The sequence below is a fragment of the Coregonus clupeaformis genome, unplaced genomic scaffold (assembly GCF_020615455.1).
Source record: "Coregonus clupeaformis isolate EN_2021a unplaced genomic scaffold, ASM2061545v1 scaf3010, whole genome shotgun sequence".
NCBI classification, from domain to species: Eukaryota; Metazoa; Chordata; class Actinopteri; order Salmoniformes; family Salmonidae; genus Coregonus; species Coregonus clupeaformis.
Genome location: NW_025536464.1, coordinates 1 through 57,855, shown reverse-complemented (window position 1 = coordinate 57,855; position 57,855 = coordinate 1). Strand labels below are relative to the sequence as shown.

General features: G+C 46.3%; 1 protein-coding gene across 1 annotated transcript; it reads right to left on the bottom strand.

Moving 5' to 3' along the window:
- Nucleotides 1-9,497: 9,497 nt before the first annotated feature.
- LOC123489410 (myosin-10-like) lies at nt 9,498-55,169 on the bottom strand (the record flags this gene model as incomplete). The annotated part of the gene is made up of 4 exons (XM_045220006.1): nt 9,498-9,743; nt 10,129-10,231; nt 15,153-15,180; nt 55,013-55,169. Coding segments are annotated over 4 exons (414 nt in total), but the record flags the coding sequence as incomplete, so codon positions are not given.
- Nucleotides 55,170-57,855: the final 2,686 nt, after the last annotated feature.

The window sequence follows — 57,855 nt, the reverse complement described above, 5'->3', positions numbered from 1 at the left end:
TGTTCTATATCGTGGAGCTCCGCCCATAGGGGAGCTCTGCTCCTAGTGGTTTACCCTCTGCCCTAAGGCAGCAGCAGCCTGAGACAAATTATGCACACACCTACAGCCAATAGGAGTACAGGTGTCCCTATAAGAGGGATGCCTCCCTCAATCAGCCTCCCTTTTCCTTCAGCGACTGGATGACTAGACTGAAGAGCCAAGAAGAGACGAAGCACAAGACTCAGGGCCAAAAACGCCGTTGATATTCCAGTCATCAACGTCGTCTAAATGAGCACACCGGGAGATTTTCCACCCCCAAAAGCTCTTTTCAGAGCTCAGTGCAGATGCACTTCCATGGCGGCCGGTGACCACCACGACCTATGTTTCGTGTGTTTGGGATCCCAGCATGCCAAGGAAGGCGTCTGCAGTCCCCCGAATTGCGCCTCCTGCGCCCTCCTTTCTTTAAAGGAGAGGAAGCAGCGTTAGGCGTTTTCAGGGAGGACATCCCCCTTGAGGATGTGCTGTCGATACTAGCCTCTGCTTCCAGAGGCGTCGTACGACGGCGCAGACTCGGGGGAAGATAGGGACTTTGAGGAGGGGTCTGGCATTCCAATGGAACAGTCGGACCCCGTCCCTCATACTTTCAAGCCCCCCTTTCCTTTGGAGAGTGAGAGGGCTTGTAGTCCCTATAGCGAAGGGGATACGAGCTCTGAGAGATCAGAAGCTCTCTCTTTCGCTGCAGCCTCTCTGAGATCGGATTTTCCGGGTCTCATTGAGAGAGCTGCTCAACGGCTGGTAATAAGGCTGCCCCCTCTTCCCTCCGCACCGGAAGTTGATATGATGGAGGGCGGTCCTTATTCCAGGCCAAGGAAGGCGGCAGAGCCAGTGGCTCCTGCCATGCCTTCTTTGGCCAGATGCGTTGAGGGCTCGTGGGAGGCACCTTTAGCAGCGCGTTCGCCTGTAAAAGCGTATCTCCCATTCACGAGAGTGGAAGGAAGGTTTCAGGGTCAGGAATCCCCAGGTTAGAGAGCGCCATGGCGGCGTATCTCGTACCGGGTTCGAGCCCTTGGCCCTCTTCCAAGAAGGCCACGTTGCCATCCCAGAAGGACCGACTCCACAGCCGTCGCTGTTAGAGAAGTCCTTTGGGTTGGGAGCCCAAGCTGTAGCAGCAGCTAACAACATTGCCCTCTTGGCGGCCTCTCTGTCCCGTTTAACCACGGGTAAGACAGAGCTGGCACCGGAGGAGGTGGAGGAGGCGTCCAGAATTTCTGGCGCCATACTCCACCTGACACAGGCGTCCGCAGTCTGTGCGGGAGGTCCATGGCCACTTCGGTGGTCGGGAAACGACACCTCTGGTTGTCCTTGACATCCATGAAAGAGGCAGACAGGACGTCTCTCTTGAACGCCCCCCTCTCTGACGACGGCCTCTTTGGGGTCGCAGTCAAAGAGGCGACGGAGCGTTTTTCTAAGCTAGAGGAGGAGAAGAAGCAGCTGGCCAAGCACCTGCCGTTGGCAGGACGACTCGGCCCCCCTCCATCCCAAAGGCCATCTACCTCCGCCCCTCTAAGTAGACCGGGTCTACGGCGAGGCGGCGTATCGGCGTCATCCGGCGGCCACGAGCAGCAAGGGAACGGGCCCGGCCCTCCCAGCAGCTACGGTAGCCCCACTACAGCCGGGCGAGGAGGTGACGAGGACGCCGACCTGGCCCTCCAAGGGAGGCAAGAGGAGGCGTACGTGACGGGACGCGGGGGAGAGGATGGAGGACGCATCGATGGTGACGAACGTGCCCACTGTTCCCCCCCACCCTTCGGTTGAAGGGATGGGTGTTGATGTAAATGCCTTTGTTGATGTATTTAATAAAGAGTTGGCTCCACCTGACTTTGTCAAAAAATAGCCTCTTTTCCATAATACGTCCGAGAGCGTTCAAATCTCACCCTCTCTTCCTTACCACTCTAAGAGCCGCTCAGCCCACCGAGGGTGCGTTGCTGAACAGGCACTAAGAGTAGGTATCCAGAAGACCTCAATCAGGTCGTCACATCACACTTCACGTATAAGAAGTGCTTTACATTGAGCCTTGTTTTACCTCATAGAGACCTCATACTACAGACTTCTAGGAGTACTGTAGTGAAGGGCTCTGATAGCGAATTGCAGTCACCTAAGATGACGCAATCGCTTGCTGGGGATGGTGCCCTGCCGCAGGCTGTGGCCTCGGTCAGCGAGATTCAGACCCGCGATGCGTTCAAGGAGGGCAGGAATACGACGGTTACGGGTTTAACCGACGTCCCTGCTCCTCTTTCTTTCTCAGAACGCATTGATAGTTCCTCTCCCTTTCACGGGAGGCCCACCTTGGGCTGTTCCACCACTTCAATGTTGGGGAACAGTGGCGGTAAGGGCCATAGAGGAATACAGGTCCTTCCTACTGGATGCACCACAGCTTCGTGCCCAGCCACTTTCTCTGCATTGCTGGCAGTGGCGAAGAAGCTGCACCCTCCACGCTGGCTAGAACAGACGTTGCAGAAGGGTTATGCTCTCCAATTCCACGGACCCCACCCCCGTTCAGGGGAGTGGTGGAGACGGGTGATGAAAACGCCAGACAAAGTGGCCGCTCTGATGACAGAGATTACGGAACTTTTGGCGAAGGAGGCGGTGACAGTAGTTCCCCGGGAGCAAAGGAACAAAGGGCTATATTCGCCTTATTTCCTAGTGCCCAAAAAGACGGGGGGAGTGAGGCCGATTTTGGATTTACGCATTCTCAATGAGAGCATAACCAAACGGCCCTTCCGAATGCTAACGACAAAACGTCTGCTGGAATGTGTCCAGAGAGGGGACTTTTGTACGAGCATAGACCTAAAGGACGCGTACTTTCATGTGCCGGTTCAGCCGCGTCACAGGAAGTTTCTGCGGTTCGCCTTTCAAGGGGTGGCGTACGAATACACGAGGATGCCATTTGGGTACGCCCTGGCACCTCGCACATTTTCCAAGTGTGTGGAGGCGGCATTGGAACCGTTGCGTCGTCAGGGAATACGGCTACTAGCCTACCTGGACGACCTACTGGTTCTCGCCCCGTCAGCAGAGCTGGCGATCACTCACACAACACAGACAGTGATGCATCTCACAAGTCTGGGGTTTGCTGTGAATTGGAAAAAGAGCGCGCCCTGGCCCACTCATCAGATTGTCTACCTGGGGATACAGCTAGACACTGTGAGGATGAGGGCTCGAATTTCCGGACCCCCGAAGGGTACCCTTGTTGCTAGCCCTGAGGAAGTGTCGTCCGAATCACACGGTGACGGCGCTGTCGATCATGTCACTTTTGGGTCTCATGTCGTCAGCCCACTCTGTGGTTCCGCTGGGACTCCTGCATATGCGCAGGATGCAGCGATGGTTCGCCCAACTAAGACTAGACCCATTGCGTCAACGTCATCGGTTGGTGGTGGTTCCACTCTCGCTCAGTGCAGATCTGAACTATTGGAGAAACCCGCGCGTTCTCACGCACGGAGTCCCGATAGGAAAGGTGTCCTCTCACATCCCAGTATTCACGGATGCGTCCCTGACAGGATGGGGAGGGACATGTCAGACTCAAGCGATAGGAGGTGTGTGGCCTCAATCAGGTCGTCATATCAACCTCTTGGAGTTGGAAACGGTTCGACTGGTTCTGACCCACTTCGCTCTACCCTTCGGGTCGCGATGTGCTGGTCTGGTCAGACAACCGGACCACAGTAGCTCACATAAATCGCCAGGGAGGAGTCAGGTCTCCTACTCTCCATCGGGCGGCAGAGGAATTGTGGCTGTGGGCTCACGAGCACCTTCGCTCATTGAGAGCAGCACACATTCCGAGCTACTTGAACGTAGGAGCAGACCTCATGTCAAGAGGGGGTGCTCGAGACGACGCAGTGGTGTCTGCATCCGGACATTGTTCTCCAGATTTGGGAACAATTCGGGAGAGCCCAGGTGGACCTATTCGCGTCACGTGTGAACCGCGCAATGTCCTCTGTGGTTCTCTCTGAGGGAACAGGACGAACCGCCACTGGGAAGGGACGCCTTTGCGCACCAACCGTGGCCGAGAGTTCTCCTGTATGCATTCCCTCCGCTGTCCTGCATTCTCCCACTGCTAGCCAGGGTGAGGTCAGGGGGCTGTCAGTGATACTGATAGCACCCGATCGCCCGGGGCTCCGTGGTTTGCGGAGATGAGTCAGATGTTGATTGCGCCACCTTGGCCAATTCCACATCGACGGGACGCGTTGTCTCAGGCGGGAGGCACGATAGGGAAATTGCCCATAATCGGCCAACCACTGAAGGCCTGGCTGCTGAGAGGGACAGGCTAGAGCGCCGTGGGTTATCTGATGCAGTGATCAGGACCATACAGGGTTCACGTGCCAGTTCCACTTCTAAGATGTATGCCAGTAGATGGAACTTGTTTTCACGATGGTGTGTCACACAAGGTGTGGACCCCATGAGCTGTCAGGTGGAGAGTATTCTCTCTTTTCTACAGCTCATGTTTGATAAGCAAAAATCGCCTGCCACTATTAGGGTGTTTGCAGCAGCGATTTCAGCTTGTCATGAGGGGTTTGGCAGAGACAATGTCTTTAGCCACCCTTTAGTGAAACGCTTCCTATTAGGGAACGCGGCGACTTAGGGCCAACACCTAGAGTCACGCTTCCTCAGTGGGATTTGGCTTTGGTACTCGAGCGCTATGTAAGTCGCCGTTCGAGCCATTGAATCAAATACCCTCAAGATGCTGTCTATTAAGACAGCACTGTTGCTCGCTTTGACTACAGCTAAGCGGGTTAGTGATTTGTGTGCTCTTTCGACGAGACCTGACTGCCTGGCCATCAATGGTGACCTGAGCAGAGCAGTGTTACCTAACCCGGCATGTCCTAACCTGGCATTTGTGCCGAAGGTTATTAAGAGTTCATATAGGTCACAGACCGTGGAGCTGTGGGCTTTTTCTCCTCCTCCTCATAGAGAGAGGAGTGAGGAAAAGCTCCATCGCCTGTGCCCGGTACGCGCTTTGGCGTGTTACGTCGAGCGCACAGCAGCGATCAGGTCATCGCCTCAGTTGTTTGTGTGTCACGGTGCGGCTGCACTAGGTAGACCACTTTCAAAACAGCGGTTGTCTCACTGGCTTTGTGAAGGCATTGAGACAGCTTATGAGGCAGCGGGGCGGCAATTGCCTCAGGGTATCAGGGCTCACTCCACTCGTGGAGTAGCGGCTTCTACTGCCCTTTTCAGAGGAACAGGGGTAGAGGATATCTGTAGAGCAGCATCCTGGTCGACGCCGTCTCCATTTATCCGTTTCTATCTCTTAGATATGTCTTCTAACTCTCTGGCTCGATCTGTACTCAGCGTGGCTGAAGGGAGATCTTGAGCAAGATAGAGAGGAGAAGCAGGACTGTGGACATAGGTTTCCATCAGGTCCGCTTTGATTAGGAAGACGTGTTTTTGATAGATGTGTTTTCTAACTCTTTGGCTCGGTCTGTACTCAGCATAGCTGAAGGGAGATCTTGAGCTAGGAAGAGAGGGAAAAGCAGGACTATGGACAGGGTTTCCATCAGGTCCGCTTTGGATAAGAAAACATATTTTGTGGCATGAATCCTGACTGACAGGGTCAGTACAGTAGAGGCATGCGTTGATTAACAGAATGTGAGGTCATCTATCTGCTTGTTCAGTTAGTATGACTCACGTTTTTGTTCCTGCCCACTAATCTCTGGGATTCCATTGAGTGAGTGAGGCGGTCTACCGCGTTTACAATGTAGAGTAACACTTGGTGTCATTCCATTAGTGGTCGGTAGTGTTTTCACAGGATATTGAGGCACATCTATCTGCTAGTACAGATTAGTATGGCTTCTATTCTGGTGATCTGCCCACTAGTCATTGGCATTGCCATTGGACTAGGTGGGGCGGGTCTTTAACCGATGACGCGGTATATTGTGACGCCCGTAGGGGTTTTTAGTTGCAGTACTGCGGGACTCGGTTGCAGCCATTGCTAGGCCTGACTTTCTCGTTTCGATGGGGAAGTGTTAGGCTCGGCAGGGAGTACATTCTGGGAGCGCTACGCTCCGCCTTAAACCACTAGGAGCAGAGCTCCCCATGGGGCGGAGCTCCACGATATAGAACGATTAGTTACCGGAGTGTAACTCCAGTTCTATGAGTGGAGCGGAGCCCCATAGACTTAAGGCCCAGCCGACCCTCTCTAGTCTCGCTGAAGAAAAATATCTTGGGAGGCTGATTGAGGGGAGGCATCCCCTCTTATAGGGACACCTGTACTCCTATTGGCTGTAGGTGTGTGCATAATTTTGTCTCAGGCTGCTGCTGCCTTAGGGCAGAGGGTAAACCATTAGGAGCAGAGCTCCCCTATGGGGCTCCGCTCCACTCATAGAACTGGAGTTACACTCCGGTAACTAATCGTTTTTGTTTGGCTGAACACAAAATGATTAAGCACTAGAATCCTCCTCAAAGGGCCTGATAATAATGCTCTTAAATCAGATGTGGCGGTAGTGTTATGCTCATATTAACATCTGGGACTAAATATTATTCTCAGACTATGTCCAAACATACACCAACTGATCAATTCGAGCTATTGAGCAGAGCGAATACAAGCCAACTGTATGAATCATGCAGACAGAGGTTTATAGGCTGCTGCTGGTCATGTCCATCACAGGTTGGAGGGCATAGCCAACCACAGGGCATAGCCAACCACAGGGCAAAGCCAACCACAGGGCATAGCCAACCACAGGGCATAGCCAACCACAAGGCACAGCCAACCACAGGGCATAGCCAACCACAGGGCATAGCCAACCACAGGGCAAAGCCAACCACAGGGCATAGCCAACCACAGGGCATAGCCAACCACAGGGCACAGCCAACTGTCTCACAGGGTTTGAGAGGCCACTAGTCTACTTCCTCCCCACAAACAGAGAGGATAGAGGGTAAGAAGCAGCACTGCCTGCAGTAACTAAAGTGAGCCATTTTGGGGTGATGAGAGCAAACCTTGCCCCACACATTCCTGTGGTTGTGATGATGCCCAGATGCACCCTCCACTTCCCGGGAGGCACTGCTGTGACAGGGGCGGTGGCTACTTCCCAGATCCTTGAGCGGTGGGGACATTCCACCATCCCGCACCTCGCCCACTTTACCCGCTCTAACCAGGGCGCTGCCTGTGTGGGCACAACATAAATAGCACTGCAACCAGCCTGCCTGTACCGCCCTGGTTTCTCTTCGGGGATGGGACACTGGGGCCTGGTTTTTGTTGACCCAGTGGGACAGAGTTTTCTGTGATTTTAGAGGTTGTTAGGTAGCGCTGCCCAGCCCCATCACAGATATGTGGGACAGGCTCAGCCTACATACGGGTGAGTGAGAGAGTGGTGCAGAGAGAGGTAGGGCTGCTGCCAGGAGGACTGGGGTCTGGCCCACTTAAACATTACTGCAGCCTCTGCTGTGTAGCAGTGTCCTAGGCAACCCTGAAGCACATCATATAACTCAGGTTTCTACAGTTTTTGAGAAAAGCACTACAGAGAATACATACACTAAACCCCTGGTTCCAGACAAGACACATTCTTTACAAAATGTTGTCTGAATAGTTAAACATGTCAATGTAAGAGAAGGGAGCATCACTGGGGTAGCTTGTGTTTAATTAGCCCCAATGACTCAACACATAACTCATTTCCAGTGGAATGAAGCTGGAGTCGGGGGTGCCTGGCGGGGTAGAACACAACGTGAGGACTATTTTCCTTTCAGGAGCACAACTCAGAGTGGAAATCAGATCTAAATTGTACAGATCACATAACATGGAGGTATGAGTTCCTCCTCCCACTGTCTGGATCAGAATCTGAGAGCTGCTCCAGTCAAACCTCTCTCTCCTGATGGATGGAGGCTAGGGAAGGGTCCTGTGTACATGTTCACTCCCTCTCTCCTCCTTTACCTACTACACTGCACACTACCTCCCTACCTCCCTAATGCACACACATTGTATCAGATCAATGCAATACTTCCACTGCTCTGCCCCACTGAAAAAGCCCCAAGCTCCTGGCTAGCGGGTGTCTGGGACCCACTCCTCTATCAGAGCTGCTACTTGGCCCCCAGCCTCCCCTCTCCTCTATCAGTACTGCTACTTGGCCCCCAGCCTACCCTCTCCTCTATCAGAGCTGCTACTTGGCCCCCAGCCTCCCCTCTCCTCTATCAGATCTGCTACTTGGCACCCAGCCTCCCCTCTCCTCTATCAGAGCTGCTACTTGGCCCCCAGCCTCCCCTCTCCTCTATCAGAGCTGCTACTTGGCACCCAGCCTCCCTCTCCTCTATCAGAGCTGCTACTTGGCCCCCCAGCCTCCCTCTCCTCTATCAGAGCTGCTACTTGGCCCCCAGCCTCCCCTCTCCTCTATCAGAGCTGCTACTTGGCCCCCAGCCTACCCTCTCCTCTATCAGAGCTGCTACTTGGACCCCAGCCTCCCCTCTCCTCTATCAGAGCTGCTACTTGGCACCCATCCTCCCCTCTCCTCTATCAGAGCTGCTACTTGGCCCCCAGCCTCCCCTCTCCTCTATCAGAGCTGCTACCTGGCCCCCAGCCTACTCTCTCCTCTATCAGAGCTGCTACTTGGCCCCCAGCCTCCCCTCTCCCCCCGCCCTCCCTTCATCCCCTCGCGCCACATTCCTCTGGCCTGTGCTCACAGGGACCCTAATTGGACACAGAGGCAGCGTGGTGTGAGAGGGCAGTGGGCTGTAGTGGACTGGTGTATTCTGGCACAGGGACCCAGGTACAGAGTTATAGCCAGGATAACGCCACACATCAACACATATACAACCTGGGTGAGTGTGTATCTATAGACTATAGATGTTTAATCTTAGCAGCATCTGTTTTAGCAAAGCTTTACAGAGAAAAAAAAGGGAAAGAAAAATAGCTCCTGGGCAAACTGAGTGGGGGAACAATGAGGGCCAGTAAATATCGAATTTACACTCAGAAGTATCCACAGCGGAGTATTGAGTTGCTGTAATGTTAGAAGTCTATGTGGGGGAACAGTGGATCATGAATCAAGCAGAAACATGCACTGCAGTGTATTAGTCCCAGGTGAGCCTCCAATGTTACTGAAGCGCGCTCATGTTATGCAGCAGAGAGACAATAGTAGCTTCATTTAATTCCCCAAGATGTCCAAGTGAGGATCAAGATGGAGATAGGAAGGTCAAAGCATTCCCACATCACTGACCCACCATGTGCTTATTGATTAGGGACAATAAAGGATAATGGTTGAGATATTAGAGGGTTGTCGTGGCAGAGGGTTTGGAGAGCCAAAGTCTGATGTGATTTCACAGTTCACATCAAATCCTCTCATTCCCATGTACATTCAAAATGGGAACGACAAAGATAAATATGACTGGAACCTAACCACAAACAACACATGCACATGGGGTTAGTTATTGTTCTAAGGTCACAGAAAATAAACAGTCACTGTGTTACAAATGACAAATATTTGTTTCACTTGTGCTTTTTAAGGCTTACTGTATGTTGACACTGATGGGTATTTCCTTAAAATAAACCTAAAACAACTGATAAAACACAATGTAATACGAGTCTGTCGGTTTGATAACAGACTTCTACGTTTTGCCAGCACAAACAAATACCACATATACTGTAGCCAGCAGAGATAAGTTCATGGGAGAAGACAGTACAGTTTGATTTCGGAAGGGCATGCAAAAACATCCAAACTGAGCACAACTGTTTTAGAAAGTGGGGAAACACTTGCCTGGAGCTTGTTCAACGCTTTAGGAGATTCGGGCTGTTTGTTTCAGGTAATAAACAAAGGGAAGGGTTAGACCTGAGGAGGCGCTTATGTCAAACACAAGCCATTAGCAGTGAACCTACTGGTGGCTAACATTATCCTGCTAACATTTGGCTCTGACAGAATGGCACTGAGCACCACGGAGCTAGAGCTGAGATCGTTCAGGTTAAGGTGGTACTAAACAACAAACTGATTAGACTCTATTAGAGGAGCTACGTTAGCCATTAGCATCAGGGGTCATTAAACTAGAACACATTTGTTTAGAAGTCAGTTGAGTACACACTGTGATAAAGCCTCTGCCTTTGGGTCCAGCATGGACACATTGGAGGGTTTAACAGGAGTTCGGTAAGGGAGCAGGGAAGGAGGGAATGGAAACACTCACAGGAATGTTGTGGTCTTTGCGTCCTTTGTGTGACGAGGCGACATGGGCCAGGTACTGGATGACCTTTTTGGTGTTTTCTGTCTTGCCGGCGCCCGACTCGCCTCTGTGTGTGAGGAGGAGACAGACAGGACCAATACACATAAGATTAAACAGAGGAAGAAGAGAGGATGGTGAGAGAGAGAGGAGGGGGGAGTGGAGGGATGAGGGCGAGCAAAGAAACAGGTCTAATCTACTCCCAAGCAGGCCTCATAAAATAATCAACATTTCAGCACTGCTGAACACTTCCAGCAAATACTTGCATAACCCTTTGTCTACTGTTATAAATGTGCCTTTGGTTGCCAGACAGAGCCAAGCTTCCTGGAAGACTTCCACATATAATCTCAACCAAAGACAGTCAAAAAGCCCAGCCCATAGGTTCATCACATCAGATGGGATGGCTCTGCTCAGCCCTGGGACATACTATAGACTAGACTAGAGAGAGTCTGATACTGTTGTTTGTTTTCCCTGCTCTGCTCTGTCTGTTTTTAACTCCAGGGTCCTGCGGTTGGGTGGGCAGGTCTCCAGGGTTTCTAGGCTCTGCTTTTGGCCCGGCTCTAATGACAGGGGCGTCCGCAGCTCCGCCAGGACCCAACTCTCACTCCCCTCCAGACCCAGCACACAGCCACATACCCTTGGCTTTACCATAGCCAGCTATTAGCTCTCCACACAGAATGCTGGCTTAATGGATAAATGGCCAGAGTGCAACTCAATGCGAGTCTCCCCCTCTACACTTTGTATATGGGTGGTGTGGAGGTATAGTGTAATATATGTTCATCAAATGCCATTTCAGATTATTTTGATGTCACATTACAATTGTGAGAACAGTGTGATGTTTTAGGTCGAAATGACAACATCAGATTTGGGCATGGGACATACTTTTCTTAATTCCAAGCAGACTGGCTTTCTGTATTAGTCAATCTTCTTGTTCAAGCACAAGGTAGCCAGGTCATCAGTGTGTGAGGCCTGTGACTCTTGCATCAATGTGTCACACTCTTAAGGTGAGAGATTCCACAGGTCTGTGACCCAGTGCACCACTCCCTGTTCTGTAAACCAAATTACTTACTCATCATGTGGACTGGCATGTAAACCAGTTCTCACTGGTTTTCAATGACAGGGAGACTGGATTCTCTCTCAGATAGTACAACAGAGTAGGTTTCTGGTCGGACATGAAAACTTTATAAGATGGTGTAAGATTGGTGTGTTTATTGCTGTGATAATGGGTCGGTCTAAATGAGATCATTGGCATATAGCCCACAAGCACTCGGCAGGTAGCATCCTGGCCAACAGGGGGTGTAATTATTTGAATACTCTCACATCCAGTGCTGCATATGCAATGGCCACTAAATGGAAACCTAGTGTCTGAGTGGCAGTTCATTTTGGAGATGGAGACTCAGGGCGGCTGTGTACCAAAACACACTCATAACTCCCTCTACTCTGCACAAAGTTCCTCAAAGGCCAACTTAGTTCCATAACTACATCATAAAGCTTTTTAGATCTAGTCCATCATTGAAAACCAGCAGTATGGCCTGCCAGCCCTGGGACTTCTCTCTTCAGAATGCGCTCTCTCCTGCCAATTTGTGTACATTCATTGTTTCATAACTTCATTGTGTGAATTGTTTATGTTTGATTGTTAGTGTATATCAATTCCCCATTATATATATAACCAGGAATCGTTAATTCCTATAATTTCTAATCTACAATGTTTGTTACTTTGGTTATGGTCATTTATTTTAATGCATTCAATATTATTATTCCAGTCTTCCTGTTCTCATTGTTGGAGTGGACACATTGTTTGCAGAGTGTTACCGGCTTCATCAATAAGTGCATCAACGACGTTGTCCCCACAGTAACCGTACGTACATATCCCAACCAGAAGCCATGGATTACAGGCAACATCCGCACCGAGCTAAAGGCTAGAGCTGCCGCTTTCAAGGAGCAGGTCACTAATCCGGACGCTTATAAGAAATCCCGCTATGCCCTCAGACGAACCATCAAACAGGCAAAGCGTCAATACAGGACTAAGATTGAATCCTACTACACCGGCTCTGACGCTCGTCAGATGTGGCAGGGCTTGCAAACCAATATGGACTACAAAAGGAAACCCATCCACAAGCTGCCCGGTGACGCGAGCCTACCAGACGGGTTAAATGCCTTTTATGCTTGCTTCGAGGCAAGCAGCCCTGAAGCATGCATGAGAGCACCAGTTGTTCCGGGACGACTGTGTGATCACGCTCTCCATAGCCGACGTGAGCAAGACCTTTAAACAAGTCAACATTAAAAAAGGCCGCGAGCCAGACAGATTACCACGACGTGTACTCAGAACATGCGCGGACCAACTGGCAAGTGTCTTCACTGACATTTTCAACCTCTCCCTGACCGAGTCTGTAATACCTACATGTTTCAAGCAGACCACCATAGTCCCTGTGCCAAGAAAGCGAAGGTAACCAGCCAAATGACTACCGCCCCGTAGCACTCACCTCAGTAGCCATGAAGTGCTTTGAAAGGCTGGTCATGGATCACATCAACACCATCATCCTGGAAACCTTAGACCCACTCCAATTCACATACTGCCCCAACAGATCCACAGATGACGCAATCTCAATCACACTCCACACTGCCCTTTCCCACATGGACAAAAGGAACACCTATGTGAGAATGCTGTTCACTGACTACAGTTCATCGTTCAACACCATAGTACCCACAAAGCTCATTACTAAGCTAAGGACCCTGGGACTGAACACCTCCCTCTGCAACTGGATCCTGGACTTCCTGACGGGCCGCCCCCAGGTGGTAAGGGTAGGCAACAACACATCTGCCACGCTCAACACGGGGGCCCCTCAGGGGTGCGTGCTTAGTCCCCTCCTGTACTCCCTCTTCATCCACGACTGCGAGGCCAAGCACGACTCCAACACCATCATTACGTTTGCTGACGACACAACAGTGGTAGGCCTGATCACCGACAACGATGAGACAGCCTATAGGGAGGAGGTCAGGGACCTGAACGTGAGCAAGACAAAGGAGATGATTGTGGACTACAGGAAAAGGAGGGCCGAGCACGCCCCAATTCACATCGATGGGGCTGTAGTGGAGCGGGTCGAGAGTTTCAAGTTCCTTGGTGTCCAACAAACTATCATGGTCCAAACACACCCAAAAAGTTGTGAAGAGGGCACGACAATGCCTTTTCCCCCACTGAAAAGATTTGGCATGGGTCTCCAGATCCTCAAAAAGTTATACAGCTGCACCATCGAGAGCATCCTGACCGGTTGCAACACCGCCTGGTATGGCAACTGCTCGGCATCCGACCGTAAGACGCTACAGAGGGTAGTGTATACGGCCAAGTACATCACTGGGGCCAAGATTCCTGCCATCCAGGACCTATATACTAGGCGGTGTCAGAGGAAGGCCCAAAAAATTGTCAAAGACTCCAGTCACCCAGGTCATAGACTGTTACATTACATTACATTTTTGTCATTTAGCAGACGCTCTTATCCAGAGCGACTTACAGTTAGTGAATACAATTTTTTTTTTTTTTTTTTATACTGCCCCCCCCTGGGAATCGAACCCACAACCCTGGCGTTGCAAACGCCATGCTCTATCAACTGACTGTTCTCTCTGCTACCGCACGGCAAGCGGTACCGGAGCGCCAAGTCTAGGTCCAAAAGGCTCCTTAACAGCTTCTACCCCCAAGACTGCTGAACAATTAATCAAATGGCCACCCGGACTATTTGCATTGACCCCCCCCCACACACTCTGTTTATTATCTATGCATAGTCACTTTACCTACATGTACAAATTACCTCGACTAACCTGTACCCCCGCACATTGATTCGGTACCGGTACCCCCTGTATATAGCCTCATTATTGTTATTTTATTGTGCTACTTTTTTTTACTTTTGTTTATTTACTAAATATTTTCTTAACTCTATTTTCTTAAAACTCCATTGTTGATTAAGGGCTTGTAAGTAAGCGTTTCACGGTATTCGGCGCATGTGACAAATACAATTTTATTTTATTTTATTTGTGAGAAACAAGTTTTGGTTTATTTAATTCAATTTACGAGTTCTGTCAATTTAGTCATTGTCTTTTGTTTGGAGCGCTCCTGTCAATGTTGAGTAAGGACGCATAGGCCTATAGGCTACCTGGCCTGCGCGCAAATGTAGGCATATACAGTGCATTCGGAAAGTACTCAGACCCCTTCACTTTTTCCACATTTTGTTATGTTACAGCCTTATTCTAAAATTGATTAAATTGTTTTTCCCCTCATCAATATACACACAACACCCCATAATGACAAAGCAAAAACAGTTTTTTTTCGAAATGTTAGCAAAAATTGAGCAATTGATTGGTCGAAAGAACAGACGGCTTTCAGTCGACTAAAACTTTTTTTGGGTCGGGGACAGCCCTAGAAAGGAGTGACTGGGGTACAGCTCTGCATGGAGGAAATCTCCAAAAGTGAACTTGACGAGAGGGGGCACATCACTGAGACCCTACTTAAAAGGTGCAGCCACATCAGCCTCAGTGCCAGACAGGTTCATTTTCCAGCTCATAAAGCTGCTGAGTTTCCTCTGGACTCGGCCCACCTTAAAAAAACAACCTCTACCTTCTGAGTCCTGCTTGAGAGATGGTGTCAGAGCAGGACTTGGCAGGCTGAGGCGATCGGTTTGCCTTACTGGGCAGTTTAATGAGGTAATGTTTCAGGAGCAGGACAGCTAGAATACTGAAGGAGCAGAGCAGAGGCCTCTGAGAACATCATCAGGTACATTAGCATGGTTAGATAAAGGATTGGGCTGATAATACAGCTCTGATATGGAACACTGAAATATACACTTATAACAATTTTGTTTAATATGTTAAATTAAGTCAATGTCATTACCCCCATTTGAAAAGCACGCAGATTTCAATAATGTGAAATGTTTCAGTGAAATATGAGTGAAAAGGATGTTCTGTCAAGAGAAATGATCCCAATAGAGTAGTGGGATACTCACGTGCAAAGGATTGATTGGTCTTCACGATCTGTGGGAAGAAAACAAAAAGACAGAGTCTGAATCAGCCTATTCCACTACAGATAATGTGCACACACATATAGGCTATTTCATGACATCCAGACAAGAAATAAGGAACACACTCCATGCAGTGTTTATGTCAACAGGAGTCCTCTGGCCTGCAGTGACAGTGGGGTGCTGCTCTGCCCCAGCAGACACTAGGACTCCTCACCACAGGGCTGGATAATCCCTCCATCTCTTCACACTGAGGAGTGTGATCAGATCAACCTTACAGCCCATTCATAAAGACTCTGGCTGTATGAGAGACAGTCATGCTGTGTCAGGGTCAGATCTAAACACGTCTTTCATTTCAAAATAGATTTAGATCCATAGCAAATTGGACATGCCTAGTCCTAAACTCTGAGGACAGCCATGTAGACTACAAATACTAGGATCCACAGAGGACTGCTCTGTTTGATACCCTGGCTCTGTGGTTGAGGAGGTGTTTGATATTATCAGATCATGCCCTAATTTCATCCATATATTGAAAAACAAGATATTCAATGCGACACAGGGAAACCCAGATGAAAGCTACCAATTTGGCAAGCTGTCTTCCTCCACACCGCAAGGCAAGTGTTTAATCCAGTAAACACAAGCAAGGGATGAGGTTAAAGAGTACTGGGCCTAAGTCTCAGATGTAGCTGGATATCACTGAGTGTATACAGGTGCTCTGAAACTAGTGCATAATAATGTTTCCATGACTTTTTATTCTGCCAATGGTGGTATGATAAGATTCCTTGCTAGCTACGATTGGGGGCTACTAAATGAAATCAATATTCCATTTTATTTGGAACGGCAAGCTAGACAAAATTAAACGGGCCTATTTATATAATGAATATGAATTCAGAGGGCAGAAATGATTAAATATTAAAGCATTAGACCTCTCACTAAAGGCTTCAGTCATACAAAAGTTATACTTAAATCCAAACTGGTTCTCTAACAGATTGTTCAAGAATGGCCTTTTTCCCTTTATTCAGATTACAACCTTTCACTTTCGGTTATTTGAATCTCCAAAATATCGCTATTTTTAAAACAAGCCATAGGAAGTTGGTTGCAATTTCAGTTTAATCCACCAGAAAAGACAGAACAAATATTATGGTTAAATTCAAATATACTAATTGATTAAAAAAAAACTATATTTTTGGTGAAAACAAAATAAAAACAGTATAATCTTTGTAAATTACATCATAAATAGGACTGGTGGAGTTATGTCACACATGCAGCTAACAAAAATATATGGAAATGTCTGCTTTACTCAAAATTACAACCAACTAATTGCAGCATTACCGCAAAAATGGAAGAGGTAAGTGGAAGGGGGAGAAAGTAAGGAACTTGTCTGTCGGCCCTGCAATAAATACCAAAATTGGTTAAAGAAAATTGTGATAAATAAAAAAGTATACCAGTTTAATTTAAGGAACAACATTTTTTTGACAGCTGTCCCATATAGATTGCAAAATAGTTGGGAAGAGATTTTCGATGTACCGATTCCATGGCACATGGTTTATGAACTGAGACACAAAACAACACTGGATTCAAAACTTAGAGTTTTTCTATTTAAATTATTATACAAAATTCTTGCAACTAATAGAATGTTATATATATGGGGGATACAACAATCCCAGCTCTGCAGATTTTGCTGCGAAGAGACAGAACCATTAGATCATTTGTTTTGGTACTGTCCATATGTAGCTTGTTTTTGGTCGCAGGTTCAGGAATGGCTGAAGAATTGCAACATTTACCTGGAGATAACTCTGCAAATAGCACTGTTGGGTGATTTAAAAAGTCATAGTCAATCTATCAATAATATAATAATACTCTTAGAAAAAATGTTTATCTTTAATTTACAATCTGTAGAAACTATGAGAATAGAAAGGTTCAGAGTTTTTGTGAAACACCACAACACGGTTGAAAAATATATGGCAAATAGAAATCAAAACAGGATGGTGTTCAGAGACAGATGGGAGGGGTTGAGTGGAGCTGAAGGGTGGGACTAAAAATAACAAGATAAGTAATGTAAAATATACTGTGTCTGTAAAATGTATAAAGGTTCTGAACTTTTGTGAAACAGCACAGTTTAAAAATATATGGCAAATAGAAATCAAAACTGGATGGTCTTCAGATAGATGGGAGGGGTTTGGGATTGGATGGGACTAAAAACAAACAAAAGATAACTATTGTAAAATATACTGTGTCCGTAAAATGTATAGTATGTATAAGCTGGAAGTAGAAGCCTAAGTGTTGTTGTCCATTCATTTACTCCAATTAGGGGAGGGATGGTAGGGTTAGGGAAAAATAATAAAGGAACATATATTTAAAAAAAGACACACACACTCCCAACACCACACAAACACACACACACATTAAAAAAACATCTATATATGAGGGATTGGAAATTATGCAGACAATTACATTGATGGAAGCCACAATCTATCTGCAATATTAAAGCTGATATAGCCCCCCAAAAAAAATCAACATTCAAATAGCCTAGAACAGGGCTGTCAAGGTAGATGTAGGTGGGTGTGGTGGTGGAATCAGGCGCAGGACGCAGAACGTTAGTCCAACAGACTTTAGTAGATGCACACAAAAACAATCACGAATAAATGCCCTGAGGCGAAAACTCAGCACGTAGGCGAAAATAACGGGCGCACTAACAGGTGCGACAAAACACTCCAAACAATATGGAGAAATAGCTCAACCGAGCAAACAGTATAATAACAGCCTACCGGCACGACAGTAAAACAATAACACACAACACTAGACAAACACAACGAGAACTTATAGGACACTAATTACACTAAACGATAACAGGTGTAACAACAATCAGACAAAAGCACACGAACATAGAAACATGCAACGGTGGCAGCTAGTATTCCGGAGACGACGAACGCCGAAGCCTGCCCGAGCAAGGAAGAGAGGCAGCCTCGGCCGAAACCGTGACAGTACCCCCCCCTTGACGCGCGGCTCCAGACGTGCGCCGACTCCGGCCTCGGGGACGACCAGGAGGACGCGGAGCAGGATGCGTCGGGTGCCCACGATGGAATTCCGTCAGGAGAGACGGCACCCAGCACCGTTCCTCCGGGCACCCAGCACCGTTCCTCTCCTCGGCACCCAGCACCGTTCCTCCGGGCCGTACCCCTCCCACTCCACTAGATATTGGAGACCCCCCATCCGACGTCTCGAATCCAAGATGGACCGCACGGAGTACGCCGGTGCCCCCTCGATGTCCAATGGGGGCGGAGGAGTCTCCCTGATCTCACTTTCTTGGAGTGGGCCAGCTACCACCGGCCTGAGAAGAGACACATGGAACGAGGGGTTAATACTTTTATACTCAACAGGTAGTTGTAATTTGTAACACACCTCGTTCAACCTTCTCAGGACTTTAAATGGCCCTACAAACCGCCGACCCAGTTTCCGACAGGGCAGGCGGAGGGGCAGGTTTCTGGTAGAGAGCCAGACTCGATCACCAGGTGCGTACACCGGTCCCTCACTGCGGTGGAGATCGGCGCTCGCCTTATGACGACGGAGGGCCCGCTGCAGGTGGACATGTGCAGCGTTCCATGTCTCCTCCGAGCGCCGCACCCACTCATCCACCGCAGGAGCCTTGATCTGGCTCTGCTGCCAAGGTGCCAGAACCGGCTGGTAACCCAACACACATTGGAAAGGGGTTAGGTTAGTGGAGGAATGGCGTAGGGAATTCTGGGCCATTTCGGCACAGGGAACGTACCTGGCCCACTCCTCCGGCCGGTCCTGGCAGTATGTTCTAAGAAACCTACCCACATCCTGGTTCACACGTTCCACCTGCCCATTACTCTCCGGGTGGTAACCCGAGGTGAGGCTCACCGAGACCCCCAACCGCTCCATAAAAGCTCTCCAGACTCTGGAGGTAAATTGGGGACCTCGATCAGACACAATATCCTCGGGTACCCCGTAGTGCCGGAACACATGGGTGAATAGTGCTTTGGCGGTTTGCAGGGCAGTAGGAAGGCCCGGCATAGGGAGCAAACGACAGGCCTTAGAAAACCGGTCCACAACGACCAGTATAGTGGTATTCCCCTGTGAAGGAGGAAGGTCAGTGAGGAAATCCACCGAGAGGTGAGACCATGGTCATTGTGGAACGGGCAGGGGTAGTAACTTACCCCTAGGCAGATGTCTAGGCGCCTTACACTGGGCGCACACCGAGCAGGAGGAAACATAAACCCTCACATCCCTCGCCAACGTGGGCCACCAGTACTTGGCACTAAGACAGTGCACTGTCCGGCCGATACCAGGGTGTCCAGAGGAGGGTGACGTATGAGCCCAATAGATCAATCGATCCCGAACCTCGAGCGGAACGTACTTCCGACCCTCCGGGCATTGAGGTGGACTAGGGTCGGTGCGTAACGCCCGCTCGAGTTCAGCATCGACCTCCCACACTACCGGTGCCACCAGACAAGACTCCGGCAGTATGGTATGGGAGTGGGCTCCACGGACCTCTCCTCCATGTCATACCGCCGAGACAGTGCGTCTGCCTTACCGTTCTGTGACCCAGGGATGTACGTGATCTTAAATGTGAACCGGGTCAAAAACATATTCCACCTCGCCTGGCGAGGGTTCAGCCTCCTCGCTGCCCGGATGTACTCCAGGTTACGGTGGTCCGTCAAAATGAGGAAAGGGTGTTGAGCCCCCTCAAGCCAGTGCCTCCACACCTTTAGGGCCTGTACCACGGCTAACAGCTCCCTGTCCCCTACGTCATAGTTTCGCTCCGCCGGACTGAGCTTCTTGGAATAAAAAAGCACAGGGGCGGAGTTTAGGTGGCGCGCCGGACCGTTGCAAGCACGGCTCCTACACCGGCCTCTGACGCGTCCACCTCTACCTGAAATGGCAAAGAGGGATCCGGATGCGCCAGCACCGGGGCCGAGGTAAACAGGTCCTTCAGCCTCCCAAACGCCCTGTCCGCCTCGGCTGACCACTGCAGACGCACCGGACCCCCCTTCAAAAGAGACGTTATGGGAGCTGCCACCTGTCCAAAACCCCCGGATAAACCTCCGGTAGTAATTCGCAAACCCCAAAAACTGCTGCACCTCCTTCACAGTGGTTGGCGTTTGCCAATTACGCACGGCTGACACCCGGTCTACCTCCATCTTCACCCCTGACGCAGACAACTGATAACCCAAAAAGGAGACCGACTCCTGGAAGAACAGACACTTCTCTGCCTTGACATACAGGTCGTGCTCCAACAGCCTCCGCAACACTCGGCGCACCAGGGCCACATGCTCGACTCGGGTAGGCGAGTACACGAGAATGTCATCTATGTACACGACCACCCCCTGCCCCTGCATGTCCCTGAAGATCTCATCCACGAATGATTGGAAAACTGAAGGAGCGTTCATCAACCCGTATGGCATGACAAGATACTCGTAATGGCCCGAGGTGGTACTAAAGGCTGTCTTCCATTCATCGCCCCCCCTAATGCGCACCAAGTTGTACGCGCTCCTGAGATCTAATTTAGTGAAGAAACGCGCCCCGTGCAATGACTCCGTCATGGTCGCAATCAGCGGGAGTGGATAACTGTACTTCACCGTGATCTGATTGAGACCACGGTAGTCAATGCACGGGCGTAACCCCCCATCCTTTTTCTTCACAAAAAAGAAACTCGAGGACGCAGGGGGAAGTGGAGGGCCGTATGTATCCTTGTCTCAGAGATTCGTCTATGTAAGTCTCCATAGCTCTCTTCTCCTCCTGAGACAGAGGATACACATGGCTCCGTGGGAGCGCAACTCCTGCCTGGAGGTCTATCGCACAATCTCCCTGCCTATGGGGGAGGCAACTGCGTCGCCCTCGACTTACTGAACACAATAGCCAAATCCCCATACTCAGGGGGAACGTGCAATGCGGGCACCTGGTTTGGACTCTCCACCGAGGTAGCCCCTACGGAAACGCCTAAACATCGACCCACACACTGGGCAGACCACTCCATCAGAGCCCTCTCCTGCCACGAAATAGATGGGTTATGGGTACTCAACCAGGGCATGCCCAGCACCACCGGATACGCAGGCGAGTCGATCAGAAATAGCTGGATCATCTCCTGATGACCCCCCTGCGCACACATCCTAAGTGGCGCCGTGACCTCCCTGATCAAGCCCGCACCCAACGGACGGCTATCTAGGGCATGAACGGGGAAGGGAACGTCAACAGGGAGAAGGGGAATCCCTAAGGCTAAACAACATTTCTTATCAACAAAATTCCCAGCCGCGCCTGAATCTACCAGCGCCTTATGCTGGGAATGAGGTGCTACCTGTGGAAAATGCACAGGCATACAGAAGTGTGCAACAGAGAGCTCTGGGTGAGTGGGGCGCCTACTCACCTGGAAGGACTCCCCAGTGCGGGACCTGTCGTCTTCTCCCCTAGGAGGCCATCCCCAGCACCTAGCCGCGGTGTGTCCTCCCCGACCACAGTTGGTGCAGGAGATGGACCCCCTCGTCATCCGACCCCTCCTCTCTCTAGCGCCAGCGCCCCGAGCTCCATGGGGCACGGCTCGGAGGCGCTGGAGGGTGAAATGGACGGACCCCCTCGGGGACGTCCGCGGGTAGCTAGCAGGGTATCCAGCCTGATGGACATGTCGACCAACTGGTCGAACGAGAGGCTGGTGTCCCTACAGGCCAGCTCCCTACGGACGTCCTCACGTAGACTACATCGGTAGTGATCGATGAGGGCCCGCTCATTCCACCCTGCATCCGCCGCTAGAGTACGGAATTCTAAGGCGAACTCCTGGGCACTCCTCTTCCCCTGCCGGAGGCAGAACAGACGCTCCCCCGCCGCTTTCCCCTCCGGGGGATGGTCAAACACCGCCCTGAAGCGGCGGGAGAACTCGTCGTAGGTGATGGTGGTAGCGTCGATTCTCCTCCACTCTGCGTTGGCCCATTCCAACGCCTTACCGGAAAGGCAGGAGATCAGGGCGGACACGCTCTCGTGTCCCGAGGGCGCCGGGTGCACGGTGGCCAGGTAAAGCTCCACCTGGAGAAGGAATCCCTGACACCCGGCAGACTGTCCCATCGTAGGCCCTCGGGAGCGAGAGTCGAACTCCTCTGGGTTCCGGAGCGGGAATGGGCTGACTTGCCGATGGTGCGGGCAGGGAGGATGGTGGTGGAGGTGTCCCTCGGGTCTCCCAGCCTCGGATGGTGGTGATCACCTCCTGCAGTGTGGACCCCATCCGCAGGATCTGGTCATTCTGCTCGCGGACCCGGTCCTCCAGCGTCGCCTGTGCTGCTGCGGCTCCTGCTGATTCCATTCTTGTGGTGTGTTATTCTGTCAAGGTATATGTAGGTGGGTGTGGTGGTGGAATCAGGCGCAGGACGCAGAACGTTAGTCCAACAGACTTTAGTAGATGCACACAAAAACAATCACGAATAAATGCCCTGAGGCGAAAACTCAGCACGTAGGCGAAAATAACGGGCGCACTAACAGGTGCGACAAAACACTCCAAACAATATGGAGAAATAGCTCAACCGAGCAAACAGTAGAATAACAGCCTACCGGCACGACAGTAAAACAATAACACACAACACTAGACAAACACAACGAGAACTTATAGGACACTAATTACACTAAACGATAACAGGTGTAACAACAATCAGACAAAAGCAAACGAACATAGAAACATGCAACGGTGGCAGCTAGTATTCCGGAGACGACGAACGCCGAAGCCTGCCCGAGCAAGGAAGAGAGGCAGCCTCGGCCGAAACAAGGGCTCTCCAACCCTGTTCCTTGAGAGCCAGCGCACCTGATTCTAATAATTAGCTGGTTGATAAGCTGAATCAGCATAGTGAAAACCTACAGGAGGGTAGCTCTCCAGGAACAGGGTCGGAGACCCCTGGGTTAGAAGCATAGATAGAGACAGATGTTAGATAGAGCAGTGCTCTACCAGAGAACTACCTGCTGCAGCTGCTGTCCTCATGATTCTCCTTCTGCCTCTCATTATTCAGCCCTATTAACCATCTCCTCTAACAAGAACTTGCTCTGTGGACTGGACACACAGTAACTCAACTCTTTTTTTCTCCATAGATTGACTCTGATGAAGCTCTTTACTGGGTGTTGTGGAGGCATGCCAGTTTATCTGAGTGGCTATCAGCCCAAATAATGTAATGGAACAGGAGCTGTCAGAATGATGTGGCAGGCACTCTCCCAACCCTTGAATATATGGGAAATTAAATCACAAAGTTATTTGGGGATAGGTGACATAGCTGACATGACACAGTGACACATGAGCATGAACACCAGAAGGTAAATCATCCGGAGGGAGTAGAGGTTGCCGCACCCTGTAACCCTGTAACACAGAGTCAACACCATGAGGGTCTCTGGGTAGGAAGCTATTTGAGTCCAGATGGAAACATTTTTTAATGTGGACAAACATCACAGCCACCTCTGTGTTTGGATAACCTTTTCTCCTAAAATTCAGCCAACATTCTGACGCTGTAAGGATGGAGTCCTCAACATTCCTGTGGAAGAAAGACAGAGGTTGTTTCATTTCCTGTGGAAATCCTCCAAACGTACCTTAGATTTCTAAACATCAATATCACTGGGAGGAATGACCCCCCCTACTAATACCACCACCTCTTCCCACTTCCATCAATATCTAACCAGTATTGCTGTGCTCCCCAATCTCTGAATGGGTTTGATTTCACAGCCCCACTGCTGTAGGTTACACTGATAAAGTTGGCTTGTCACATTAAAATATGTCTGTGTAGCCCCGGGAACAGAGGACGCTGTGATTGGTCTCTGTCTCCAGCAGAGCGTATCCACTCCTCTGTCTGCTGAACCAGCAGCCTGCCTGACGTCCCTAAACCTACCCACCCTGGGGACGACGCTTTGAGCCAGGGAGAGAGTGGGAGAGGGGTGAAGTAAGGACACACAGATTCTTTGTGTGCATGTGCATCATGAATAGCTAATTAATCCAATGCAATTTTTAAAAGAGAAAGGCATGTCGCAAACGGTGAAAACTGACATGACAGCCACAGTGGATGGTTATAGATTAAACAAACAGAGCACTCTCCGAAGGGATCAGAGGGACAAAAGCTTCCTGTGTATGTGTTGGTTACAAGTCTGGTCCTATAGCAACCCCCTCCCATTCTGTGTCTCTGTCATAGCTCTGTCCTCACTCCCTAAAAGCTCATTGTGCCTCAGCTCCATTCAGACACCCTGGTGGCCCATGGTATGAGGTGTTGTCAGTGTGAGGTGGCCTGTGGAGGTCTGGGGGTGACTTAGCCACACTGAAGGTCACCATAGGTGCCCTTTGAGGCCACTGTGTTTACCTAGCCAGCCCCATGTCCCTCTGACTAACAGCCTGTCAGAGGGCAGCTGTCAGTGCTGGACCCATTACCCCCCAGCCCAAGCCCATGTTTGATCAGAAGATAAAGAGCTTACATAGTTTTATTAAGCCCACTGATCCGGGACTGTGACCTCATGACAGATTTGAACAATGAGTCCCAGGAACAAATATAACTCTACAGATTATCATCTTTAAACTCAAATTATGGTTGGAATGGTAAATAGTTAATGTCGGTCACCTTTCATCAGAGGACTGACTCGCTACCTGAATGTCTACGAGGTGTTACAGGCATGACCTTTTGTTATGTCACTATAGTGTGAACTGCTGCTGGCGGCAAGAGTCTGTGTGACACTGATAAATGACCATATTGTTCAGCGCTCCTATTTCTCTGGCCTGTGGTGTGGTCACAGACAGGGTACTATTTTGTCCTCCCAGAGACACATTGTCTGTTTCTACTCATCCCTGATTATTGCTCTATTACATACAACCTTTCCTCTGCCTCAGCCAACCCCAAAAGCTATTGCTCTCCAAATTGTATGCCTCTGATGAGAATAACAAAACAGGAGGGATGATCGATGGGTTGCTGAGTAGGACTACACACCAGACTCCAGAGCTCCACAAGTCAAAGTTTGATTACTCTTCCTCTCCGTGGCAAAGCTTTTCACTATGTTTTCATGAGAATAACTTCTATGAAACTCAGATGGTTATCAGCCACCTCATGTTGATTTTCACCAGACCTTGTAGCTGTGATCGCTTTGAATCTAAGCATGCAACACCGAGCTACAGCAATACATGATTAGAATATGATTCACATCAGAGACCAATCGCATTTTCTCAAACTGGCAGCTGATTGTCAGTAGTCAGTGATAATGAAGACCTCAGCCATTGATTCATCGATACAGTCACTGATATAAAATGTTATGCTGGTCTCTACCCACTCCCTCCGTTTTCTCTTGTTCTAATATTCTCTCCTTGACACTTGCCTTACTATCTCTCCCCTGATAGAGGGTTAGGCCTTCAATCTGTCTCATTTATCAACTTGAATTCTCTTCTAAAGCCAGATAAATAAATAAAGAGGATTTTGACTTCAATTACCCGTCTCTTCACAATCAGAAACTTGAGGATTCATCAAAGGCAGAACACAGAGCCAGACACCCAAATAAACTGAAGTCATTCTGTAATACATATCAAAGCCCTGATTCTCTATGGCTCATATGATCTCCACGTTCTCAGAAAGCACACTGGCTAAAGGGCCATTATGTGAATGTGGAAAGTTAGCTTTATTACATAGGATAGATACTTTATACCTACCATGAATGAATTCATTTTGTATGCATTGTGTTATTATGGGGATAATAATGATACTATCCAAATATTATTATATAAAACAACAGAGAAATCTATTGGCTACATAATATCAATCAACTAACTGATCCGAACCCATTGCCTGGTGAAGTGTTGCAAGTAGCTCCTCCATTCTGACCAGTCATCACATATTGATCAAACCATTGAGACTGTATCCATCTGTTCTGCCCATATACGCTCTGTTCCTGTCCCACTACTGTCTCTGGCAGCTGTCCGTTTCCTAGATTACCAGTTTCACTCTGATTTACAAACCCTGGGCGGGGCCAATGCCAATGCCAATGTCATACTCTATTGGCTCGTCTCTCTCCCTCTGTCCTGTCTGTTTCTCTCATCTCTTATTCCCTCCGGCCTCTGACAGTGTTCTTCAGAAAGAAAAGAAAAGCGCTTTTGCGACCCACAGGGCCTTGATTTGATCGATTCATCAGCAATTCCAGCACAGTTTTTGTTTCCTCCCAATGAAGTTACAAGCCACCATTATCCTGGGCCTAACAAGACCACAGGGTCAAATCACTCCATACATTCATCAAGCTGTGAGTGAAGTAATTACAGGACTACTGAAAAAGACTTTCTGAAGGCTCAGGGAAGGCTGCCCTCAGTACAATCAAGCTGGCAGTGTCCTGCCATCAATTCAGAGTGAACAGTTCACTATAACCAAGGGAGTAGCCTATACTCTTACCAACAGTTCAGATAATGATTGGGCAGACACAAACATGTCCTTGGCCTTGTTGTCTGTTCCTCCACACAGCATGCATCAACTACGGGAATGGAAGGGAGGGGGCAGCCTTGTTGGCACACATACACAACACAATTACGCATCTAGGCCTTCACAGACAAACAACCCTCTCCTCCCTCCTCTCCTCTCCTCGTCTCCCCCATGGGCCACGCGGCAGGAGACAGACTGGGGATCCGTTTTCCACTAATAATTTATTCCCCAGACGGATTAATCCACTCATTCCAGACCACTTCCCCCCGGGCCACCCCTTTTCCCCTCTAAACCTCCCCCCTCCTCCCTCAACTAGCCCCCTGTTCTCTCAACATTCCTGTCTACTCCCCAAAATATGTCCAAGCCTCCCTAATCTTGAACTGTAGGAGTCCAGTGGAGCCCCAGTATGAGTGTAGCCTACTCCATAGCACTCTTCCTGCTGGACCACACCTCTCCAATTCAAACAAGTCAAAGGGGCAGAGAAAATAATGGTTTAATTCTGACTTTATGGGGTCTGTAGTTAGTGAAATATGATCACAGGCTAGGAGAGGCAGGGTGAGAGCTGGTATGAAAATGAGATTTCAGACCTTACAGGACCCCCAAAAACAGCCTCACCATCACTTCAACTGGATATAACGCTCTTTTTCCACATCCTTCTTCCTGCTCTCTAAATTAGCTTAATAAAATAAGTCATAAAACCCCAACAAACGCAGTGCAAATTCTAGAGCCATGGTTACCATTTTGCACACATCAGAAATCCTGAGTGATGGCCAGTGTTCCCCATAAACACTGTAAGTGTGTAGCACTACCCATGCCTAACCACCCTGTGGCACACACACACACACACACACACACACACACACACACACACACACACACACACACACACACACACACACACACACACACACACACACACACACACACAGACATACACACACACACACACGACACAGACACACACACACACACACACACACACACACACACACACACACACACACACAGACACACACTCATCAGTCATAGTAGAGTAGAGGCATGGAGAATCTATTAGGGCAGGTCATCAGAGCAGTAGCAACAGAAAGAGCTGTGGCCTGTTTACTCATATAGAGCAGTCGGGATGGATTCCAGGGGTACTTAAAGCCGGAGGAACAAACGCCTGAGTGTGTGTGTGTGAGAGTGTGTGTGTGAGAGGTCCCTGCCATTTTTTTTTTTAAACCTTTATTTAACTAGGCAAGTCAGTTAAGAACAAATTCTTATTTACAATGACGGCCTACACCGGCCAAACCCGGACGATGCTGGGCCAATTGTGCACCGCCCTATGGGACTCCCAATCACGGCCGGTTGTGATACAGCCTGGAATCGAACCAGGGGGTCTGTAGTGACGCTTCAAGCACTGAGATGCAGTGCCTTAGACCACTGCGCCACTCGGGAGCCCATGTCTGGGGTTTCTCACTGCTGTATTGTCGATGCTGCGACGCAGGGAACCCTAGCCCAATCTCAATACCCCCTCCACACACACACACCCGCCAGCCTGCATTCTCAGACGGGTGAACCGGTAAACACACAATTAGATCTGGCCCGTCCTCTCTGTACCTGCTCTGTGTAACTGTCACCTCTGGGCTTCTGAGCTGTTATGATAACCCATAATAACACTGTGGAGTGCTGCTGCCTGAGAGGACTGGGCCAGAGGGGGAGATAGACATGCACCATTCATTAAAGCAGTCACAACACAGCATGACTCTTCCTTTGTCAGAGGGGCATTCTGGTCATATATCCTGGTGGTAATGAAGAGCTCGCCAAGCCTGATGAATGTTTTTCTCATTTTTTAACGTATTTTACCAGCTCTGCCAGCTAGCAGTGCTTTGTGGGCTGTAGTCAGTAATCAGTTATGACTGTTGAAATTCGGATGCCCATGGTTCCCCTCACCACCACCGCTGGGGCCCTGGGGCGAGGAACATTGCTGTGATGTCACAGAGGGTGGCCAGGCTTCCTGGCTCACAGCAGCTGGTAGGGGTAAAGGGGAGGAGGTGAGGGGGAAGAGGGGGGAGGGGAGCTGTAGTCTGCACCCTTCATGGCCATGGGAACCCACTGACAGTAATGCATGTAGAGCAGCCAGCGCGTGGTGGGCCAGACTAGGGCATGCAGTGGGAAAGGTAGGATGGCGTCAGTCAACTCGGATACACAGATGAGGGCATTCTAGATGTGACATTGTAGGCCGGAATGGAATGTGTTGCAGTGACTACTGTAGCTAAAATAAATAGCTTGCCATCCTATGAGAGAGGGTACTTTTTGGGTTTTACTCAATTACAGTGGAAATTGAGATCATTGTCAGGAACGGAATAAGGGTCAGATAGAAGGTGATGACTGTTCCCTATCTAGTGGATATGACAGGGGAGGGAGGGTGTGTGAAGTGACCAGTGGGACTAGAGAGAGAGAGAGAAAGAGAGAGGTGAGAGATGTCATCCCTCACACCTAGCTAGGCTTCCTTCCTCCCACACCTAAGCCTGTTGATCCCCACAGAGGGCATCGGCCTTACATTTTACATTTACATTTTAGTCATTTAGCAGATGCTCTTATCCAGAGCGACTTACAGTTAGTGAATACATATTTTTTTTATACTGGCCCCCCGTGGGAATCGAACCCACAACCCTGGCGTTGCAAACGCCATGCTCTATCAACTGAGCTACATCCCTGCCGGCCATTCCCTCCCCTACCCTGGACGACGCTGGGCCAATTGTGCGCCGCCCATGAGTCTCCCGGTCGCGGCCGGCGGCGACAGAGCCTGGATTCGAACCAGGATCTCTAGTGGCACAGTTAGCACTGCGATGCAGTGCCTTAGACCACTGCGCCACGTGGTCACACACACACACACACACACACACACACACACACACACACACACACACACACACACACACACACACACACACACACACACACACACACACACACACACACACACACACACACACACACACACACACACACACACACACACACACACACACACACACACACACACACACACACACACACACACACACACACACACACACACACACACACACACACACACAGTTATGAAGACACACACCATCCACTTGTGTTGCCTTTAATCAGAGGATATCCAGGCAGAATCATACACAGGCCCTCACTCAAACTGCACACAATAATGGCAGTGTAAAGCATGACCAGCCAGTCCACACACACTGGTGATTTATGGAGCTAGGGGCTCTGGGTTAACCCTCTCTCTCATCCAGCGCTCTCTTCATTACATGGGAGTGTTATTCACACCGCAGAACCTTTAAATTGCAGACAGAGGGCTGAGTGACGGTGGCCATGTGGTTCCCATTGGGCTGGATCTCCTCTGAGTTTAGAGAGGAGAGAGATGGTCAAACACACAGGCAGCTAATGTGACACTTCTACCCACATCAAGACTGGCAGATTGTCTTTAACTGTTCTATCATGCTACATCTATTCACTTTGAGAGCTATAGCTCTAGACGGAGAACTCAGAGCCTGAAGGGTAAAGCTCTTCAATGTATGTTTCAACACCCATAGGTTTCTCATATCAACACTCACATGCAAACAAATGGATGAACGTAAATTATAATACAACCAGCTAACCAATTACCTACAGACTGTCACAACTCACTACCCTCTGGAAGATCACTCTTTTAATTTACACTGGCTGTATGTAGCTGTTAATTCCTTTATAGAGAATCCATTGACACTAGGCAGCCTTTTGGAGCCTTTGCTCATACCTCACAAAGCACATTTTCCACATGCATCTGACGCGTGGGTGAAATGAGAAAAACCTGTGAATGTGTTACAGCAGTAACTGAGGCCCATCATGGGCTTCTAATGTAGCCCTGCTGCTGGTGAAAACATTCTAGGGCTTATTGGAAACTCTGGAATATAATGTGTCTATTTCACTGAATTCACTGTGAGCTGCTCTGAGAGGAGGTATAGAGGCACGGTACAGGAGGGTGGAGTGAGAAGTCATGGTTTCACTTCAAAGGGGGAGTAGGGCCGTATTATTACTCACTGGAGGGTTAGGGGATTCAAGGTGGGTCGGACAAAGTAGAGACCCATGCAAGGGACCTGCGTTAGAAATTATGTTTCTGAGCAGTGTTGCACACACACGCACATAAACACAGTGGGACAGACAGAACAGACAGGACAACAGCGAGACTCAATGTTCCTTTTGGTTCACTAAGCCCATTGCCCTGCCAGACATCCAGCAGCACCAAAATAGCAGGAGACACACACTCATGTTCTCAATGCTAGGCTAGTCACAATAGGGGATCCACCCTGCCCTGCTCCTGATAGACAGTCCCCTTTTGGACCCAATCCCTACGTCTGATACAGTTAATCCCTGTTTGGACCCATTCACTAACTCACATCAGAAAGCCATCACTGATTTAAACACGGATGTGCTTCATGTTGTTTAGAATGCAGTCGCCTGTAAGACAGACTGTTATTAATCAACTGGTATTCATCCAAGCTCTTGCCTACAGAGAGCCCAGTCTGGCAGAGCCCCACCCTACAGTCATCACTGTGAGAACTAAAGAATGACTCAAACTTGTCTCCACAAATATGCTGAAAGCAGGTCGAGTCACTGCATATAGAACACCTGCTGCCATCAGGGGTAACACTGCACACCCAGGTTGTTGATTTTCATTCCTTGAATTGCAGCTCCAGATATTCCAAGGGATCTATTACAGTGTACCATGAGGCATTCATGCAGTCCAGTACTGTCTGTACATATCTACATTCTAAGTGGGTAGACACTGCTACATTCTCCAGACAGCGTTCCAAACTGGATTGGAAAGCTGCCGCGGTCATCCCCCTCTTCAAAGGGGGTGACACTCTAGATCCAAACTGTTACAGACCTATATCCATCCTGCCCTGCCCTGCCTTTCGAACGTTTTTGAAAGCCAAGTTAACAAACAGATCACCGACCATTTCGAATCCCACCGTACCTTCTCCGCTATGCAATCCGGTTTCCGAGCTGGTCATGGGTGCACCTCAGCCACGCTCAAGGTCCTAAACGATATTATAACCACGATCGATAAAAGACAGTACTGCGCAGCCGTCTTCATCGACCTGGCCAAGGCTTTCGACTCTGTCAACCACCGCATTCTTATTGGCAGACTAAATAGCCTTGGTTTCTCAAATGACTGCCTCGCCTGGTTCACCAACTACTTCTCAGATAGAGTTCAATGTGTCAAATCGGAGGGCCTGTTGTCTGGACCTCGGGCAGTCTCTATGGGGGTGCCACAGGGTTCAATTCTCGGGCCGACTCTATTCTCTGTGTATATCAATGATGTCGCTCTTGCTGCTGGTGACGCTCAGATCCACCTCTACGCAGACGACACCATTTTGTATACATCTGGCCCTTCATTGGACACTGTGTTAACAAACCTCCAAACGAGCTTCAACGCCATACAACACTCCTTCCGTAGCCTCCAACTGCTCTTATACACTAGTAAAACTAAATGCATGCTCTTCAACCGTCTGACCTAGAGTATGTGGACAACTACAAATACCTAGGTGTCTGGTTAGACTGTAAACTCTCCTTCCAGACTCACATTAAGAATCTCCAATCCAAAGTTAGATCTAGAATCAACTTCCTATTTCGCAACAAAGCCTCCTTCACTCATGCTGCCAAACATGCCCTCGTAAAACTGACTATCCTACCGATCCTTGACTTCGGCGATGTCATTTACAAAATAGCCTCCAACACTCTACTCAGCAAATTGGATGTAGTCTATCACAGTGCCATCCGTTTTGTCACCAAAGCCCCATATACTACCCACCACTGTGACCTGTACGCTCTTGTTGGCTGGCCCTCACTACATATTCGTCGCCAAACCCACTGGCTCCAGGTCATCTATAAATCACTGCTAGGCAAATCCCTGTCTTATCTTAGCTCACTGGTCACCATAGCAACACCCACCCTGTAGTCTGCGCTCCAGCAGGTATATCTCACTGGTCATCCCCAAAGCCAACACCTCCTATTGCCGCCATTCCTTCCAGTTCTCTGCTGCCAATGACTGGAACGAATTGCAAAAATCTCTGAAGCTGGAGACTCTTATCTCCCTCACTAACTTTAAGCATCAGTTGTCAGAGCAGCTTACCGATCACTGCACCTGCACACAGCCATTCTGAAATTAGCCCATCCAACTACCTCATCCCCATATTGTTATTTATTTTGCTAATTTGCACCCCAGTATCTCTATTTGCACATCATCTTTTGCACATCTATCATTCCAGTGTTAATACGAAATTGTAACTATTTTGCACTATGGCCTATTTATTGCCTTACCTCCATAATTTACTACATTCGCACACACTGTATATATATTTTCTGTTGTATTTTTGACTTTATGTTTTGTTTACCCCATATGTAACTCAGTGTTGTTGTTTTTATCGCACTGCTTTGCTTTATCTTGGCCAGGTCGCAGTTGTAAATGAGAACTTGTTCTCAACTGGCTTACCTGGTTAAATAAAGGTGAAATAAAAAAATAAAAAATAAAAACACTACTGTCCTCCACAGAGATCCTCCAAGTCAGAATGTATCACATTACCAAGTGACCTGGTTGTCAGTGTTCATCTACCCACTTTCCATGTATGTCACTTTCAAATAGTCCCAAAACATATCCTATGCTCTCATTTATTGGAGCATATTTACATTCAGGCACTGCTGCTACCTTATCCAGACAATCCAGGCAGTTTTCCACATTTCCCCTCTCCCCAGAGGTCCACTAAATGTGTGTGAGAGTGATGTTTTCAGCTGGCTGCTATGCCTGAGCATAGATAAGGCTCCTACACTGGTCCTCGCATCAGGCCTCTATACACACACACATGGTTTTGTTCCACGACAGCGCGCTTCTAGAGAGGGTCAAATTATCCTTGTGTCACCCCATTGGGTTTAGCCACTCAGCCAATAGGAGGCAAGGAAGGAGAAAGAGCCGAGAGATATGGTGCAAACTATTTGGTGATGTAATCGATTGTAGATGGACGCCATTAGTTGAGTTGTTTGGTCCACAGCTGCCCTTTGTGATGGCTGGGGCTGCGAGTGTGTGTGGTGTGGTGTGGTGTGTGTGAGTGTTAGGCCTGGCGTAAGCCTGGCTGCGCTTGTCTCTCATGTCACACCACTAAGCTCTGCTGCATCCCAGGCAGCCAGACATAAAGACAGTGTGAGTGAACAGGAAATAAAATAGAAAGAGGAGGAGATGAGAGGAAAGCCATTTACATTTTAGCAGACGCTCTTATCCAGAGCGACTTACAGTTAGTGAGTGCATACATTATATATATATTATTATTATTATATATATATATTTTCATACTGGCCCCCCGTGGGAAACAAACCTACAACCCTGGCGTTGCAAACGCCATGCTCTACCAACTGAGCTACATCCCTGCCAGCCATTCCCTCCCCTACCCTGGACGACACTGGGCCAATTGTTCGCCGCCCCATGCGTCTCCCGGTCGCGGCCAGCTACGACAGAGCCTGGATTCGAACCAGGATCTCTAGTGGCACAGCTAGCACTGCGATGCAGTGCCTTATACCACTGCGCCACTCGGGAGACTTCACTTGTGAAGTTGAAATACATAGGCTATGTGAAGTAAATGAATAACTGAATGTGTGTTTGCTAGAAAGAGTTGACAGATATATACGCTCCTACATTTCCCTCCCTTCACTCCACTGAGTGAGTGAGGGGCAGCAGCTTCAGGTAACCTCATCTCCCTGGCTCAGACTGCAGCTATCCCAGTTATGTGTGACTAATGAAAAAACACTTCTAGACAGATGACGGTGGCTCTCTCTCTTCACCCACCCAGCACCATGTCTTCAGTGCTGCCCTCCATGCCCTGGACAGGAGCCCAGATCGTGGGTGGATTAGTGGCATTGTGTGGCCAACCAAGAAACTTGCCCCAGTAAAAGATTGGACAGTCCTGCAGCGCTGGGGAAGCTGCCATTCTACCTGAGGTGGTTGAGCTTCCCTCTCTACCCTTATGGAAAAACAACATGAATTTCATGTGACGTGTTCCAAAAACACGCTTCCATGTGATCACGTGAACATGTTTTTATTTTTCCCTTTATTTTTTGGGTGGGGGGGTGGGGGGGGTGGTAGATCAGCTTAATATTGCAGATAGATTGTAACTTCCATCAATGTAATTGTCTGCATCACTTCCAATCCCCCATGGTATATATATATATATATATATATATACAGTGGGGGAAAAAAGTATTTAGTCAGCCACCAATTGTGCAAGTTCTCCCACTTAAAAAGATGAGAGAGGCCTGTAATTCTCATCATAGGTACACGTCAACTATGACAGACAAATTGAGGAAAAAAAATCCAGAAAATCACATTGTAGGATTTTTAATGAATTTATTTGCAAATTATGGTGGAAAATAAGTATTTGGTCAATAACAAAAGTTTCTCAATACTTTGTTATATACCCTTTGTTGGCAATGACACAGGTCAAACGTTTTCTGTAAGTCTTCACAAGGTTTTCACACACTGTTGCTGGTATTTTGGCCCATTCCTCCATGCAGATCTCCTCTAGAGCAGTGATGTTTTGGGGATGTCGCTGGGCAACACAGACTTTCAACTCCCTCCAAAGATTTTCTATGGGGTTGAGATCTGGAGACTGGCTAGGCCACTCCAGGACCTTGAAATGCTTCTTACGAAGCCACTCCTTCATTGCCCGGGCAGTGTGTTTGGGATCATTGTCATGCTGAAAGACCCAGCCACGTTTCATCTTCAATGCCCTTGCTGATGGAAGGAGGTTTTCACTCAAAATCTCACGATACATGGCCCCATTCATTCTTTCCTTTACACGGATCAGTCGTCCTGGTCCCTTTGCAGAAAAACAGCCCCAAAGCATGATGCTTCCACCCCCCATGCTTCACAGTAGGTATGGTGTTCTTTGGATGCAACTCAGCATTCTTTGTCCTCCAAACACGACGAGTTGAGTTTTTACCAAAAAGTTATATTTTGGTTTCATCTGACCATATGACATTCTCCCAATCCTTTTCTGGATCATCCAAATGCACTCTAGCAAACTTCAGACGGGCCTGGACATGTACTGGCTTAAGCAGGGGGACACGTCTTGCACTGCAGGATTTGAGTCCCTGGCGGCGTAGTGTGTTACTGATGGTAGGCTTTGTTACTTTGGTCCCAGCTCTCTGCAGGTCATTCACTAGGTCCCCCCGTGTGGTTCTGGGATTTTTGCTCACCCTTCTTGTGATCATTTTGATCCCACGGGGTGAGATCTTGCGTGGAGCCCCAGATCGAGGGAGATTATCAGTGGTCTTGTATGTCTTCCATTTCCTAATAATTGCTCCCACAGTTGATTTCTTCAAACCAAGCTGCTTACCTATTGCAGATTCAGTCTTCCCAGCCTGGTGCAGGTCTACAATTTTGTTTCTGGTGTCCTTTGACAGCTCTTTGGTCTTGGCCATAGTGGAGTTTGGAGTGTGACTGTTTGAGGTTGTGGACAGGTGTCTTTTATACTGATAACAAGTTCAAACAGGTGCCATTAATACAGGTAACGAGTGGAGGACAGAGGAGCCTCTTAAAGAAGAAGTTACAGGTCTGTGAGAGCCAGAAATCTTGCTTGTTTGTAGGTGACCAAATACTTATTTTCCACCATAATTTGCAAATAAATTCATTAAAAATCCTACAATGTGATTTTCTGGATTTCTTTTCTTCTCAATTTGTCTGTCATAGTTGACGTGTACCTATGATGAAAATTACAGGCCTCTCTCTAAGTGAGAGAACTTGCACAATTGGTGGCTGACTAAAAACTTTTTTCCCCCACTGTATATATATACATATATACACACATTTCATAGGTACACTTCAACTGTGAGAGACGGAATCTAAAACAAAAATCCAGAAAATCACATTGTATGATTTTTAAGTAAATAATTTGCATTTTATTGCATGACATAAGTATTTGATACATCAGAAAAGCAGAACTTAATATTTGGTACAGAAACCTTTGTTTGCAATTACAGAGATCATACGTTTCCTGTAGGTCTTGACCAGGTTTGCACACACTGCAGCAGGGATTTTAGCCCACTCCTCCATACAGACCTTCTCCAGATCCTTCAGGTTTCGGGGCTGTCGCTGGGCAATACGGACTTTCAGCTCCCTCTAAAGATTTTCTATTGGGTTCAGGTCTGGAGACTGGCTAGGCCACTCCAGGACCTTGAGATGCTTCTTACGGAGCCACTCCTTAGTTGCCCTGGCTGTGTGTTTCGGGTCGTTGTCATGCTGGAAGACCCAGCCACGACCCATCTTCAATGCTCTTACTGAGGGAAGGAGGTTGGTGGCCAAGATCTTGCGATACATGGCCCCATCCATCCTCCCCTCAATACGGTGCAGTCGTCCTGTCCCCTTTGCAGAAAAGCATCCCCGAAGAATGATGTTTCCACCTCCATGCTTCATGGTTGGGATGGTGTTCTTGGGGTTGTACTCATCCTTCTTCTTCCTCCAAACACGGCCAGTGGAGTTTAGACCAAAAAGCTATATTTTTGTCTCATCAGACCACATTACCTTCTCCCATTCCTCCTCTGGATCATCCAGATGGTCATTGGCAAACTTCAGACGGGCCTGGGCATGCGCTGGCTTGAGCAGGGGGACCTTGCATGCGCTGCAGGATTTTAATCCATGACGGCGTACTGTGTTACTAATGGTTTTCTTTGAGACTGTGGTCCTAGCTCTCTTCAGGTCATTTACCAGGTCCTGCCGTGTAGTTCTGGGCTGATCCCTCACCTTCCTCATGATCATTGATGCCCCACGAGGTGAGATCTTGCATGGAGCCCCAGACCGAGGGTGATTGACCGTCATCTTGAACTTCTTCCATTTTCTAATAATTGCGCAAACAGTTGTTGCCTTCTCACCAAGCTGCTTGCCTATTGTCCTGTAGACCATCCCAGCCTTGTGCAGGTCTACAATTGTATCCAAGATGTCCTTACACAGCTCTCTGGTCTTGGCCATTTTGGAGAGGTTGGAGTCTGTTTGATTGAGTGTGTGGACAGTTGTCTTTTATACAGGTAACGAGTTCAAACAGGTGCAGTTAATACAGGTAATGAGTGGAGAACAGGAGGGCTTCTTATAGAAAAACTAACAGGTCTGTGAGAGCCAGAATTCTTACTGGTTGGTAGGTGATCAAATACTTATGTCATGCAATAAAATGCAAATTAATTACTTAAAAATCATACAATGTGATTTTCTGGAATTTTGTTTTAGATTCCGTCTCTCTCACAGTTGAAGTGTAACTATGATAACAATGCTTTGTAAGTAGGAAAACCTGCAAAATCGGCAGTGTATCAAATACTTGTTCTCCCCACTGTACATATACACACATACACACACACATACAGTGAGGGAAAAAAGTATTTGATCCCCTGCTGATTTTGTACGTTTGCCCACTGACAAAGAAATGATCAGTCTATAATTTTAATGGTAGGTTTATTTGAACAGTGAGAGACAGAATAACAACAAAAAAATCCAGAAAAACGCATGTCAAAAATGTTATAAATTGATTAGTATTTTATTGAGGGAAATAAGTATTTGACCCCCTCTCAATCAGAAAGATTTCTGGCTCCCAGGTGTCTTTTATACAGGTAACGAGCTGAGATTAGGAGCACACTCTTAAAGGGGGTGCTCCTAATCTCAGCTTGTTGCCTGTATAAAAGACACCTGTCCACAGAAGCAATCAATCAATCAATCAGATTCCAAACTCTCCACCATGGCCAAGACCAAAGAGCTCTCCAAGGATGTCAGGGACAAGATTGTAGACCTACACAAGGCTGGAATGGGCTACAAGACCATCGCCAAGCAGCTTGGTGAGAAGGTGACAACAGTTGGTGCGATTATTCGCAAATGGAAGAAACACAAAATAACTGTCAATCTCCCTCGGCCTGGGGCTCCATGCAAGATCTCACCTCGTGGAGTTGCAATGATCATGAGAACGGTGAGGAATCAGCCCAGAACTACACGGGAGGATCTTGTCAATGATCTCAAGGCAGCTGGGACCATAGTCACCAAGAAAACAATTGGTAACACACTACGCCGTGAAGGACTGAAATCCTGCAGCGCCCGCAAGGTCCCCCTGCTCAAGAAAGCACATATACAGGCCCGTCTGAAGTTTGCCAATGAACATCTGAATGATTCAGAGGAGAACTGGGTGAAAGTGTTGTGGTCAGATTACACCAAAATCGAGCTCTTTGGCATCAACTCAACTCGCCGTGTTTGGAGGAGGAGGAATGCTGCCTATGACCCCAAGAACACCATCCCCACCGTCAAACATGGAGGTGGAAACATTATGCTTTGGGGGTGTTTTTCTGCTAAGGGGACAGGACAACTTCACCGCATCAAAGGGACGATGGACGGGGCCATGTACCGTCAAATCTTGGGTGAGAACCTCCTTCCCTCAGCCAGGGCATTAAAAATGGGTTGTGGATGGGTATTCCAGCATGACAATGACCCAAAACACACGGCCAAGGCAACAAAGGAGTGGCTCAAGAAGAAGCACATTAAGGTCCTGGAGTGGCCTAGCCAGTCTCCCGACCTTAATCCCATAGAAAATCTGTGGAGGGAGCTGAAGGTTCGAGTTGCCAAACATCAGCCTCGAAACCTTAATGACTTGGAGAATATCTGCAAAGAGGAGTGGGACAAAATCCCTTTTGAGATGTGTGCAAACCTGGTGGCCAACTACAAGAAACGTCTGACCTCTGTGATTGCCAACAAGGGTTTTGCCACCAAGTACTAAGTCAAATACTTATTTCCCTCATTAAAAGGCAAATCAATTTATAACATTTGTTTTTCTGGATTTTTTTGTTGTTATTCTGTCTCTCACTGTTCAAATAAACCTACCATTAAAATTATAGACTGATCATGTCTTTGTCAGTGGGCAAACATACAAAATCAGCAGGGGATTAAATTATTTTTTCCCCCTCACTGTACACACCCACATACATACATACATACATACATACATACATACATACATACATACATACATACATACATACATACATACATACATACATACATACATACATACATACATACATACATACATACATACATACAGTGGGGGAAAAAAGTATTTAGTCAGCCAACAATTGTGCAAGTTCTCCCACTTAAAAAGATAAGAGAGGCCTGTCATTTTCATCATAGGTACACGTCAACTATGACAGACAAATTGAGGAAAAAAATCCAGAAAATCACATTGTAGGATTTTTAATGAATTTATTTGCAAATTATGGTGGAAAATAAGTATTTGGTCAATAACAAAAGTTTCTCAATACTTTGTTATATACCCTTTGTTGGCAATGACACAGGTCAAACGTTTTCTGTAAGTCTTCACAAGGTTTTCACACACTGTTGCTGGTATTTTGGCCCATTCCTCCATGCAGATCTCCTCTAGAGCAGTGATGTTTTGGGGCTGTCGCTGGGCAACATGGACTTTCAACTCCCTCCAAAGATTTTCTATGGGGTTGAGATCTGGAGACTGGCTAGGCCACTCCAGGACCTTGAAATGCTTCTTATGAAGCCACTCCTTCGTTGCCCGGGCGGTGTGTTTGGGATCATTGTCATGCTGAAAGACCCAGCCACGTTTCATCTTCAATGCCCTTGCTGATGGAAGGAGGTTTTCACTCAAAATCTCACGATACATGGCCCCATTCATTCTTTCCTTTACACGGATCAGTCGTCCTGGTCCCTTTGCAGAAAAACAGCCCCAAAGCATGATGTTTCCACCCCCATGCTTCACACTAGGTATGATGTTCTTTGGATGCAACTCAGCATTCTTTGTCCTCCAAACACGACGAGTTGAGTTTTTACCAAAAAGTTATATTTTGGTTTCATCTGACCATATGACATTCTCCCAATCCTCTTCTGGATCATCCAAATGCACTCTAGCAAACTTCAGACGGGCCTGGACATGTACTGGCTTAAGCAGGGGGACACGTCTGGCACTGCAGGATTTGAGTCCCTGGCGGCATAGTGTGTTACTGATGGTAGGCTTTGTTACTTTGGTCCCAGCTCTCTGCAGGTCATTCACTAGGTCCCCCCGTGTGGTTCTGGGATTTTTGCTCACCGTTCTTGTGATCATTTTGACCCCACGGGGTGAGATCTTGCGTGGAGCCCCAGATCGAGGGAGATTATCAGTGGTCTTGTATGTCTTCCATTTCCTAATAATTGCTCCCACAGTTGATTTCTTCAAACCAAGCTGCTTACCTATTGCAGATTCAGTCTTCCCAGCCTGGTGCAGGTCTACAATTTTGTTTCTGGTGTCCTTTGACAGCTCTTTGGTCTTGGCCATAGTGGAGTTTGGAGTGTGACTGTTTGAGGTTGTGGACAGGTGTCTTTTATACTGATAACAAGTTCAAACAGGTGCCATTAATACAGGTAACGAGTGGAGGACAGAGGAGCCTCTTAAAGAAGAAGTTACAGGTCTGTGAGAGCCAGAAATCTTGCTTGTTTGTAGGTGACCAAATACTTATTTTCCACCATAATTTGCAAATAAATTCATTAAAAATCCTACAATGTGATTTTCTGGAGAGAAAAAATCTCAATTTGTCTGTCATAGTTGACGTGTACCTATGATGAAAAGTACAGGCCTCTCTCATCTTTTTAAGTGGGAGAACTTGCACTATTGGTGGCTGACTAAATACTTTTTTTCCCCACTGTACATACATATCCTTTAAAAATATATATATATTCCCCTTTATTACTTTCCAACCCCGCCACCCTTTCTCCACTTGGAGTAAACTAGTGAACAACAATGCCTAGGCCTCTACTTCCAGCCCATTCCCACTATCTACATTTTATGGACACAGTCAATTTTACAATAATTACATTTTGTTTGTTCTTTCTCCTGAACTTCTTCTACTCTCAACCTCTCCGATCATTTTCATGATGTCCATCCGGTTTGCTTCTATATGCCATATCTTTCTAACTGTGCTCCTTTACAAAAGCTCCCAACCTACAACCCATACACTTATTATGGACACAGCGTGCCTACATTATTAGTTATCTTGTTATTGTTTGTTGTTAGTTGTTATTAGTCCCATCCTTCAATTCCATTCAACACCTCCCATCTATCTTTTAACACCATCCATATAGGATTTCTATTTGCCATATATATTTCAACTGTACTGTGATGTCTTACAAAAGTTCTGAACCTTTCTATTCTCATTGTTTCTACAGATTGTGAATTGAAAATAAACATTTTTGCTAATAGTATTATTATGTTATTGATCGATTGACTATAACTTTTCAGATCACCCAGTAGTGCTATCTGCAGGGTTAGCTCCAGGTAAATATTGCAATCCTTTAGCCATTCCTGGACCTGTGTCCAAAAACAAGCTACAAATGGACAGTACCAAAACAAAAGATCTAATGATTCTGTCTCTTCACAGCAAAATCTGCAGAGCTGGGAAGATTGTATCCCCCATATAAATAACATTATATTGGTAGCAAGAATTGTATATAATAATTTAAATTGAAAGATTCTAAGTTTTGAATCCGGTGTCGTTTTGCGTATCAGTTCATAAACACTATGCCATGGGATCGGTATGTCAAAAATCTCTTCCCAACTATTTTGCAATCTATATGGGACGGCTGTCAATCCTTTGGTCCTTAAATGAAACTGATATAATTTTTTATTTATCACAGTTTTCCTTAACCAATTATGTTCTTTAATGCAAGGCCGACAGACAAGTTCCTTACTTTCTCCTCCTTCCACTTTCCTCTTCCATTTTTGCGGTAAGGCTGCAATTATTTGGTTGTAATTTTGGGTAGAGCATACATTTCCATATGTTTTTGTTAGCTGCATGTGTGACATAACTCCACCAGTCCTAAAGATGATATCATTTACAAAGATTATACCTATTTTAAACATTTTGTAAAAAAAAAAAAAGTTTTTTTGTCAATTAGTATATTTGAGTTTAACCACAATATTTGTTGCATTATTTGTTCTGTCGTTTCTGGAGGATTAAATTAAAATTGCAACCAACTTTCTATGGCTTGTTTTAGAAATAGTGATAACTGGGAGATGATTTCCTTTTAAAATAACTGAAAGTGAGTGGTTGTAATCTGAATAAAGGGAAAAAGGCCATTCTTGAACATTGGGTGAGACAATCTTACTAATTTGCTAGAGAACCAGTTCGGATTTAAGTATAACTTTTGTATGACTGAAGCTTTTAGTGATAGGTCTAATGCTTTAATATTTAATAATTTCTGTCCTCCAAATTCATATTCATTATATAAATACGCCCGTTTAATTTTGTCTGGCTTGCCGTTCCAAATAAAATTGAATATTTTTTCTCATATAATTTTAAAAACTGTTCGCTAGGCGTAGGCAAGACCATAAGCAAATAGGTAAACTGGGATAATACTAAAGAGTTAATCAGGGTGATTTTTCCACAAATTGACAGGCACCCACCTTTCCATGGTAGCAAGATCTTTTCTATTTTTGCTAACTTTCTATTATAATTTATTGAAGTGAGATCTTTTATTTCCTTTGGGATATGTATTCCGAGTATATCCACACCACCATCAGACCATTTTACTGGTAAACTACATGACAATGTAAAAATTGTATGTTTTATTGATCCAATACGTAATATAGTACATTTGTCATAATTTGGTTGTAATCCAGAGAGGTTAGAAAATGTATCTAGATCCTCTATGAGGCTGTGGAGTGATTCTAGTTGTGGATTTAAAAGAAAACATGAATCATCAGCGTACAATGACACCTTTGTTTTTAAGCCCTGGATTTCTAATCCCCTGATATTATTGTTGGATCTGATTTTAATAGCTAACATCTTGATGGCCACAATAAATAGATATGCCGATAGTGGACAACCTTGTTTCACTCCTCTTAACAGTTTAAAACTTTCTGAGAAATAGCCATTATTTACTATTTTACACCTAGGGTTACTATACATGATTTTGACCCATTTTATAAGAGATTCACCAAAATTGAAATGCTCCAGGCATTTATATATAAACCCCAGTCGTACTTTATCAAATGCCTTTTCGAAGTCTGCTATGAATAGCAGGCCTGGTTTCTCCGATTTTCCATAATGTTGTATTGTTTCCAATACTTGCCTTATATTATCTCCAATGTATCATCCATGTAAAAAACCTGTCTGATTAGAATGAATAATATCCGACAATACCTTTTTAATTCTATGCGCTATACATTTTTGCTAGAATTTTTGCATCACAACACTGATGTGTAAGGGGCCTCCAATTTTTTTAATGGACTGGATCTTTATATTTTCCACTTGTATCCTGTTTCAGTAATAATGAGATCAGACCTTCTTTTTGAGTGTCAGATAATCTACCATTTACATAGGAGTGGTTAAAACATACTAATAATGGTCCTCTAAGTATATCAAAAAAGGTTTGGTATACTTCGACTGGTATGCCATCCAACCCTGGAGTTTTCCCGGACTTAAAGTCTTTAATTGCATCCAGAAGTTCTTCCTCTGTAATTTCACCTTCACATGAGTCTTTCTGTTTGGCTGTTAATTTTACATTATCAATAGAAAAAACATCTCTACAATTAGCTTCAGTTAGAGGAGATGGAGGCGACTGAAACGAAAACATATGCTTAAAGTACCTTGTTTCCTCCTTCAAAATATAATCTGGTGAATCATGGGTTACTCCGTCAATTGTAACCAGTTTTATTAAATTATTTTTGGTAGCATTTCTATGTTGAAGATTTAAAAATAATTTGGTGCATTTTTCCTCGTATTCCATCCAGTTTGCTTTATTTTAATAATATATTACACTTGATCTTTCTTGAATAAGTTTCTCCATTTCTTTTTGTTTTTCCTCTAATTTATTCTGAGCCTCTATGTTACAATTTTTATTGCCATCTATCTGTTCTGTTAGACTTTCTATTTCCTTTTGACCTAAATTGCTTTTGTTTTCGAGATGAGTACTGAATTGCATGGCCTCTAAAGGCACATTTAAAGGTGTCCCATACAATAAGGGGATTTGCTGTACCTATGTTATGTCGGAAAAAGTCAGTTATAAATTCCTTTGTCCTAGTTAAAAATAAATTATCATCCAATAGGCTTTGATTAAATTTCCAATATCCTCACCCACGTGGAAATTCAGTAAGAGTAATGTATATGCCAACTATATGGCATATATAATGGTCCGACCGCATTCTGTCCCCTATCAATACTTTTTTAATTTTTGGTGCCAACGAGAATGAGATAAGAAAGAAGTCAAGACGACAAGCTTGATTGAGTCTCCGCCATGTATACTGTATGTCACTAGATCAGGATATTTAAGCCTCCATATATCTACTAGTTCTAATGTATCCATGACATTCACAATTTCCTTAAGAGCATGTGGGTGATTGTTTGTGGTGTGATTTCCTTTACGGTCCATTGAGCTATTTAAAACAGTATTATAATCCCCCACCATAATAATATTGTCTTGAATTGCTTGCAGGGTTGATAATTTATTATATATATTGTCAAAGAAGTGTGGATCATCATTATTTGGTCCGTAAAAGTTAATGAGCCATATCTGTTTATTGTCCAATAACATATTAAAAATAATCCATCTACCTTGCGTATCTATTTGGACAATTTGCACATTCGGATCGAAATTACTATTAATTAATATTATCACCCCTTTTGAATTTCTTTGCCCATGGGAGAAGTATATTTCGCCCCCCCATTCCTTTTACCACGCAACTTCATCTAGAATTGTTGAATGAGTTTCCTGTAAACAATAGATATTATATTCCTTCTCTTTGAGCCATGTAAATATTGTTCTTCTTTTGTTATTATCAGCTAAGCCATTACAATTATAACTGGCTATACTTATTTCACCATACACCATAATGAGATACAAGTTTCAAGTCTATTTATCATTATATATGTTTGTAAATTTACCAATAAAAAATACCGTAATGACTGAGTGTCCATATACAGTGGGGAAAAAAAGTATTTAGTCAGCCACCAATTGTGCAAGTTCTCCCACTTAAAAAGATGAGAGAGGCCTGTAATTTTCATCATAGGTACACGTCAACTATGACAGACAAATTGAGGAAAAAATATCCAGAAAATCACATTGTAGGATTTTTAATGAATTTATTTGCAAATGATGGTGGAAAATAAGTATTTGGTCACCTACAAACAAGCAAGATTTCTGGCTCTCACAGACCTGTAACTTCTTCTTTAAGAGGCTCCCCTGTCCTCCACTCGTTACCTGTATTAATGGCACCTGTTTGAACTTGTTATCAGTATAAAAGACACCTGTCCACAACCTCAAACAGTCACACTCCAAACTCCACTATGGCCAAGACCAAAGAGCTGTCAAAGGACACCAGAAACAAAATTGTAGACCTGCACCAGGCTGGGAAGACTGAATCTGCAATAGGTAAGCAGCTTGGTTTGAATAAATCAACTGTGGGAGCAATTATTAGGAAATGGAAGACATACAAGACCACTGATAATCTCCCTCGATCTGGGGCTCCATGCAAGATCTCACCCCGTGGGGTCAAAATGATCACAAGAACGGTGAGCAAAAATCCCAGAACCACACGGGGGGACCTAGTGAATGACCTGCAGAGAGCTGGGACCAAAGTAACAAAGCCTACCATCAGTAACACACTACACCGCCAGGGACTCAAATGCTGCAGTGCCAGACGTGTCCCCCTGCTTAAGCCAGTACATGTCCAGGCCCGTCTGAAGTTTGCTAGAGTGCATTTGGATGATCCAGAAGAGGATTGGGAGAATGTCATATGGTCAGATGAAACCAAAATAGAACTTTTAGGTAAAAACTCAACTCGTCGTGTTTGGAGGACAAAGAATGCTGAGTTGCATCCAAAGAACACCATACCTACTGTGAAGCATGGGGGTAGAAACATCATGCTTTGGGGCTGTTTTTCTGCAAAGGGACCAGGACGACTGATCCGTGTAAAGGAAAGAATGAATGGGGCCATGTTTCGTGAGATTTTGAGTGAAAACCTCCTTCCATCAGCAAGGGCATTGAAGATGAAACATGGCTGGGTCTTTCAGCATGACAATGATCCCAAACACACCGCCCGGGCAATGAAGGAGTGGCTTCATAAGAAGCATTTCAAGGTCCTGGAGTGGCCTAGCCAGTCTCCAGATCTCAACCCCATAGAAAATCTTTGGAGGGAGTTGAAAGTCCGTGTTGCCCAGCGACAGCCCCAAAACATCACTACTCTAGAGGAGATCTGCATGGAGGAATGGGCCAAAATACCAGCAACAGTGTGTGAAAACCTTGTGAAGATTTACAGAAAACGTTTGACCTGTGTCATTGCCAACAAATGGTATATAACAAAGTATTGAGAAACTTTTGTTATTGACCAAATACTTATTTTCCACCATCATTTGCAAATAAATTCATTAAAAATCCTACAATGTAATTTTCTGGATTTTGTTTTCTCATTTTGTCTGTCATAGTTGACGTGTACCTATGATGAAAATGACAGGCCTTTCTCATTTTTTTAAGTGGGAGAACTTGCACAATTGGTGGCTGACTAAATACTTTTTTCCCCCACTGTAGCTGTACTATGATATTTGCATTGCTACTAAGTATCCCTTCAATTGTTCTCCACTAATTCCCCCGCTAAAGCCCCTTCCCATCCCAAGTTGAGCCGTCATCCCAGTGATCGGCATCCCACCCACATCCCTCCGGATCCCTAGGGCCCCGAGAGGCCAGGACCCATCCATCGAAAACAGCACACAGTGCCACGCACAAAACAGAAGCAGATTAACCGCCAAAAGCATTTCCAATGCTGTCACCTCTATATATAACTATTTAAATATACAGTGGGGAAAAAAAGTATTTAGTCAGCCACCAATTGTGCAAGTTCTCCCACTTAAAAAGATGAGAGAGGCCTGTAATTTTCATCATAGGTACACGTCAACTATGACAGACAAATTGAGAAAAAAAATCCAGAAAATCACATTGTAGGATTTTTTATGAATTTATTTGCAAATTATGGTGGAAAATAAGTATTTGGTCACCTACAAACAAGCAAGATTTCTGGCTCTCACAGACCTGTAACTTCTTATTTAAGAGGCTCCTCTGTCCTCCACTCGTTACCTGTATTAATGGCACCTGTTTGAACTTGTTATCAGTATAAAAGACACCTGTCCACAACCTCAAACAGTCACACACCAAACTCCACTATGGCCAAGACCAAAGAGCTGTCAAAGGACACCAGAAACAAAATTGTAGACCTGCACCAGGCTGGGAAGACTGAATCTGCAATAGGTAAGCAGCTTGGTTTGAAGAAATCAACTGTGGGAGCAATTATTAGGAAATGGAAGACATACAAGACCACTGATAATCTCCCTCGATCTGGGGCTCCACGCAAGATCTCACCCCGTGGGGTCAAAATGATCACAAGAACGGTGAGCAAAAATCCCAGAACCACACGGGGGACCTAGTGAATGACCTGCAGAGAGCTGGGACCAAAGTAACAAAGCCTACCATCAGTAACACACTACGCCGCCAGGGACTCAAATCCTGCAGTGCCAGACGTGTCCCCCCTGCTTAAGCCAGTACATGTCCAGGCCCGTCTGAAGTTTGCTAGAGTGCATTTGGATGATCCAGAAGAGGATTGGGAGAATGTCATATGGTCAGATGAAACCAAAATATAACTTTTTGGTAAAAACTCAACTCGTCGTGTTTGGAGGACAAAGAATGCTGAGTTGCATCCAAAGAACATCATACCTACTGTGAAGCATGGGGGTGGAAACATCATGCTTTGGGGCTGTTTTTCTGCAAAGGGACCAGGACGACTGATCCGTGTAAAGGAAAGAATGAATGGGGCCATGTATCGTGAGATTTTGAATGAAAACCTTCTTCCATCAGCAAGGGCATTGAAGATGAAACGTGGCTGGGTCTTTCAGCATGACAATGATCCCAAACACACCGCCCGGGCAACGAAGGAGTGGCTTCGTAAGAAGCATTTCAAGGTCCTGGAGTGGCCTAGCCAGTCTCCAGATCTCAACCCCATAATAAATCTTTGGAGGGAGTTGAAAGTCCGTGTTGCCCAGCGACAGCCCCAAAACATCACTGCTCTAGAGGAGATCTGCATGGAGGAATGGGCCAAAATACCAGCAACAGTGTGTGAAAACCTTGTGAAGACTTACAGAAAACGTTTCACCTGTGTCATTGCCAACAAAGGGTATATAACAAAGTATTGAGAAACTTTTGTTATTGACCAAATACTTATTTTCCACCATAATTTGCAAATAAATTCATTAAAAATCCTACAATGTGATTTTCTGGATTTTTTTTCCTCATTTTGTCTGTCATAGTTGACGTGTACCTATGATGAAAATGACAGGCCTCTCTCATCTTTTTAAGTGGGAGAACTTGCACAATTGGTGGCTGACTAAATACTTTTTTTCCCCACTGTATATCTATTCAAATATCTTGCATATCTTATTTTCCATCATTATCAATTAATATGCATAATAATGTTGGCAGTTCATACGTAGGATTTTAACATATAACCCGGATTGCCATTGTATTACATTTAATTTATTGACAAGCAATTATTATCCTACCAAATAATTACTGTGGTCCATCCCATACCCCCCACAACAGATGCCGGACAAACACACACGCACATACTCACATACTCCAACACACTCAACCCCCCTCCTCCACAATCCACCATAAAATCAGATACTCAACGGTTGTTATATCACAGAGCCCAACTCAAGAAAGGACCTGATTTACGAGTGCACATACAGTTACAGCTGATTGAGAAAGCATGCAAGATTGAGCAGAAATTGACAACAATGTCAGATTTGATTAATCTAGTTAATCTATGTCAAGGTGATGGAGATCAGATCCACCCTCTTCACCTGAGACACAAACACTCTGGTCCCCCGTTGTAACCATTTTTTCCCAAGCATCTCCGTGCAGTCAGACCTTTGATTATTTTGTGCCACCTGGGCCACAATGATAAACCCCATCTCTGATTGTCCGAGTGTGACCCCCTCCCCATGGGTTACTGCAGCCAGCGTTGCCAGCACTGCCACTACCTGGGTGGGGGTACCCCACCGGAATCCCCACCGGCTAGGTAAAAGGTCGTCAAGGTTCTCATTAGCAGCTTTGAGAATTTCCTTGTATATAATGCTCTCCCATCAGGGGGCTCTGGCTTTGTAGGACCAACCCTGCTAGGCAGGCTCAGAATCTTGAGGGGGCGGTGCTGCTCAAGTAGGTCTCTGACCGCATTTATTTCTCTGTTTAGGCTGCATACTCACAGCAGGTCCATAAAAGAGATGGGAACTTCTCTTTGGTGCATGGGTCACTCAGGTGGGTGTCCAGGATATAGGGTTGGGGATCTTTCCATCATGATAGGACAATAAAAAATTAGATTAGATGTATACTATATTTAAAAATGTATATCCCTCATCTGCACAAAATTGAAAGCTCTCTCTCACTACCCCTGCTCATAGACACCTGTCGGCTCTAGGATATGCAACCATTTCCCCTCTTACTCAAAAATGCACACCACATGGTTGACTGCAGAGGATATGGGCCGAGCGTGCAAACGCACCCACATCCCACACCTGCCACAAGGGGGAAAGGACGCCAGGGAGAACACAGGACCAACCCCAACAACCGTCCGCCAAAACAACAATTGCCTGCCAAAAAAGCCATGTTCTAATTAGTTGTATTTGAAGATGTATTATCCTGCTTGTTATCTTTTCTTGTTATATCATTTTATCCTTTTTTAAATACTATACTTACTATAAATGTTATTTAATATTCCAATCCCCATCATTGCTAGTATTGGGTGTTCCATTATTCAACTCCTCTATTACAACTTTTAGAATAGTCATGGAGTAGTCTTTGTGTCTCTGAACATTTGGTTGTCAATATATAGTTTATCGACCACAAGTGCCACACATTTCCCTTTTAATCTATTTTCCTTGAAGATTGGATACAGAACTTTGCGCCTTTCTGCAATCTCCCTCGGGAACTGATCATTCATGCCTATTTTCGTGCCAGCAAGTCTTTTTCCTAGGCTTTTAACCACAGCTTTATCCTTAAAAAATGCAAATTTGGCAACGATTGGGCGATCATATTTCTGTCCTCTTTGTCCGAAACGGTGTACACGTTCGAGTTGGATTTTATCGACAGCCTCGAGTGGGATTTGAAGCGCTGTATGCAGGAAATCCTTCATAATATTCTCGGTTATTTCTCCCTCCTTTTCCTGAATACCCGTAAGTACTAGATTTTCTCTCATCGATCTAGTTTGGATGTTTAGTAAGGCTTCTCTCAGAAGGTTGTTCTCTTTTTTAAGTTCCCTAACGTCCGTTTCCATCTTAGTTACTGTCACTTTTAATTTTTTGGTTTCTGTTTCCATTATCGCTGCTTTTTCGTCACTCATTTCAAGACTCGCTTTAAACTCTTTTACGTCCTTACTGACCAATTCTAGTATGCCCAATTTGTCATTTATCGACTTCAACAGGTCGCTTTCCACACTTACCAGACCCAGTGGTGAAAAGCATATATCATCTGTATCAGTCGACGAGTCGCGTTTTCTCTTGGGGATTGGTTCTCCTCGTTTATCTTCCGCCATGTTTGGGTGTTGCGTGTTGTTGTAATATTTGTCGATATATTTCTCTAGCCTTATGATTTGTTTTGTGTTATTATCCAGATTGAATTTTATTTACTGCGAATATATGAAATGCTAATATTTAGTCTAACTTACTGATTTGTAATATTATGTTTTTATCTTGAGGTGGTTTGTACCACTTTTTATTCAATACGCCATCTTGTCTACGTGAACATGTTTCCACATGTGAAATCATGTGTTTTTTCTGTAAGGGTACTTATAACAGCCCGATAACCTCTAACATTTACAGTAATAAAGCACCTATGCTAATAATGTATTTCATAACAGGACTGTCATTCACAGCCATGCATGCATGTTGAGCAAACTCCCCACATCTTCAAGGGCTTTCATGGGGTCTCCATTCAACCCCTGTCTGTAACCCCAGACTCTGCTCCCTCCCACCAGTGAAACCTTCAAAAACCAGTAAACTGAGGACAACATGTTCATGGCTCTAGTTTATTAAGGATGCATTCTTTCCCCCTATTGGAGAGATTCTCACCAGTGCATGGCTGTCTGAGATCATAGATCTATGACAAGAGCCCGCCAACAGAAATAAAATGTTATACTGCATGAACCCCACAGCTGTCTGCCATTAGGGGCGCATCTGCCAACATGTGTCTATCTGAGTGTGAGTACACTGACATTTGTCTGAAACTCTATTACATCCACCGAGGAGCACAGAGAGTTCTTTTCACTACAGAGAGAGGGTTCCTAACAGACACACCCCTATCTCCCCTGGGGTGTCCCCTTCCTCCATACCCCCATCCCGCCTGGCTCTGACCCTTCACACCTGTCCTGTCACTCAGACCTGGCCTCTTCCCTGCAGTCGCCCCTCTTTGCCCCAACACAAGACCCCCTTTTCCCAGGGAAGAGCCCCGTTGTTCCAGGCCTCCCCATACTGCACCCTGGCACCCTCTCAAGGCAAAACAAAGCCCCCATTGTGAGGCACAATACAGGCCGCCCCATTTCTCTCCCTCTCCCCTATGCTCTGGAGTGCAGGAGCACGTCCAGACCTACACGTCAGCAGCATGGCATGCCTCGCCTCGGGAGCTGGAGGAGGGGGTCAAAGCAGAGAGCGGAAGCCTCGTCTGTAGCCGTTCCTGAGACTCAAACATGTGTCGGAGGGAGGGAGTGTCAAACGCAAACAAACGACCTGAGGAAATGGCTACAGCCCATAATAAGCAACTAGAACCATTCAAGCTCTGCTCCTGCTGACAGCTTAGGTGCAGTGAGGCCTCGGTACGGTTCAGTTGACTAACCCCCTGACTGAAGCCAGAGGGCCAGAGACAGAGACGAGAATGGGATTGGAGAGAGAGAGGGTGATTGGTTGAGGCAGGAGAGAGACTGTAGAATGGGCTGTGAACCTGCCATGGCAATGCTAGAGCCATATTCTGGGCTGAAGTCAGAACACGGACATTCCACACACTTGTCCTCCTGTGTTCTCCTCACAACGGGGGAAAAGGAAGGAACCACGTTGGGGGAAAGAGACCGCACAAAGCCGCCCGGTCGTATTTTTCAGTTAACAGTGCCGTAAGTGAAAGGGTCCCAGAAAAGCCCTGGCGGGATGAAGGGAATTTTTCCTTCAACGTCCTCCAAGCCAGAACGTTTTGGTGAGAGGGGAAAAAAGACCGGACAAATCAGGAATGAAAGAAAAGAGGAGTGGAAATGAGATAGGTAGGTTGGTCCAGTTCCTGAGAGGAGAAGAAAGAGAGCAATTCCAGAACAGTGGGGATCCCTAACAGCCTGGCATGGCTTCTGAAACATCAATAGAGGCAGTCTTTCCACTCCCAAAGGAACGAATCTGTATAACACACTGTAAGCACTAAGCAGATCAATAGTTATTAAACTGTGCAAGATACCAGTGCTGCCAATATAAGGTCAGCTACTCAGAAAGTGAGCTGACACATTGTAACTCCTCTGTGTGAGGTGCCAGTGCCAGTGTGGGAATGTTATTTTGGTCACACTCATATCCATAGTGACGCATCCCTCTTCAGGCAACCGGACAGTCTGCACTCCGCAGTGATCTGGCGGCCATGACACTACCACGATGACTCAGGACTTAGCATGCTGCGGATCACTAAAATAAGGGATGACCTAATTCCACAGTAGACCCCCTGGAGAGTGCATAGAATGACCACATATGGCAGGACTGTGGGCAGTGGGGAAATCAGGGGGGTAGATTTCACATGGGGCCCCAACTCAAACACCCCTCATGTTGAAACTGAAAGGCAGGAAGCCCACAATGGGTGAGTGCTCTGTGCAGGGACTCAGCCTATATTTAGTTCATGGAAAGTATGATGAGGGAGGGGGTGATTGGTTACAAGGGTCTCATGGCTATCACTGGTTAAGATACCATAATGTATGTGTGGATGAGAGTGGTGGTGGGACTCACAAAAGGAAGTGAGTGATGAGACGTTGGGTGAGGTGGGGGAAGAGAGGTGTTGGAGTTGGACCAACCAGTAAAGCACTTGACCTACTGTATACGTGTGGCCACTGGCCAATATCACTACTCAAATGCTCACTAGAACTAAGAAGCAGGAAGGATTACCGCTCATCGCTTCTAGCTCCGGCTAAAACAACTACAGACACATATGTGCAGAGTCATGTCTAGATTCTAACACAGGGACGTGGCTGCAAGGGGGGCCTGTGTCCAGCACACTTCCTGGTACAAAGAGAATAGCGTAGCTTCTTCCTGAAGATGAAAATACCTGAGATTTTCTCTTCCTGTGAGCACATCTGGCTCTGACCTGCAGCAGCAGCAGCAGCAGTGATAGTGACAGCAGTACTGTAGGGTGGAGGACTAACAGCCAGAACGGCCAGAGCAGCAAGCCACAGTTCTGGATAGATCCAGTTTAAGGCCAGCCTGAGGAGCTGTAATGACAGAGAGGCTCCAGGCTCCATCAAATCTAACTTAGCTGAGGAGGCAAAATCAGACCCACTGAAAGGCTGTACTGTTCAGAAGGCTGATGTTACTCTGAACTCATTGAAACTGAACACACACTATCTATTGAAAAGTGTCCCTTTCCAAGGAGCCAGAGATGGATAGAGGTTTCTTACTGTAGGAAGAAGATTAACAGTGACTCGTGCATTTCCCTAGGATCACAGGTTGAGTTAATAGCATCCCAAGTCTTGATCCTGGGTGTTTTTTGGCTTAACGCAAACAAATACATGCATTGCTCTGAAATTGAGGCATTCATGCTTTGCAGCCAATGTACAGCACTTGCAGATAATAGACAGTACTCTTGGTGGTTTGTGAAATTACAAGCCGCCTATTGTTGAGCTTTCACCATTATGTAGCCTATTAGTGGTACAGTATGGTCTGTCTATCTGTCTGTCTGTCTTAGTAGATCCACATCAATAAGTAGTATGTTGGACCCCTATGGCTAGCAGAGGCAGGGGGGCAGATCAACCATGACTAATGATGTCAATGCCTCCCTGACCCCGGAACCTTTCACACACTTCACACACTAATCTCCTGGACTATGCAGCAAAACCCACGCAATCCACAACTCAGCAGGATACATGCCAGGCAGAGACCAAAACACATCAAAACCTATCAAAACTATTTGTCTAAGACTACATTAAACAAAACAAACCTACATGAAAACCCCTCAAAAACCTGGGGCCAGTCACACTTTATGCATGTTGCGTCACAGCAAAAGAGAGAGACGGAAAGAGACCACTGAGGAAGGAGCTATACCTCCCAATCACTGCCTAAAACCGAGTGAGAGAGGAGGCTTACCTTGTAGCATGCAGCGGTATGCTGACTCTGAGATGGCGTAGATGTGTGGTGGCATCTCGTGTCTCTTCTTCCCCCTGTACATCTCTATGATATTCTCGGAGTAGATGGGCAGGTTTTTGTAGGGGTTTATCACCACACAGAACAACCCAGAGTAAGTCTATGGGGGGAGAGAGAAACAACACACAAATACAGTAAATCAACAAGATAAGAGTAAGTTCTGAATGCAGATTTGATCATAGAGAGTGAATATGGGACCGAAGGCTGTTCAAGATGAGTTTCCATTGTACTGTGATATAGGGGGATAAACACTTGTTAGTCTGAGAAGTGATCAACTCTCTCCATGTGGTTTAACTCAATCATACATAATTCAAAAGAAAACCCTTTATCATTTTCTAACTCTAGAGCGGCTCTGAAGTGGTCTGCAAAATGTCAGTGCAATTGAGCTGTCATCATTCTGCTACAGTTTGGTCCCTTCCGTCACCATAGTGGGCAGACTGAGCATGCAGTTGTATAAAGGCAACAGGAGAAAATGTATAAAGTGAGAGACATAGCTGTGGGAATGGCACACATGGTAGACTAGCTTATCATTAACTCTCCAGTTGACTAAGATCTGACGGCTCCTTACATCGACGTCTTCCCATTAAGCAATCTGAACTGCACGGCCATAGTGAGTGCCTTCTTATCAAGCCCTGTGGCTAATGTTCTGAGAAATGACAGAGGCCTTGGTGGGACATTAGCTAACTGACATTCCCACTAAAGAGTGGAATGATCCCTCCCTCCCCTCACACACACAGTCACCACTGCCGTGCTAGAATAACACAAGGCCGTTTCCATGGAAAAGGACACATGAGCACCAACATACTAAGTTCATAGGAGAACATCAAATTGGGTGTCAAATGAAAGCTAAAAGAGTCTAACCACAGTTGGGTTCACCAGTTTGGACAGCACAGTACAGCACAGTAGAGTTGAGTACACTATAATGTACTGTACTCTACTGTACTATACTGCACTGAACTCTACTGTACTATACTGCACTGAACTCTACTGTACTGAACTCTACTGTACTATACTGCACTGAACTCTACTGTACTATACTGCACTGAACTCTACTGTACTGAACTCTACTGTACTATACTGCACTGAACTCTACTGTACTATACTGCACTGAACTCTACTGTACTGAACTCTACTGTACTGTTCTGTACTGAACTCTACTGTACTGTGCTGTGCTGTACTGTGCTCTACTGTGCTGTATTTTAATGCCCAAACTTGGGAAACATAGATGTCTATGATTGGTTCAGATTTGGTCTGGTCTGGACCAAGCAAATTTGGTCTTGTTTGGGGGCAGAGCTCATTAAAATAAATGGCCAGTGTTTAGAATAATTGTGTACCTATTTAGGATACATCATCATGAAGAGAATGGCATTCATGTCCATATTTATGCATTTCTGTATAGTACATACTGTATCAGGGACCCATGATGAAACTCCGTTCCAGGGTGTAAATTCACTTCACTTACCAAAATAGATTTTTTCAAACTCAAGGTGTCATGTCCTAGCTGACACCCCATTCTTTCGGCATTCATTGTTGAATCTTAATTTAGAGCAGAGATATAACAGAGTTTTTGAAAACGTGGACACAAGAAACGATGAGAGAGCCTACAGGGAGGAGGTCAGAGACCTGGCAGTGTGGTGCCAGGACAACAACCTCTCCCTCAACTTGATCAAGACAAAGGAGATGATCGTGGACTATAGGAAAAGTAGGGCCGAGCACGCCCCCATTCACATCGATGGGGCTGTAGTGGAGCAGGTCAAGAGCTTCAAGTTCCTTGGTGTCCACATCACCAACAAACTATCATGGTCCAAACACACCAAGACAGTCATGAAGAGGGCACGACAATGCCTATTGTACACGAGGCTGAAAAGATTTGGCATGGGTCCTCAGATCTACAGCTACACCATCAAGAGCATCCTGACTGGTTGCATCACCGCCTGGTATGGCAACTGCTCGGCATCCGACCGCAATTCTCTACAGAGTGTAGTGCGTACGGCCCAGTACATCACTGGGGCCAAGCTTCCTGCTATACCAGGCAGAGTCAGAGGAAAGCCCTAAAAATGGTCAAAGACTCCAGACACCCTAGTCATAGACTGTTCTCTCTGCTACCACACGGCAAGCGGTACCGGAGAGCCAAGTCTAGATCCAAAAGGCTCCTTAACAGCTTCTACCCCTAAGCCATAAGACTGCTGAACAGTTAATAAAATGGCTACCCGGACTATTTGCATTGACCCCTCGTTTTTTTTGTCACTTTACCCCTACCTAGATGTACATATTACCTCAATTACCTCGACTAACCTGTACCCCTGTACATTGACTCGGTACCGGTACCCCCTGTATATAGCCTCGTTATTGTTATTTTATTGTGTTACTTTCTTTTTACTTTAGTTTATTTAGTAAATATTTTCTTAACTCTTATATTTCTTAGCTTGTAAGTTAGCATTTCACTGTAAGGTCTACACCTGTTGTATTTGGCACATGTGACAAATACAATTTGATTTGATTTGAGGTGGAAGCTGAGCTGCCAAATGTATGACCATATTAGAGAAACATATTTCCCTCAGATTACACAGACCCACAAAGAATTTGAAAACAAATCCAATTTTGAACTCCCATAACTATTAAGTGAAATACCACAGTGTGCCACCACAGCAGCAAGATTTGTGACCTGTTGCCACAAGAAAAGTGCAACCAGGTGAAGAACAAACACCATTGTAAATACAACCCACATTTATGTTTATTTATTTTCCCTTTTGTACTTTAACTATATGCACATTGTTACAACACTG